The sequence below is a fragment of the Silene latifolia genome, chromosome 2 (assembly GCF_048544455.1).
Source record: "Silene latifolia isolate original U9 population chromosome 2, ASM4854445v1, whole genome shotgun sequence".
Taxonomy (NCBI): domain Eukaryota; kingdom Viridiplantae; phylum Streptophyta; class Magnoliopsida; order Caryophyllales; family Caryophyllaceae; genus Silene; species Silene latifolia.
Genome location: NC_133527.1, coordinates 91,509,782 through 91,581,870, shown reverse-complemented (window position 1 = coordinate 91,581,870; position 72,089 = coordinate 91,509,782). Strand labels below are relative to the sequence as shown.

General features: G+C 37.4%; 5 protein-coding genes and 1 pseudogene across 5 annotated transcripts; 4 read left to right on the top strand and 2 right to left on the bottom strand.

Moving 5' to 3' along the window:
• Positions 1 to 18,467: 18,467 nt before the first annotated feature.
• Positions 18,468 to 26,452, top strand: LOC141641082 (uncharacterized). The gene is made up of 4 exons (XM_074449759.1): positions 18,468 to 19,539; positions 19,642 to 22,418; positions 25,540 to 25,824; positions 26,360 to 26,452. The coding sequence occupies exons 1-4, from the start codon at positions 18,468 to 18,470 to the stop codon at positions 26,450 to 26,452; spliced, it is 4,227 nt and encodes a 1,408-aa protein (XP_074305860.1).
• A 1,766-nt stretch (positions 26,453 to 28,218) lies between these two features.
• On the top strand, positions 28,219 to 28,770 carry LOC141641081 (protein FAR-RED IMPAIRED RESPONSE 1-like). Its single transcript, XM_074449758.1, has one exon. The coding sequence runs from the start codon at positions 28,219 to 28,221 to the stop codon at positions 28,768 to 28,770; it is 552 nt and encodes a 183-aa protein (XP_074305859.1).
• Positions 28,771 to 29,872, top strand: LOC141641080 (protein FAR1-RELATED SEQUENCE 7-like). The gene is made up of 2 exons (XM_074449757.1): positions 28,771 to 29,047; positions 29,310 to 29,872. Exons 1-2 carry the CDS (start codon positions 28,771 to 28,773, stop codon positions 29,870 to 29,872), a joined length of 840 nt encoding a protein of 279 aa, XP_074305858.1.
• Positions 29,873 to 45,430: 15,558 nt separating this feature from the next.
• LOC141642847 (protein DELAY OF GERMINATION 1-like) lies at positions 45,431 to 46,514 on the top strand (annotated as a pseudogene).
• Positions 46,515 to 46,525: 11 nt separating this feature from the next.
• Positions 46,526 to 52,863, bottom strand: LOC141642846 (protein disulfide isomerase-like 1-1). The gene is made up of 10 exons (XM_074451800.1): positions 52,596 to 52,863; positions 50,491 to 50,521; positions 49,892 to 50,179; positions 49,538 to 49,726; positions 49,297 to 49,419; positions 49,057 to 49,194; positions 48,851 to 48,970; positions 48,446 to 48,563; positions 47,219 to 47,331; positions 46,526 to 47,079 (listed from the first exon to the last, which is right to left on the bottom strand). The coding sequence occupies exons 1-10, from the start codon at positions 52,772 to 52,774 to the stop codon at positions 46,858 to 46,860; spliced, it is 1,521 nt and encodes a 506-aa protein (XP_074307901.1). The 5' UTR covers positions 52,775 to 52,863; the 3' UTR covers positions 46,526 to 46,857.
• A 2,082-nt stretch (positions 52,864 to 54,945) lies between these two features.
• On the bottom strand, positions 54,946 to 57,258 carry LOC141641079 (uncharacterized). Its single transcript, XM_074449756.1, has one exon. The coding sequence runs from the start codon at positions 57,256 to 57,258 to the stop codon at positions 54,946 to 54,948; it is 2,313 nt and encodes a 770-aa protein (XP_074305857.1).
• Positions 57,259 to 72,089: the final 14,831 nt, after the last annotated feature.

Genomic DNA, 72,089 nt, shown 5'->3' with positions numbered 1-72,089 from the left:
TTTGATTCTTACGATAAGTGACCTTTTAAATGTTTTAGTTACCGATTTCAATTCCACTTTTATTTTCATAACCTTCCATTTCTACTTTCAAGTTTCGAGGACGAAACTTTTTAAAAGGTGGGGTGATTGTAACACCCGCGAATTTTCCATTTTGACATTTTAAATTTATTAAACTGTTCGATTACTTTATTTCATATTTTTGAATTATTCAATTTAATTAATTTTATGTCAAACACGATTTTTATAAACGTATTATATAAAAGCTCGTTTATATAAAAAGACGTACGATTAAATTATATCTTTAAGGCATGATTTATATAATAATATATATATATATATATATATATATATATATATATATATACGTATTTTTGGTCGGATAATAATAGTGACGATAATAATGACCGTAATAATAATAATTCCCGTCTCAATTTCCGTCTAACTATTGACCGTCATATTTTCATATATGAGGCTAATTTATTCGGACCCGGGAAAAAGTCATCGAGTTAACCATTTTGAATTTATTTTGCTAAATGAACAAATTTCGTTAAAATCCGCTAGTTTAGTAAAATCGCTAATAATTCCGTTTCAAGCCGATTTATTATTATTTCCGTTAACTATCTGAGTTTATTTTATTTTCACTCATTAAATTTATTTATTATTGATTCCGTTTTATTACTGAAACTTTTACTAAAACCGATTTTATTAACTCGAGACGGTTTTAAAAACGAGCGAAATTACTTAACGATGAAGAAACGTACGTATAATAAATAGCTAGCTAGCTAGCTGCTCCCTCATTTCTCACGCATCATCCCTTGTTCTCCCTTCTTCTTTCTTCTTTTACGTTCTGTTTCAATTTTTTTTTATTTTAAATTGATTCATCACTCGGTTTTTCATCCGTTATCAATGATTTTCGTTCCATAGTCGCTTTCATCGTTCTGTCAATCCGTTGTAAGTAAAATTCATTTTCCTCATGTATTTTTACAAACGCAATTTATACTTTCAGCTTTATTTATTATAAGACGGTTGTAGATGCTAAGATAGACGGTCTTGTATAAGATTTGTTAGTCATGAAGGACTAATTCGATCGGAAAAAGGTAACGATGACGGGTTACTCGATATTACTTGTAAAATATGTTTATTTCGAATGCTGGTTAGTCTGTTTTATAATTGAGACGGTGTATAATTATATATAGGGATCCTTATGGATGTTAATTAGTCAGTTGTATAGTTGAGACGGTGTATACTGATATGTGGAGATGATTGAGACGGTGTATACTGACCTGTAGGGATCATTTGGGATGCTAGTTAGTAAGTGGTATATTTAAGACGGTGTATGCTGACATGTATGGATTATTTTGGGTGCTAGTTGTTGTCTTTTATAGTTGAGACGGTGTATACTGACATGTAGGGATTGTTTTGGGGCAGTTTGGGATGGATAAAATGGTGCCTTTCGGGACTGTTTTTGGGGCGTAAGAGTGCCTGAGGTTGAGACGATTCACTGAACATGTTTGGGACTGAGTTGGGTCGTAAGGATGAGTGCTTGGGGCGGGTTTTGAGAACGCAAAACTGGACACTTAGACCATGTTTTCATCACGGATTGTGGAATGGTTTCACTATTGTTTAGCAGCCGTGGTAGTCAGTCATCATGGGTTGTCTCTCTCTTGCGGTCTAGTTATGAGCTAGTTATGAGCTGTGTGGTGGCGGGTTATGAGACCGGGCGTGGCTCTTGTTGGCTGGTCGTGGCCTGCAGTGGCCTAGTTGTGGCCTGGCTGTAGCCTAGCAGTGGCCTGGCCGTCGCCTAGGCAGTGGCCTAGCTAAGTCACGAGTTTGAGGCCATGTGTAGTTGGTGGTTAGGCCGAGTTTGAGGTTGTCATAATAACTTTTCATTTGTGTCTATAAATTGTTTTGACGCTAGTTTGGTTTATTTAAAATATAATTAAATTAATTTCCGTCTCATATTTTTATATAAAGATAATTCGTTAATATCGTCCTTTCACATAATTATTTTAGGTGCCTCATATGTGGTTGAAGATGAAGAGTAATTTTGGGTTTTAGAAGCTTTCTCAAGTTATTACTTGTCTCTTTGCTAGCGTAAGGTAACTATTCCGAGTTACTCGACGAATTAATGTCACATTAGTAGTTAATGTTGTGCTTGTTGTTTGTTAAGTGTTTAGGTGATTGATAATGTGTTACTTTCGTTTTTCACATGATAGAATTTGGAAATAGCATGAGAATGATATTGTGATAAATTTTGTGATTTGGGCCAAAGTAGGCAAAGACTCTGAGCTGGGCCAGATTGACCAAACGAGTTTGGTCAAACTAGGTTTAAACCGGTCAGCCTCGATTTGACCGATGACCCGTCGCGGGACTCGGGTCGAGGGTTTGTCTTTGAGGTGAGATTGGTTGTTATTGGAAGTTTTATGTTATGCCTTGATATTTGTAATTATCATTTCACATGTTGGTTGTTGGATGCTTTGGATGCCTTATGCTTGAGTCTTCTTGCCTTGTTGCCATTTTAGCGTGTTCTCATGAATTATGAGATTAACGGTTAGTTGGAATTTGGATTATTATTGATATTGGAGATATTGTTGGATTGTCGGTGAATATGGTCTTGCGTAGCCTTTCATATACTAGGGTGTGTATGATCATATGAGTGTGCAAGTTTGGACTCTTTGCCTCTCTTATGGTTAATTGGGTGTCCTACTTATCTTGTGTGGTGTGGGCTAAAGTATTCAAGCTGGAACCTAGATTGGTTTTATTTAGGTCCTAGGTGAGTATTTCGGCCTTCATCATAGATAGGCCATTATAGTCTTTGACGAGTATATGTTTGCGGCTTAATAGCCTTTGTGTTCCTGGCTTGGTGGGTTTATATCCAAGCTGGGGCATGACCTTTCTGCCTATTTTGTGAGGAGATGGTCAGCTTAAGTACTAGCCAACCCTTTGGTGGACTCCTTAGGGTACTCATGTGGTTTTATCATGAGTCTTGGGTGCGGTGGTTTTATCCGCATTTCTCTAGGTCTGTGCAGTCTAGGATTAGGGTTGAGTCGTATCTTGGCCATGTTTTATTCATATTAACCTCTGAGCCAAAATACTAGCTTCCCTACCTCGTGGTATAGACTCGAGTTACAAAGTGACTATTGACTGTACTAGTAACTTATGCCTGTCTCTAGATATATTGTCCTTTCTTGTTTGATGATTCTATGAATCATAGAAGGTGAGATGCAAGCCGGCTATGGTTGATAGAGTTTGGATTCCTGGATGTTATGTGATTCACATGATAGTGTAGTATGAGTCAGTCTAGTATTCACAGGCTAGGACTATGTGTTATTATATTGTTGTTCACATGATAAGCACGATTGTCTAGCATCTATATGCTAAGGCTATGTGTGATTCGTATTCATATTCTTATGTTTACATGTTATATTAATTATGACATTTCGTGGCTGGGAGAACTCGGAGTTACTCCCCACTGACCGTGGCTTTCGTATTTGTATAAAATGCGATTTGACGATGTAGGTGATGCATATATGGGGTACATGGACGCGCTAGCGAGCAAAGTAACCTTGGGACCTAGATTGGCTTTATTTTATTGTGACCCTTAAACACTTTTTATGTCACATACATTTTAGGGACATATGTCTCCCTCTTTACATTGGTTGTATAATTTGCTATTCGCGACTTTAGCGATGGTTATGTTATGAAACTTCTAGTTAGACCTTGTATGTTTGACACCTTCCAATTTGGATATCTTTATAACAGGTTCTTTAAAAATTACAGGTTTTTACCCAAATGAACCTATTACAAACATATCCATGCAGTTTTATTCTAGAATTACGTGTTTACTTTTCCGCAATAAATGAGGGTGTCACAGTTGGTATCAGAGCATATTTGCTCCCGACGCACGTTTGTGCACCCCAATATAAATAACTTGACCTTGAAATAATAAACTCGAGAGATGGGTAAGATGGGTAGACTTAAGACCTTATGTTGTAGTCTCTTTGTGTTTGCTCTTTGTTAGGTACTAACCTGTTTGTTGATTGTCATTTAATAATTGTTGCGTTCTTGGATCAATGACCGTGAGCTTATCTATAGCTAATGGAGTTATTACCCTTATTATAAAAAAAATATTTGAACTAAAGGTTTTGAAAATATTTTAATGTTTTTCACTTGTTTTAACGTCAATTAGTGTTAAAGCTTATTATTGGAGACGTCTGATAATTAGTTTTATCATTTGTTGGTGTAAAAAAATGTATTTTTATGTCTTTGAATTGGAATATTGATGTTCTTGAGTGATCGCCAAGAGTATCTCCGTTCCATTGAAAGGACACTTATATTTTAAGAAGATCAAGATTTAGTGTCTATTGCTGAGGATTGAAGATTTGTTCAACCTTTGAAGAATGCTTCTACTTCCTTGAAGATGTTTCTCGTTCTTTTTGTATCTCGCCTTATTCTTAATCTCTTGGTGCTTATCCTCCTTCTAAACTCCCTTCTGTTTTACTTTAAAAGCTACGCTTGTACTCCTAACTTGTCCTTTGTTCTTTGCTTATCCTCCCTTAACGCCATTAGATAGTACTCTTTCTTGTGAGGAATGTTGACCTTGGTTGGAAAATTCGACTTTTGAGGAGATTGTTTGTGTCTGACCCTTAACCCTGGCTTTGAGAAGTCGTGATGTTAGAATGACTTAGGTAATGTGATGAGACATACTTAGTGATTCTTATACCTAGTTCCTTGACAAAGTCAGTATAATCGATTGGTGAATTCTTTGTGTTAGGAATGAGTTGCCTATGTAATTAAAGTTATAGAACTTGGCTTTGTTGTTTATGTTTGGGATTTGAAAGTTTAGTAGGTTGAGCGTCGTCGCCTTAGGAGTAAACATGAGATAAGTTTAGAATATGAATTTGGAAGAAAACCCATTTTTAGATATTAACAATCCCGTATAGATTGGGAATGTGATTTGGTGTTAGTTGTTTCTTGAGAACTTTGTTGAGAAGTCTTTGTCAATTCATTCTTTGGTTTTTAAAACATTGAGGTTGTGTCGAGTGCTTGAGATAAAGAGATGCTTTTATACTTGAGTGGTAGATTTGATTTAGGGAAATCCTAATATGTGATAAGATAGGTGGAAGAAGTATCTAACCGATTTATCACCCTTAAGCGAGCGTTTATTTTACCTTGACCCTTGTTTGGGATTTGGTCGTTTTGTCATGAAGGTACAATACCCTAATAGGCGTGACCTTGTTAGAGAGAACCTTAAGTTTTAGGAAGCGTATGGATTAAGCCTTAAAAATCCTCTTTCGTACCATTAATCGTTTTCCTCCCTTTCGTTCATACATTGGTTGGATTTGATTCTTAAGTATAAAAGTTTACTCGTTATTTCCTTGTCTTGAATACCTTCCTAATTTCGATATCTCTTCTTGGTTGGTAACTAGTTATCTTTATGATTCGACTCTTTTAGTCTCACATCTTGACATGTTCATATATCCCTTTTTAAATTTCCTATCATTTCTCGACTGGTTATTACCCTTTGTTTCCTTAGTGGAGTGATGACATTGTTGTTTGAGATTTGAGTATCTGGCGTTTCCTTGTTGTCTAATTTCCCTTTCTCCTTGATCATAAGCGTTACCGTTCATACCTCATTTCCTCGCTTCATCTTGCACCTCCTTTAAGTTTGACACTCGTATCTTGTGAAACTCTATCTTTGACATCCTTGTAATTTTTGACTTCAATTTCTACCCTATGAAATTCATTATAGCTCTCTTGTTGCTTAAGTTTGAGCTCTCTTAACATACTTTGTTTTTATGCTATCTAAGTTACTTTTCTTTTTGTACAACTTCTAAACTTTCAAGCTACTAGTTTCAATTCATTCTTAAAAGTTTATGTCACTTCTGCAAACCTAACCTATTTTTGAAGACTTGAAAAAGAAAATTTGATTTAGTTCCCTATTCCTTCCTTGAATATAAACTCATTTATCGTGATTTTAATCGCTAAACCCGAGATTTCTTTAAATTTTATCCAATTTCTGTTAACTTTGATCTATTTATGACTTCTTTGTCAAAGTTTAATGTTACATTTTCAGGGATTTGACCCCCATTTGGGTTTAAAAGTGAAACCTTTATTTCTATTTTGGCTTTTTGCAAAAGAAAATTTGAGTAGATTACCTTTCTCTTATTTTGATTTTAACGTTGATCGGATGATAGAACTAGTTATTGGAAACGTTTGATAACTTGTTCTACGCTTGTCGGCGAATAGTTTTTGTTTTAAATTTGTCTCTGACTTGCAAAGTTAGCGTTCTTGTGTGCACGACAAGAGCAATTCCGTTCCATGAATGAGACTTATATTTTTGAAAACTCTTCATTAATGTTTTTGAAGGTATTTTGGTTTTTGACTTATACAAATGATTTGCCTTTTGACCTTATCTTTTATTTGGAATGTGATGTTCTTGAATACGTAACGAGAACACATCCGTTCCTCTGATGAGAGTCTGGTTCTGTCGGAAAATTTTAGTTGAAGTTCTTGAAAGAATTTTGATTCTTACGATAAGTGACCTTTTAAATGTTTTAGTTACCGATTTCAATTCCACTTTTATTTTCATAACCTTCCATTTCTACTTTCAAGTATCGAGGACGAAACTTTTTAAAAGGTGGGGTGATTGTAACACCCGCGAATTTTCCATTTTGACATTTTAAATTTATTAAACTGTTCGATTACTTTATTTCATATTTTTGAATTATTCAATTTAATTAATTTTATGTCAAACACGATTTTTATAAACGTATTATATAAAAGCTCGTTTATATAAAAAGACGTACGATTAAATTATATCTTTAAGGCATGATTTATATAATATATATATATATATATATATATATATACGTATTTTTGGTCGGATAATAATAGTGACGATAATAATGACCGTAATAATAATAATTCCCGTCTCAATTTCCGTGTAACTATTGACCGTCATATTTTCATATATGAGGCTAATTTATTCGGACCCGGGAAAAAGTCATCGAGTTAACCATTTTGAATTTATTTTGCTAAATGAACAAATTTCGTTAAAATCCGCTAGTTTAGTAAAATCGCTAATAATTCCGTTTCAAGCCGATTTATTATTATTTCCGTTAACTATTTGAGTTTATTTTATTTTCACTCATTAAATTTATTTATTATTGATTCCGTTTTATTACTGAAACTTTTACTAAAACCGATTTTATTAACTCGAGACGGTTTTAAAAACGAGCGAAATTACTTAAGAATGAAGAAACGTACGTATAATAAATAGCTAGCTAGCTAGCTGCTCCCTCATTTCTCACGCATCATCCCTTGTTCTCCCTTCTTCTTTCTTCTTTTACGTTCTGTTTCAATTTTTTTTATTTTAAATTGATTCTGTCACTCGGTTTTTCATCCGTTATCAATGATTTTCGTTCCATAGTGCTGCTTTCATCGTTCCTGTCAATCCGTTGTAAGTAAAATTCATTTTCCTCATGTATTTTTACAAACGCAATTTATACTTTCAGCTTTATTTATTATAAGACGGTTGTAGATGCTAAGATAGACGGTCTTGTATAAGATTTGTTAGTCATGAAGGACTAATTCGATCGGAAAAAGGTAACGATGACGGGTTACTCGATATTACTTGTAAAATATGTTTATTTCGAATCTTTGGTTAGTCTGTTTTATAATTGAGACGGTGTATAATTATATATAGGGATCCTTATGGATGTTAATTAGTCGGTTGTATAGTTGAGACGGTGTATACTGATATGTGGAGATGATTGAGACGGTGTATCTTGCTTTGTAGGGATCATTTGGGATGCTAGTTAGTAAGTGGTATATTTAAGACGGTGTATCTTTGACATGTATGGATTGTTTTGGGTGCTAGTTGTTGTCTTTTATAGTTGAGACGGTGTATACTGACATGTAGGGATTGTTTTGGGGCAGTTTGGGATGGATAAAATGGTGCCTTTCGGGACTGTTTTTGGGGCGTAAGAGTGCCTGAGGTTGAGACGATTCACTGAACATGTTTGGGACTGAGTTGGGTCGTAAGGATGAGTGCTTGGGGCGGGTTTTGAGAACGCAAAACTGGACACTTAGACCATGTTTTCATCACGGATTATGGAATGGTTTCACGGCTGTTTGGCAGCCGTGGGTAGTCATCATGGGTGGTCTCTTGCAGTCTAGTTATGAGCTAGTTATGAGCTGTGTGGTGGCGGGTTATGAGACCGGGCAGTGGCCTGCTGTTGGCCTGGTCGTGGCCTGCAATGGCCTAGTTGTGGCCTGGCTGTAGCCTAGCAATGGCCTGGCCGTGGCCTAGGCAGTGGCCTAGCTAAGTCACGAGTTTGAGGCCATGTGTAGTTGGTGGTTAGGCCGAGTTTGAGGTTTTCATAATAACTTTTGGGCCGTGTCTATAAATTGTTTTGACGCTAGTTTGGTTTATTTAAAATATAATTAAATTAATTTTCGTCTCATATTTTTATATAAAGATAATTCGTTAATATCGTCCTTTCACATAATTATTTTAGGTGCCTCATATGTGGTTGAAGATGAAGAGTAATTTTGGGTTTTAGAAGCTTTCTCAAGTTATTACTTGTCTCTTTGCTAGCGTAAGGTAACTATTCGGAGTTACTCGACGAATTAATGTCACATTAGTAGTTAATGTTGTGCTTGTTGTTTGTTAAGTGTTTAGGTGATTGATAATGTGTTACTTTCGTTTTTCACATGATATAATTTGGAAATAGCATGAGAATGATATTGTGATAAATTTTGTGATTTGGGCCAAAGTAGGCAAAGACTCTGTGCTGGGCCAGATTGACCGAACGAGTTTGGTCAAACTAGGTTTAAACCGGTCAGCCTCGATTTGACCGATGACCCGTCGCGGGACTCGGGTCGAGGGTTTGTCTTGGAGGTGAGATTGGTTGTTATTGGAAGTTTTATGTTATGCCTTGATATTTGTAATTATCATTTCACATGTTGGTTGTTGGATGCTTTGGATGCCATATGCTTGAGTCTTCTTGCCTTGTTGCCATTTTAGCTTCTTCTCATGAATTATGAGATTAACGGTTAGCTGAAATTTGGATTATTATTGATATTGGAGATATTGTTGGATTGTCAGCTGAATATGCTCTTGCGTAGCCTTTCATATACTAGGGTGTGTATGATCAAATGAGTGTGCAAGTTTGGACCCTTTGCCTCTCTTATGGTAAATTGGGTGTCCTACTTATCTTGTGTGGTGTGGGCTAAAGTATTCAAGCTGGGACCTAGATTGGTTTTATTTAGGTCCTAGGAGAGTATTTCGGCCTTCATCATAGATAGGCCATTATAGTCTTTGACGAGTATATGTTTGCGGCTTAATAGCCTTTGTGTTCCTGGCTTGGTGGGTTTATATCCAAGCTGGGGCATGACCTTTCTGCCTATTTTGTGAGGAGATGGTCAGCTTAAGTACTAGCCAACCCTTTGGTGGACTCCTTAGGGTACTCATGTGGTTTTATCATGAGTCTTGAGTGCGGTGGTTTTATCCGCATTTCTCTAGGTCTGCGCAGTCTAGGATTTGGGTTGAGTCGTATCTTGGCCATGTTTTATTCATATTAACCTCTGAGCCAAAATACTAGCTTCCCTACCTCGTGGTATAGACTCGAGTTACAAAGTGACTATTGACTGTACTAGTAACTTATGCCTGTCTCTAGATGTATTGTCCTTTCTTGTTTGATGATTCTATGAATCATAGAAGGTGAGATGCAAGCCGGCTATGGTTGATAGAGTTTGGATTCCTGGATGTTATGTGATTCACATGATAGTGTAGTATGAGTCGGTCTAGTATTCACAGGCTAGGACTATGTATTATTATATTGTTGTTCACATGATAAGCACGATTGTCTAGCATCTATATGCTAAGGCTATGTGTGATTCGTATTCATATTCTTATGTTTACATGTTATATTAATTATGACATTTCGTGGCTGGGAGAACTCGGAGTTACTCCCCACTGACTGTGGCTTTCGTATTTGTATAAAATGGGATTGACAGGTAGGTGATGCATATATGGGGTACATGGACGCGCTAGCGAGCAAAGTAACCTTGGGACCTAGATTGGCTTTATTTTATTGTGACCCTTAAACACTTTTTATGTCACATACATTTTAGGGACATATGTCTCCCTCTTTACATTGGTTGTATAATTTGTTATTCGCAACTTTAGCGATGGTTATGTTATGAAACTTCTAGTTAGACCTTGTATGTTTGACACCTTCCAATTTGGATATCTTTATAACAGGTTCATGTTTTAAAAATTACAGGTTTTTACCCAAATGAACCTATTACAAACATATCCATGCAGTTTTATTCTAGAATTACGTGTTTACTTTTCCGCAATAAATGAGGGTGTCACATTGACTTTATATTATAACCACTATGCCCCACGGTGGGCGCCAAACTGTTTTGGTAAAAAATTACCTAATAGTTACTTTATTTTAAGTGGGTTAAAGCGGTCTATTGTTGGTCAATTTTAAGGTAATGAGATTGTACTTGCAAGCTAACGGAACAAAATAAAGAATGCGAAAGAGTAAAGGATACAAGAAATTGGTGACGCGGAAAACCCGAATGTGTGAAAAACCGCGGGGGGAGTCAGAATCCCGCCAAATGCATGCACTATAACTTCTGGGGTACTAAGGAGGAACAACGTAATGATACAATTATGGCGGAAATAATGACTAATGCTCTTGTGTGATGACGAGAGATATTTTTCTAGAGTGAAGACTTGTAGTGTGAGTGAATGATTGAATGAAATGCCCTGCTGCTTTGCCTTTGCTTCATATTTATAGTTGTTCTCTATGACCCGCTCCTCCTCAGCGCCTATTCCCTGTTTCTCTCAACTTCCCTATTTTCGTGGGATTTGTTGCTTGACCGAGTCTTGTGGGTTTTGTTTAACTTGTGTTTGACTGCGGCTTTGTATGAGGTTTGCTCAAGATATTTCTTGGCCATGTCATTGATTCGTTGCTTCTGTTTTGATCCAATTACTTGTTGCCATGTCATCAAGTGGATTTTGTGTGAAAAATAACCCAAACCGAGGTCCTCTCAAAAAAACACAAGTCTTTCTCTTTGCAGGAGCGATTTGACATTATTTTCGATTGCATTGATAGTTTGATACGGAGTACTTGTTATCCTCCCGTATGCCGTTTGCTTCGTTCTCAGGACAATTGCGTCACCTAGTGCGTGGGTTCGGATTATGTTCTTTGTGGAATTTTGTTGTCAAATGTGTTAGCCATTTTGACAGCTGTTTTCAAGCTTCTGAATCAAATGCAGTACAAGACAAATTTGTGATTTTCACTCCCCGGGTGTACAATATCCCCATATACATGGGTCCAAAACTCCAAGTTATACGACTAATATGGAAAAGGCTACACATACACATTGTGCATGAAAAAGTCATACACAACCAATCAGATCGCGACACGTGGCAAACTTGAGTTAAGTTCAAGTGATTAATTAAGAGTTAGATTAGTAATTTAACATATGTAGTTAAGTTGTTATCATGACTAGTTAACACTTAACAGGTTGATTGCCGGTCAACTCTAGTGGTCAACAGCGGGGTCAAAAATGTTGTTGTTGAGGCTTGATCCCATGATCTCTTGCTTCAGGTGCATTTATAATTACCACTATGACACATCCATCATGCTGTCATTTTTGTATCTTTTTTGTTATATATCGTTGTTAAGACCTGATTTAATAAATAAAAGTAATAAATAATTGTATTAAACATGATGTGTATCTATAATTATTACAAAATGTACTTTTATTATATACTAGATAGTATACCGCGCTTCACGCGACCTGTTTTAAAATTTTATTACTATAATTGAAGAAAAAAAATAATTCATATATGACCTTTAATATTTTTACATATAAATAAAAATAAATTAATGTTTCTCAAATTTAATCTTTTTTAGGTTTAACTTCAATGTTCTAAAATAAAATACATTCAATTTTAATTAAAACTAATAAGTGATAATTAATTATGTATGATCAATGTTTTATAAACAATTATGTGATTGATCAAATATTATATTAATTAAAATAAAATTTATTCCAATAATGCAACAATCAACATTAAGTTCTCAAATTATATCATTTCACGATAAGTTATGTTTTAAATCAATTAATATTTGTTCAAAATGATGTGAATATGATTTTATGCAATTTTTAATTTTTTTATGTTTGATGTGTGATATTTATGTATTAAACATATATGATCCAAACTCAACTGAAGATATTAAAGCTACTTTTTTACATCGTTTATAATATTGTTTTTCTTAATAATCATTACTTTTGTTTTGATTATTCAAATACACTCGCATTCACTATGAGCATACATACTCGTTATCACACTATTTAAACCTCTCAAAATCTCACATGTATTCAATTTGTCGCAATATAATTTTTTTCATTCCTACACTATAAAAACATATCTCTTAGTAGTTTTCTTAAAGTTTTATTTTTAATAAAAAATAATGACTCTTTCAAATATATTTTTCTTAATGGATTTAATGGTCTAAGTTTTATAGTTTTTCAAAATATTTTTTTACGTAAATGTAAAAAAAACATTGTGAGAAACTCGCTTTAATCATCTCCACATATCAAAATATTTCAATAAATATAATAAAAGTTATACTCAATTGAAAGCATTTTTCGCAATGAACGTAATTATTTACATTTTATAATTGTTATCAAAATATTTTTTAAATAAATTTAGAATCAAATCACTGTAGTTATTTATTTAATTTTATATAATATTTATTAAACTATAATTATTATTTTGCTGAGATTTATACAGCATTTATTATGTTTATATTAAATGATTAATTATAATTAATGCTTGTCATCAAGGCTGTTGCGACACGTCCCGGTCAATTGTTGTCCTTTGGTTTTAGCACAAAGACCAAGGATAGAGGAGATGGCTAATTATTAAATAACAAGTGTAACAAATTGAGTGTGAATGATCAAATTGCTCATCAAATGCATTCCGAAAATAGAAAGGACAACAATAGACTGAGACGCCCTAAAATGGAATAAGACAACAAATGACAGAGGGGGTAGATATTTATTTAATGTACGTCCTAAATAAATTAAGGTACTTGATGATTTGTTGAAACGTGGTTGATAAATAATTCAAATAAATCTAAATACTTTTACATATTCATATAATTAATTAGTTATTATAAGATGTACATATATAATATAGTCAATGTAGGGTCAGGATCCGGTGAGAACCACCAACATAATGAGAACTGTGAGAAACGTCACTAAATCTCCACCAAATATTGTTTCGACCGTAGATATAATATAATTTCAAGCGAATATGGTATAACTTCAACTGTGTTGCCCATGCTTTGACTCATTTAGTTCCTATAGTAGTTGGTAGATATTTTTGTGCGGAGGTGCTCACACCATCTACGAGCAGTGCTGTTTTCTTTGATTTATCGATGTTAGAGTAATGCCTTAGAGCTTTCCTTTTCAAAAAAAAAAAAAACCGAGTAGCACTGAAACTTCCGAAAAGTCGATGGTATAAGAAAATAATACCATTGTGACGGGCTCAAAAAATTAATAATTTTAGGTTTTTGTTTCGCCTTAATCGGAGTCCAGATGAAAATTTACGGAGCGTTTTATGTATCCGCTTTTATTTTACGCGGGTTTAATTCTATCTGGTAAGATGTCAGTGTACTGCATGTTGGGAATAATATGACCTTTGGCATAAATATATTTTATGTACATATATTTTTCATTATAATAATATGACCTATAATAAATGTAAATTTTATAATAATTATGTAAATTATTATAATTCAAATTAATAATTACCATAGATATATAAAATATTTAGTTCGGTTTTTATCAAATACGTTTAACTAATGTAGATTGATTTTATACTGAAGGTACATTGAATATAAGTTAGAAATACAATTAATAGTTATTAACCAAAGCATTCTCTCTCAAAAAAACCTCTCTAAAAAACCCTAGCCTCCATCAAATTATACAGGGGCTCCCATCGATTATCAATTGATCGATGGTAAGCCCCAAATTTGTTTCAAATTTTAATCAATAGTATGCATACATATCTTCTATTCAATAAAAGTCTCCCTTTTGGTGAGAATCGTTTTCCCGTCCCTTATTTCGGGGGTTTTCCATTTATTCGTGGGTTTAGTTTCATTAGTAATATAGTCAAGAGTAGTTCGTTGATGGTTTGCAGCGTGTTCTTTCAAAGGGTAAAAGTGATTTGTCAACGATCTTTGGAACCAGTCATAGATAAATTTTATCTCATAAATCAAACGAAGGATCCCCTCAAAAGCTACATGAAGATAGCGATAATAGGACGAGCCGAATTGTCAGATGCTGTTTTGAGATCCCTAGTTGATAACAAAATTATTTTTCTTTGGTTTCCATTAGATTTGTTTTCGATTATACTTATTTTTTGTAAGTGCTGTATGGCGTTCTATTAATGAATTGTTCTTTTCTCAAAAAAAAAAAATAGTTATTATATATATGTACATATTGTATTAACAAATGTCTTAACAAAGATATATATCAAAACAGATACAAAAATGATAACAAGATGACTGTGTCATAATGGTAGTAACAAGGTCATACAAACCAAGAGGTAATGGATTCAAGCCTCATCAATAACCTTTTTGGAGGTTTGACTTGATAATAAATCTAAGATGTAGTTAACAATTTAACTACATATGCTAAATTACTAACCTAGCCTTAAACTAACTAATGAAAGTTAACTATAGTTTGCCACATGTCACGATATCATTGGTTGTGTATGGAAAAACCCATACACAATGTGTATGTGTAGCATCTTCCGACTAATATTGGATTTAACTCGGATAAGATAAAACTGTCTTGAACATAACAAGATAGAATAACTAAATTGTGATGTAAAATACGAAAGGACTTAAATGAACATGTATCTAAACTTTGCTAGCTCAAGCTAACGTCTTCTGTACCTCAAATCAGCCGAGTCAAATTTTGTTGCGAGAAAACCTAAAATGACACAATGTTAACTTTGAACTAAGGTGAATAATCACCTATTTGCTAAGTTATGTTCAATAACAACCATTTACACATAATTCATATTTGGTTCTGCTCTTTCATGCACATGATTTACTCAATCATGAACATGATTTACAAATTTGTCGCTCCCATTCCAACCCTTGTTTCTCAATGTTCTTATTTTAATGGTTACCCACATTTCAGCCATCACCGAACCACCTTCGCCACCGCCCCTCCCCTGCTCCACTCGCTGGTCTACATGCCGCCTCGACCCACCCACTTAGACCCGCTGCCCCCACCCTGTTGGCGGCTAAAATAAACATTAACAAAAAAAAAAAGTTCAATCGCCACCATCAGCCCTTTGCACACCGGCCAACCTCCGCCGGCCAAACAACCTTCCAACCGCCAACATCGGCTCCCTACCCTCCAACCTCTTCATCATAAACCATAATTTCACAAATTTTAATTTTATCTAACACTAATTTAATCATTACATGATTATTTACAATTTGATACAAAGAAGTAAGTAATGAATGAATAAGAATCAATACTTGATTGTGACAATTAAGATTAAAATTGATTATTTTGATGGAAATTTGATTAATTTTGGGAGATAGAAAAAGAGAGAATTTGTTGTTTGTTGTTCAATAGAAGAAGGGTAAGGTGTGTGGAAAAGTTAAGGCAAAAAGTTCATGAAAGAGTAAAACTCGTACATAAAAGAGCAATTACGTTCGAATTTGGACTTATTGATATCATATTCATGGTCAACCTTCCTCAAATTGTGTCCAATGCTAAAAAATTGTCTAATCTGTCGTAATAGTGTCCTCTACACAAAGATAAAGCGTTGGCTGATAAATTGACTTATTTTCTTAAATCGAGTTTAAATCCCTATTCTTTATGATTAAGGTCAAACACTTATTTAGTCATAATAATCCATTACTAAGTGCAATAGCATGCAATACGTAAAATATAGAGTTTTATCTCATATAAAAAGCTCCATATCTATTGAATTGTAAAATAAGGAGCTCTTCTGCAACAGGAGTTCAAAATGTTCCCATTTCTCCCGGTGTTGGTCCTGCTGCTAATGCCATGTCCAAGGTTTCACCAAGTCACTAATCTTCTCAATCAACACCTAATCTAGCTTAATTAGCTAGGACCTTAGGATCAACTTTGTCTAGGATATTGAAGGCCATTTCCAAAAGTCCAGAAAGTTAGGTTAAGAAAGACTTTTGTAGTACAGGAAAAGGAGCTCATTCAGGTAACATGTGAACATCACTTTCTCCTTTCCTCTTTTCACCAAGCAGCTCAGGGTGACTTATGAGGGGTTTCTCTTGGTCTCATACCACTTAAGTTGAAGGCAGAAACAAGGCAATCAATTAGTTTAAAAAAATTTCTCTCTCTAATTGAGAGTCCCTCTCTAAATTGAGAGATCCTCCCCTCTGGGGTTTGTTCCACCGCCTACACCTCTCCGGCAAAAACCTAACATTTCTGCCTTCCTTCTTACCATATCAGCCTAACTTTATCTTTTTCATCCACTAATCTATCTCCTCAGCCAAACTCACCACTTCTCTTTGTCTTGATGACATGTCGGCTGTTAGCCTGGAGTATTACACATGTGCTTCGCCACTCCGTTTAGCTGCCACGTCATAAATCCGGCCAAATCCATCTCCCCTGTTCTACTATAAATTAATTACTACTCTTTTTAATTCCATATCTCCACCCTGTTCCTGTTAAAAACATCCATTAATCACAATCATGGCCTCTACCTCCTTCACCGCTCCTTGTAGGGCCGGTGTTAGTATATCTTTACCTCCACATCTATGTGTGGATCTTACGGGTTTGGATTTTAATAGGCTTCTCACGACCCGCTTTATCGATCAACGGTATCTTGCTGTTGAACGGATTTTCCAACAGATTGGGATTAACTGGAGGCTAAATGGGTCGATTTCTATTCGACCCATGAAACCTTACTACCTTTTTTCTTTCTCTTCGATGGCGGATTACAAGTACTTCAGGAAGCGTCAAACAGTCAATATCGCGGGAAGTTTATTGGTGCTCCGTCCTTGCTCTGCCACTACTTTTCCGGACAATATGCTGTTTCATATTGTCCCTGTTTGGGTTCGAGTGCTTCATCTTCCGTTTCATCTTATGCACTCTTCCGTCGCTGCTTACCTTTTGTCCCATGTCGGAGACATTTGCGAGGAGGAGGTTGTGAACTCCTTAACTCCCTCTCGTTCTTTTGTTAGGGTGAAGGTTTGGATAGACCTGTCCAAACCTTTGATCCCTGGGTGCTATTTGGCGCTTAGTGACACGGAACATCAGTGGATCGGGTTTTCTTACGAGGGTGTGTTCAGATTCTGCAAAACTTGTGGTGAAGTGGGACATCGTGTCTCATTCTGTCCTTCGGGAAAGTTTCAGGGAGCCCGGCGTATCCATGCTCGTTTGGAGGAGCTTCGTTCCAAAGGTCTGATGGTTCTTCATGGACCACCTGGGTCGAGATTTTACACCCCTGAAATCATGGGTTTACCTTCAAGGGTGAAATACTTGACATCAAAGATTGATCTTGCCGCTCCTGACGAGTCTCCTCAAGTTAATTCAGGTGGGGATTCCCCGGTGTTTTCGTTCTCTTCTTCTCCATCTGATAATGGAGGGGACGAGGAAGCACCCTTTGCAGCGCCGCCATCTGAGGCAATGGTCCATGATGATGAGTCTCGAGAAGTTCTGCTGGAGAAGCATCCTTTAGTTCGTGCTGCCCCTTCTCATGATGGAGCAACTACCTCTGCAGGTCCTGTTTCACCTGGTTTTCGAATGGCAGCTCCTGAAGTTGACATGGATCCTACCTTGGACCTTGGTTTGCCTGACCCTGTTACACCACCTCGCCAGCTTGATGTTGGCATGTTTTTTCGTGATTCTCTGGCTGTTGGGCCTAGTACTGGGTCTGGGGATAGCTCTACTCCTTCAGACCCATTGGGTAGGAAATTAAAGTTTGTTTTTAAGCGGAAGGTAAATGACCGTTTTAAGTTTTTAAGGCGGCCTAGGTTTAAATGTTCATGTCGGTATAAGTTTCTTAATTTGAGTTGGGATTGTTCCCCTTTATCTGCTGTCTGTCCAAGTACACTCCCCTTTGAGTGTCTCTGCGATTATCTTGGTCTGCCTGGTTTCAGTTATACAAAGCCCAAACCCCCGGATTTAAGCTCTTTTGTTTGGGATGCTGGTCCTCGTAAGCGGAAACATTCTTATTTGGATCTTGGCTTGGAGTTTACAGCTACTAAACGGGTTAAGTATGCTTTTGGTTCAGTCTGGGATTTTCATATGGTTAATCTAACTCGGTTTTCATGTTCTTTCATGTCTGTTTCCAGCGTTGAAGACGGGACGACTTGCTTAGGTCAGGTGGTGGACCTTAAATCACCACCCATGACCCAATGACTATCTTTTGTTGGAATTGTAGAGGATTTGGAGAAGCGGATGATCCTACAATTCCGTACCTACATAGAAGCGTCCTTAAATATCATCCGCTAATTTTGTTTTTACAAGAGACTTATTCTACAGTAGATGTTGCTTTGTCGAGGACCAACCACCTTGGATTTCCCAATTACTTTGGTGTTGATTCTAATGGTCGTAGTGGTGGTCTTCTTTTGTACTGGAATAGTTCAGTTGATATTATCATCTTATGTAGTAACCCGCATTTTATCTTCTGTAAATTGGGTGTAAGTTTACCGGAGGGGCTGTATAATGATATGTACATTATGTTTATATATGGGGAATCTATGTTTCAGTATCGTTCGTCTTTATGGGATCGGATTTCTAATATTATTTTGGGTTGCACCCCTCTTCTTGTGATTGGGGATTTTAATCAGGTTGAATTACATTCGGACAAATTTGGTGGCTCTACCTCTATTCGGGGTCAGGTTGCATTCACAACATGGAAACTTCAGAACGGTTTGGTTGATGTTCCTTTCTTTGGACCTCGGTTCACTTGGATGAATGGACAACATGGTGAAAATTGTATTATGGAAAGGCTAGATCGTGCATATGCATCGCAGGATTGGTTTGACATGTTTCCTCAATCCTCCCTCTTAAACTTACCTATTCTCATTTCTGATCATTCCCCAATAGTTTTCCATTTTTCCCATCCACAAAATAATTTAAAACGACCCTACCGCATTGATAATTGGTGCTTGCATTTACCTGAAGTTATTTCCCTTGTTACTTTTGCTTTTCAAAAACCTGTTTTGGGATCCTTACCTTACGTCCTTTCACGCAAATTAGCTTCTGTGAGATTTGCAATTATGCAATGGGTTATTCAACATCGTATTTGTTACGGCATCAATTGGTCATCCATTGAGAAGGATCTTGACATGTCTGCTACGGATATTTCTGATCATGCCTCGGCTGAGAACTATCAAATGCTGCGTGAAAGCCGTCTCCAACTTATTTCTAAGCAACATGAGTATTGGCTTCAGCGGGTTAAGCTTCGTAATGAGGTTTTGGATGGTCTTCTAACTTCTTTCCTTTTTAATCGAGTAAGACAACGATCTGTTAAACAATGATTGGTTTCCCTTCGCAATGCTGATGGAACATGGCTTCTGGAACCAGAACAGGTTGAGGGTGAAATCCTTTCTTATTTCCATAAACTTCTGTGTCCCTCAAATGTTCGTGCTGCAGATCCGTCTTTTACATCTTTGGACTCGTTCCTTTCTACTCTGGATTTGCCTTCACTTTCTTCTGTAGATTGTTCGCTTTTATCTGCACCTTTCACTGAAACTGATGTTCTTCGAGCACTACGCACCATAGATGGCTCTAAGTCACCTGGTCCAGACGGAATTACGCCCCGTTTCTACCAATTCTTTTGGCCTCAGATTGGTCATTTGGTATCAGCTGCTGTTCTACAGTTTCCGAATTCGGGGGTTATGCTTAAAGAATGGAATAGCACGCATATTGTTCTCATTCCGAAGATTGACCATCCTGAATTGGTTGCTCATTACCGTCTTATTAGTCTATGCAACGTTATTTACCGTATTGCTTCCAAGTGCATTGCTAATAGACTACTACTGGTGATCCCTTCAATTATTTCGGATTCTCAGCAAGCTTTTGTCCCGGGTCGTCTTATGTCTGACGGTTGCCTTGTTGCGCATGAGATACTACATTACATCAACAAAACAAGAAGGGGTACTAATTGTTATGCGGTGCTGAAATTGGATATGAGCAAGGCTTTTGACCGTGTGTCTTGGCACTTCCTTATGGCTGTAATGAGACATATGGGTTTTCCCACACAGTGGCGTAATCTTATTTGGGAATGTATCTCAACGGTTTCTTATCGGATTGTCATAAATGGAACGCCTTCTCAAGCTCTGCATCCTACTTGTGGTCTGCGTCAGGGGGATCCTATTTCTCCTTATTTGTTTATTATATGCATGGAGGTATTATCAAGACAGCTTGCCATGGCAGAAAGACTGAAATGTTTCACTGGAATAAAGATCTCACGATATGCGCCTACGTTATCACATTTATTTTATGCGGATGATGCTCTTCTATGCTGTAAAGCTACTAATACTTCTTTTGAAGCCATGCGCGACTTACTCAAGGAATTTGAAGTTGGGTCCGGTCAAATGATTAATCTGGACAAATCATATATTAAATTCAGTCCGAATACACCAACGGATTTCCGGAGCCATCTTACTTCTATCCTGAAGATGCCCACGGTTACTTCTTTTGGCGATTATCTGGGAGTTCCAATTGATATCCCGAGGAACAAATCAGAACCGTTTCTTCCTTTAATTGACAAGATTACTACACGCATTACTTCATGGACAGCACTTCATCTAAGCCAGTCGAGTAAGCTTGTTCTTATCTCGTCTATTCTATTAGCCTCTCTTAATCATATTTTGTCTTGTGTTCCTATTCCACATGTTGTATGCCGTAAAATCGACGCTTTGATTATCGCTTTCTGGTGGCGTAATGATTGGAAAAAAAATATAATTCACTGGCTTCGTCGAGAGGTTCTGCAATCTCCCAAGGAATATGGTGGACTTGGTATTAAGAATACTTTCTTGCTCAATCAATCCTTGCTCCTCAAAAATTTCTGGCGTATCACTTCAAGACCGACTATTTTACTTGCAAAATTTTGGAATGCTAAATATCGGAGGGATCTGCCTATTCCAAGCTCTAGGTCAGTGGTTTCGAATGTATCTTATGCGTGGAATGGTATTTGCCATGCAGTGGCTTTGTCAAAAGACGCCATTTGCTGGAAAGTGGGAAGTGGTAAGTTAGTTGATATTTGGTCCAGTCGATGGGTGAATGGAGAACTACCAACTATCAATACACCCGTTCCAGAGACTTTAACACCTCTACCATCTTTTATCTTGGATTCGGGGGACTGGAATCCAACCATGCTCTACCGATATTTTGCTTCTAAAACTACAAAGGACATCATTGCTATGGAACCTCCAGCCCCTGATATTGATGACTTTATTTATTGGAAGTTTACTGAGGATGGTGTTTATACAGCTAAGTCGAGATATTTTCTTCTTTGGTCACAAACTCCAGCTGCTTCTTCAGCTCGTTCTAGGCTGCACCAGTTTCCTTGGAACATTGTCTGGAAAAAGACGCTCTCACGTAAGTTATCGATCCTTCTTTGGAAAATGGCGCACAATATTTTACCCACTAATGTAAACTTGTTATCACGAGGTTTGAATGTGGCCCAAGAGTGTCACCTTTGCCACTCTTCACATGAGTCCATGGATCACCTTTTTAGATCGTGTTCGATAGCACAACACTTATGGAAATCTTCTTGGCTTGGTATTAATGCCATGGCGAATCCTTTCATCCCCTTTCTTACCTGGATTGCGGATTTTCTAACTTATCTTGCACGTCATTCTTTCGGACTGCATAAGGACTCCGGCTTGATATTTTTTTGTTGTATACTCCGTGCAATATGGAACTCTCGGAATTTAGTTGTTTTCCAAAATCATCCGGTCCGGCCGGCAGCTATTTACCATCTCATTGGTAATCTGGTAAGTTCCACTTCTCAGCTACGTCTAATTAGGTCATCTTTTGAACCGCATGCTATTTGTCTTCCTCCTATCAAGTTGGCAGGAATTTGCAAGCCTCAAAGTGACCAGGTTGTTTGCATTTCACTCTCAATCCGTCAAGATGCGACAATACAGTGCTTCACTGGTATTATATTGGATTCTGCTTTGAGTGACTCAGTTTCTAACACAATTCCGGCGCGATCGTTGTTTGTTGCATCCGCACGTCTACTCATTTGGGCTATGCAGTATGCTCAACAGAAGAATTATAGCCACGTTTCCTTTCGTATTTCATGTCAAAAATTATCCTCCGTTCTGGCAAACAAATTGCCAGTACCAATTTCTGTACGGCACTCTGTCTTTCGGATCCGTACTTTGTTTGTACTACACCCTCTATGGTCTGTAAGCCTAGCAACAGGCTAACCTTATTGTATTTGCTTGTTTGTTTTTTAATATAAGGTGTTCATTGTTGTCAAAAAAAAAAAAAAGAAACAAGGCAATCACCAAAGTCCAACTCCTCTTAATTGACCTGAAGCTAGGAAACAAGGAAAGGTGCTTTATGTTTTATGCTTTTTCAGTTTATTTTTTTCTATTCCAGTTTATGTAAGATAATGTAGCTGTTAATATGTACTCTTTTGTAGCCTATTTGTGGCCCTTATATTGTTATTTTATACGCTCAATATGTAATCTCTTGGTCTATATAAACCAAGGAACCAACATGTAACATTCAGACTTGATATTGAATGAAAGCTGAAACCTAGTTTCTTCTAAACTCTTGCCAGTGTGCTTGAGTAAACCTTCTTTGCTTAGTAGTGGAAGTTTGTGCATTGTCCTTTGCTGTGTGCTGAGATTAGGGCTGGGCACCGGTCCAAAACCGGACTGGAACCAGAATCGATAAAAATTATGGACCGGGACCGGACCAGATTGGATTAAAAAACTTCTGGTCCGGGACCGGGCCTGAAAAATTCCGATCCAAGACCGGGCCGGGCCGGTTGGACCGAAATTTGTCGTTACATGCCCACTTTTACAAATTCCGGTTCATTGGACCGGATTAAAAATTTAATTTTAAGAAAAAAAATTGCAAATATCTATAATTCCGGGAATTCCGGTCCAAACCAGTCCGAATCGGAAACCGGAATCTTAGAAAATGGTGGACCGGAGACCGGACCGAAATTTTTAATTCCGGTTCTGGTACCGGACCATTTTTCCGGCCTGGACCGGATTATGCCCACCCGTAGCTGAGATAGCTCATTAATCTTAGTTATGGGCTTAGTGCTTTGATTAAGATATCCTGGTTCTTGTTGCTTGATTGAAGAGTTTTCGTACTTGTTCAAACCACTGGTCACTTATTAGTTCATTAAAAACCTCACAAAAACATCAAGCCTTTTATTATTAGTCCATCTTTAATATAAAACCAGTTTCTTATGAGAAAATGAGAGGGAAAGAGAGTCCACAAAAAAACTATGGAACTTTTTTCATTGATCAGAAATAAAAAATTTCACACATAATTCTGTGTGTTAATGTGACAATTAGAGAGAGAAACCCAATTTAATTAAAACTTACTCACCTACACTACTACAGATACAGGCTATAACAACGGTTAAAAACCGTTGTTATATAAAAAAGCGGACGTTGTTAAAGCGTCCGTTGTAAAAGGTTTTAACAACGGTTGATTTTCTGAAGGAGTCCGTTGTTAAAACTATTAACAACGGTTTTAAGTATAAAAACCCGTTGTGGAAAGTGTGACTCAATTTTGGGGGGAAAGTTATAACAACGGGTTGTAATATACAAAACCGTTGTTATAACTAAAGACAACGGGTTGTTTCTCAATAACCGTTGTTGTTTGCTTTTAAAAAAAAAAAAAAAAAAAAAATTAAATATTACTAGATGCATGCATAATTACGACCCGTTATAATTCCGATGCATGCATTATTACTGTCATCCCTGTGCATATGAATGGACAATATGGAATGAGAAGGGTTATAATAAGATTTGAAGCAGCAGAGAGAGATATGATGATGATTATGGCACAACTTCCTAACATATATATTAATTAAAAGACAACTCAAACCACACATTACTTAGTATAAATACATGCATTATCTCAACTAACATTCCATTATCTCACTATATTTCTCCAAACCCTAACTGCTAAAACAAACTCCAAATAAACCCTAATTAATCTTTTAAACAAACTCCAAAATTCATCAACAAAATGACTGATATCATCTTTAAGACTCTTACTATAATCGAGAACAACAACAATTTCATTCGCCGGTTGCTCCACATTGAGGACAGTTTCAGAAGCTACCTTGTGGATGCTCGATCCGTACTGAAGGACGCCAAAAAATATGGCTTGACAGAGCAGCAGCAGTTGCAGCTACATGACGATATAGCAACTGATGAACGGAACCTCCAAATAGCTAAGGCGGAGAGGACGGATATCATAGAAGAGAATAAGACTCTCTATGAAAATATAAGAATTGCATTTTTATTAATGTAATTTTTTTTTAATTTATTTATATATATATATATATATATATATATATATATATATATATATATATATATATATAGATGAGTTCTTATAAGTCCTTATAATTAGTTGAGTCCTTGAGTCCTAATATGAACCATTAGATTAAGAAGAATGGCTGGTGGAAATTAGATAGGCAATTAGACAATATTTATGGCAGGAAAAAAAAAGCAACGTGTGATCAATTAAATTTGGCTGTCATTATTATGGATTTAGCTTCCCAAAACTGACATAAACACAATCTAAACACTTTCCAATATGACGTTTAATCATCAGCTTTTTTTTTTTTATCTTTCATCATCTTCCCCAAGCTTCATGTTCATTATTCATTCATAATTCATTCTTCCATATACGTCTTCCAATCTGCATCCTTTGTTCGTGTATAATCCGGAATTTGCATGCAACCATATGAAAAGGGGTCGTCTACAATATATCAAAATATCGACAACCATGGACAATATGCAGATTGTCGAGTTCAACAATGGTAAGTACACTGTTCAACAATTGTCGACTACTTCAACTTTGTTTTTTTTTTTTAAATAATTTTTTTAAAGAAGAAATTGATATGGACTTATACTGTTGGTTAAGAAAACAAGTTGGAAGATTAACTTGGAAGATGAAGATGAAGAGTCTTGACATGTAAAGTTACAAAGACTTAGATTTAGAGTTACAAAATTTGTTATGTTGCCTAGCATGTATGTTGCAGAAGGGGTGTTATGTCGTTGTTTAGACATAAGTAAATAATCCGTGTAATTTGGCAACCCTAGAGTAGGAGTTTTTATGTGTAAAAAAGCTCTGGAGAAAAGTTCCACTCGTTGGCAGTAAAGTTACAGTTAATTGGGGCTAAAGTTACAGTTTTAGTTTCAGTTGATCTATAAAATTGTGTTGTGTTAGCAAAAACTTATGACAGTTTTCTGTTTTTGATTTTTACAGAGCGGGATTCTTTGTGAGGACGAACCAGAGGTAGGAGAACGTGAATTTGCAGAAGTCATGCAAAATGTAAGCGGAGATGAATTTTGTAGGATTGTAGAAAGCGAGTTTACACCATTTGTCGGGCAGCAGTTCAATGACATAGAGGAAGCTGTAAAGTTCTATAAGATGTACGCTCTTACATGTGGTTTCGATGTGCGTAGATACACGACAAAGAAGTGGCGTGACGGGACCATTAAATCAAAACTTTTAGTTTGTAACCGAGAGGGATTTACATACGCAAAAAAGGTGTGCAAAGACAAAGAGATTGAATTATTTAAGGACACACAATAGGGGGAAGAAATTGGAGAAAAGCAAATGAGAGAAAACGAAAGTAAGGAGGATTGGGTGCAAAGCGAGGATTAGATTGCTCATGTTCAATGGTGTTTTATTAGTTGACCGATTTCATGCGGGACACAATCATGAACTTGTTGAAGTTAGATATAGGGAGTTTCAGAAGTTGTCAAGGAAACTACACAAGTATCACAAGGAGCTCATAGTCTATAACTCGAGGGTTAGTGTACTCTTCCTATTTAAATCACTGTGAAAGTTACACTTTCCTTCTGGTACAATTACCTTAATCACTGTTGAAGTTACACTTTCCTTAAGGTTACACATAATCCGGGTAGAGTTACATATTTTATCAGATAGAGTTACAGTTTGAGCGTTAAAGTTAAATTATTGTTAAAGTTACATAATTCTCCCTTTGAAGTTCCAAATTTATTACATTGAAGTTCCAAATTTATTTACTTGAAGTTCCAGTTACATTGCACTACATTTTTAGATTATGAATTCTGATGGAATTACACAAATTTTTGTTAGGGTTACACTTTCATCAGAGTGGAGTTACATCTTTGTTACAGTTACAATTACATAGTTACTGTAACACCCCCTCATACCAAGGTGCCTTACCAGGACCACCCTACCATGAAAGTGTGTTACCATCTCGGTTGCCCGAGGTTAGTACATATCAAAAGCGTCTGAACTTAACACATTTATTAAAGTACTGTAAAGTATAAAGTTTACAACATCCAAACCCAAATACTGTTTTAACAAAATACAACTCCAAAGTCTAACAATAAAGGAAATCCAACTAAGACTCAGACGGTGATGCTATGACTCGTGATGGCAATTCTCCCAAGACAGTCCCCAAGCTCACACTAGCAATACCTGTCAAGCCTGCTCACCATCCCCGAATGGATCACCGCAGATTCCACAAACAACAACGGGGTCAGTATTACTCAAATGTTAAGACAAACAGACAGAGAAATCAACTGATCATCACCAATTCCCAATCATCCAATCTCCCGCAGTAACCGACTACACACCAAAGTGTGTAGCCCTGCCAGATTACCCATCGCAACAGGTAACCCTCGCCGCCAGTGGGTGACCGCAGCTGATCCCACCTAGTCCAGCTCCTCAACGAGTGACAACAATCCCTGTCCCTTAATGTGCACATCCCCTCCCGTGGCAGGTTCCACGGAGGGCGAACTAGGGTGTGAAGCCACTCCCGCAAGTGACTCCACCACAATCACAATCACATGACATCACAGCCATCTCAATCCCCTCACACCAACATTGTCACAACAATCTCCATACTCCGATGATCAACAGATAACAATAATCACAACAAACATGTCTTACAAAGAACAGTAAACTGAGTAGGGAAACCTTACCTTAGCAATCAACAGTGGAATGAACTCGAACAATCAGAAAGGCTCCTCTACGAAGTCTTCTCCTATACCATAATCATACAACACAATTACATAATGCACAACCCCCATATTCCCAATTCCGCAAATATACAATAACCCCAACGAATATAAATAACATATAATTAGAACTTACCAACAGTAGGATGAGGGATTATACGCAAGAACTCCGAAGATCTCACACACAACAAAGCTATGGAATGATTAGGGAGTGATTTAGGGAGAGATTAGGGTTAACGTAGAAATGATGAAGTTGAAATGATGTTTTTGAAAACTGACGCGGGATATAAAATAATCTTAAACACTCCCTAATCAAACCGTCAAAATAATACTCGCCAGACCGAATACTCGGTCGAGTAAAGTTATACTCGGCCGAGTATCCGCTACTCGGTCGAGTATTCACTATACTCGGCCGAGTATTCATCGGCAGAACCAAAACAACTCACAACAACAGCACTACTCGGCCGAGTAGGCTCTACTCGGTCGAGTAGTCACCAAAGAAAATCCGTAGTGTTACAGTTACTGGTGTGAAGTTCCAAACATATACATGTGCAGTTACAAACTTATTGGATTGTTTTTAACCAGTGTAAATGACGTTGTTTGAATGCAGTTGAAGATAGGTGCTACAAGGACATATAAAATGTGCAAGGAACATGTTAATGGGTTCGAAAATATTGGTGCGAGTTTAACTGATTTCAAGAATTTTCATAGAAACGTTAAGTGCTATATTAATGAGAGGGACGGTCAATTGTTCATAGATCGATTTAAAAGCATAGCAGAAACACATGAAAATTTCTTCTTCGATTATGAAGTCGATGTCGATGGAAGCTTGATCAGGGCGATATGGGCGGATGGTATTGCTCGATGAAACTACTCTGTATTTGGTGATGCTGTGTCTTTCGATCCAACATACTCGACAAATAAGTATGACATGGTATTTACACCTTTCACGGGTATTGATAATCACAAGCGTTCAATCAATTTTGCTGGTGCACTTCTTTTCAGGGAGAACGAGGACTATTTTGATTGGGTGTTCAAACGTTTTTTGGTGGCAATGGGTGGGAAGGAACCGGAATATATTATAACCGACCAAGATGCGGGTATTATAAAGTCTGTCAAGAATGTTTTTAAGACAGCTAGGCATCGCTTCTGCATGTGGCATATTATGAAAAAGGTTCCAGTCAAATACGGGGGTACAACAAAAGATTATCCCGAATTTATAAAGAAGTTAAATGCCATAATCTGGGACGACGAACTTGAACCGGATGAATTTGACGTTCGCTGGGGCGAGATAATGAAAGAGCATGCCGTTGGTAAATCTGCTTGGTTTAAGGAAGTGTACCTTAAAAGGAGGCAATGGGTGATGGCCCATTGTAGGGACCTGACGATGGGAAGTGTTATGAGGACAACACAAAGATCGGAGAGTGAAAATAGTTTCTTTAAAAAGTTTGAGAACAACAATGGAACATTGGTTGAATTCTGAATGCGCTTTGAAAGTTCAATTGACCAACAAAGACATACCCAGAAGAAATCTGATAATGACAACAGGCACACATGCCCAAAAATAAAAACTCAATGTCCTATTGAGCGCCATGCAGCAAGAGTATACACACATGCCGTATTCGATGAGTTTCAAGAAGAGATAAAAATGTCAACGAATGGACTTGGTGCCAGGGGTTTCACCGAGGAGAATGAAATAGAGCTAACAAAAGTAAAGGATAGCTTAAGAGGAAGAGTTTTTGACGTTCATTTCAGACCAGGTATTTATCACTGACATTTGTTATTTGCACTTGATTTTTTTTTGTAACAATTAAAACCACTAGAGTTACACATAGTACCATATATAGTTACAGTTGTTCCCCTTGCGGTTACACAGAGGAACGCTTAAAAATAAAAATCTAATAGTTTGTTGAAGTTACAAATAAACCCTGATGCAGTAATACACAATAAGACTTGCAGTTACATAATATTTGTTGCAGTTTTTCTGAGTCCTTTGTTTTTTTGTGATATGTGGCAAAACAGGAAGATATGAGGCAACATGCTCGTGTAGAAAGTTTGAAAGAGCTGGAATAATATATAGGCACATCATTTGGATTTATTCAAGTAATGGTGTTCAGTCCATACCGGAATCGTACGTGGTTCGAAGATGGAAAAAGGATGCAGTATATGACGCCTCTGATGGAAAGGAAATAATTGATCGAAAACAAATCGAAATGACAAAGTTATGGTCTGAGATACATGAGACTTTTGGAGTACTAAGGGGTAAAGATAAGGATGATATTGAGACCTTGTCCAACTTACTTAGGGATTTCAGAGAGAAGCTGTCACCGTCAGCGGAGGAATTGACAAAGCAGCAAGAAATTGAACAACTACTGGGTTGTAAGGCCAGCAAGGAGATAAAAATATTGCCTCCAAAACATGCGACAAACAAAGGGAGTGGCAAAAGGATGTTGTCTAAGAAGACAAAAGCCGAAGCATTGTTATCTAAACCGAAACGGATGTGCAATAATTGCAAACAAATGGCACATCACGACAAGAGAAACTGCCCCCAACCCGTTTTCAGAACACCCACAACAATCTATTGAATCATCTTCGGATGAAGACGAGGATGAGGAAGAGGATGACGAATCTTCTGAGTAGAAGTTTAGGAATAGCATATTTTAATTTATTATTATTGTGTAATATTAAAATGAAGAACAAATATTAAAATCCTTTTTTAGAGTGAATGAAACTTTTTTGCCTTACAATTTGGAAATGATTGTCTGCAAACAAAAACATCCATTGAAGTTACACAGATCAGATATTGGAGTTACAGATAATATCAAGTGAAGTTACAAACTATATTGGAGTTACATAAACTGTGAAACTTCTAAAAGTTTTATTGGAGTTACATAAACTATATATTGGAGTTACACATATGAGGGAGTGAAGTTACAGATCATGAATTGGAGTTACAGATAATATCAAGTGAAGTTACAAAATATCCTAAAAGTTGTATTGGAGTTATATAAACTATCTATTGGAGTTACACATATGAGGGAGTGAAGTTACAAATATGATTTTATGTATCTTGGACATTGTAAATGTATGAGGATACTGGTGTAAGTTAGCATAATCTAACTTCAAAGCCAATTTTTTTGCTTTATAGATGGTTCGAAATAATCAAAAGGGTACAAATGTGAGAATAGCTGTTATTGTACAAACTATTCTAAAAGGTACGCATTTGAGTTACAACAAATATCCGCTGAGGTTACACAAACAAGGCAGTGAAGTTACGAAGTATATGATATTAAAAATCTTACACAGTGTAACTGTTTTACGCAGTAGGTGTAACTTTATAGGGTTATTTTGTAACTACAAGTCCTGAAATTTAGAAAACAGGGATGCCTTGAAGTTGAACAAAAAACAAGGATAAAAATACTCAAACTTCATCGCTAATTGTTTTCTACATAGAAGGATTAAAATATTCAAAAGCGTACAAGGTACAAAATAGCTAGCTTGAATAGTGTTCCAAATATATTCTAAAATATATTCTAAAGTCACTTTGATGACTTTAAAATTAACTTGGTGATTTTACGCCTAGCTTGAATGGTTTTCCAAATACTCTCTTTTTTATCTACCCAACCTTTAATCTTCTCCAAAACTTCCTCTCTTATGTCATTCATGTCAGCTAGTACAAGGGATGCGACAAGCTGTAGTACCAAGTAACGCCGGTTGGTCTTGCTGTTGAGGTCATTATGCTTGAACGGCTCACCTTCGTAAATTAACATGTGGACCATGGTGAATATGCCAGACTCCTCGTGAAGAGGGGCAGGACGCGTCCAATCAAAATTTATCTGGCGATGCTCAAACCCAGCAACCTGACAACCTCTGCTCACCCCTTTATACTCCAAATAGTCGCTCATAGCGGACACCTAAACATAATTTAGTAAATTAAGCAATTGAATTAAGGAAAGTATAATGGACAATTCAAAATTGGAATAATGAAAGCAGACTTACAAGAATAGTTGCCGCTTTGCATATGTCAGACTTGCTCGGATCTGGGTGAAATTGGTTGTCCAGTAAGTCCACAGTTTCCGAGTTAAAGTTGATACAAACACATGCTAAATGGTCATCAGTTTTGATTGGTATGAAAATTAAATCAGCACCCAAGTTGATAGTATTGCCACAATCCTTGACAAAGACGTCCCAATGTTTGTAAAGCATATCGTAGTTGATATCACTGGGTGTGCACTGAGTTGGTGTATCCATTAGCCGCATGAGAACGTCCTGTAATAAATGAATATTAAAGAGGCTGAAGTTACAAATTATACAGGTTGAAGTTACACATGTTAGCATATGAAGTTACTAATTATACGGCTGAAGTTACACTTTTTAGGAGCTAAAGTTCCAAAATTACATGGGCTGAAGTTCCAAAATTATATGAGCTGAGTTACACATTTTACAGCTTGAAGTTACAACTTAAACCTGACCAGGTTAAAAAGAAGAATAAAAGGTGAAGTTAATAAACATAGTGACAGAGAAAAAAGTTATTAGGCTCGAACCGTTTGACGTAGCCCAAAGAAAGCCATCCTAGCAACTTCAAAACCCTCTGCCTCTATCTTGTTCAGCAAAATTGCCCAGCACTCAATCACAAATGAGGACATTAAACTGTGGGGTAGCATAGAAAGGATGTCATCCCTTCAGAGTGATGCATTGGGACCGTAACAAGCAAGATCCTCTCTGTGTTTGAAACAACATAAGATAAGCTCAACAATTTAGATACATTAGATCGTAAACTGACTGACTTAGCAGATAGAAGTAAACTTACACGTTTGGCATGCCATTGTCGTCTAGGAAGCAATAGTCAGCCACGTGCCTCCTTAAATCTTGAACATCCTTAAATAATGTCTAGTTATTCCGTAGGAAATTAGAGACAACAAGGCAGGCCAAACCAGACGACTCCCCGCAATTGTAGGAACAGCCAAGCCCATCACCCTTACCACGACGTTGACTACTAAAGGCTGAGAGGGGCTCACTAGTGGTGGGGCTAACAACTGCAACAGGTGTAGAGGATCGACGTCTTTTATACGTCACTTCACACTCATCCACATCACCAATCTTCCTCTTGGGGTCAACTTTTATAGGAGGGGTTTCGAAAGACGAATGGATTTTCTTCGGTTGACCCTTACCCTCACTAAAGGATGCAACCCTAGACCGCACGTCTGCCCTGCACTTGTTAATGTCACTAAGAATAAGGATAGTAGCAATTTCAGCTCGGAATAAGTTATTGGCATCCATATTCCCTAGACCACACTCAAAAGGAGATCCGCAATAAAACAACATGTGTAGCATCATATAAACACCACAGTCATTCATTGAGAACCATATACCCTGCCAGCTGAAAACAACATTCACGAGCTTGAACCCGCTAACCTTTGATCCTTTGACCACCCCTTTGGACAATAGGTACTTGCCCATTTCATTAGCCTGGAGGTAGTTTCAGTATATGAACATTAGTAATAGAGGAGGTGAAAACAGAAACAAAAAAAAAAGAAAAATAGTGTGTGCAAAAGCATGTGATAGACGGTGTACCACGATGAGTGCAATACCTGTGTAAGGTAACTTGGACAAATCTTCGTCATAAGAACAATTGTCAAGATACTCAATTTGCTCTGATATGAAATTAATGCAAGCACAACTATAGTGATCCTTATCACCGGACAAAACTGGGATAAAAACCTGAAACATATAATATACACAAATATAATAACGTTTGTACCGTAAAAATATGAAATGAAATAATGTACAAAATATTAGCTTCAAGTTGAAGTTTCATACCATATCTGCTTCTATATTAAATGGAGGATAACATGATTCAATCCACTGGTCCCAATAAGCAAACAGCTCGGTAGTTAAGTCCACGACTTTTCCGATTTTTTGGGCCTTCCAAATTTCCAGTGCAGTAAGCTATCCAGGAAAAATGTATAAACCGTCAAATGAATTTCAATAGAATGTTGAAAAATAGATAAAACTGATTTGGGTTAAAGTCAATGTATTGGCCTTAAAGTTGCACAATCAATGGAATAGGTACAAAGTCTACTGGAGTTATACACTAGACAAGGTAGAGTTACACAGACAATGGACAGAGGTTACACTGGACAAAAGTTATAACTAGGAACAACTAAAGTTCCACAATCAGAGTATTGGGGTTACACAGTCAACAGACAGGGTTTCACTGTAAAAGGTTACACCTAGGACCATATAGAGTTCCACAATCAAACAGGTAGTGTTACAGACAAGGTAGGTACAAACTGATTTAGGTTAAAGTCAATGTATTGGCCTTAAAGTTGCACAATCAATGGAATAGGTACAAAGTCTACTGGAGTTATACACTAGACAAGGTAGAGTTACACAGACAATGGACAGAGGTTACACTGGACAAAAGTTACAACTAGGAACAACTAGAGTTCCATAATCAGAGTATTGGGATTACACAGTCAACAGACAGGGTTTCACTGTAAAAAGGTTATACCTAGGACCATATAGAGTTCCACAATCAAACAGGTAGTGTTACAGACTTGCTGAAATGAAAAGACAATGGCCCAGAAATGTTGTAGTTACGAATAAGTTACACTAAACAAATAAAAAAGGTTGACTACCATGGAATTTAAATGATAACATACAGTATGACTAAGCCCAAAAAAGCAGCGGCTACTTGCGACAGGTGCAGTGTTTGCATTCATCAAGAAGTTCAGCAACAAACACCAACAGTCAATGAAATTGTTCGTAATCTATTTTCCAGGTTGGAGCGAAAGCATGTCTTCACGAGTTATGAAGTAAACGTCGGTGTATAAACCCAATTGTTCGCTTCAAAGAAAAAAAAAATACACTCACTAGTGATGTGTTGTACATAGAAACAAAAAAAAATTAAAAACGACACATTTGGGAAATGGTTACTTACACTTTGTCACCAGATTCCATTGCATTGAACACATAGTCCATTACGTCTTTCCTACGATTGAAAACTGTAGAAAAGAGGCTCTTGTTACTGCATAAAAAATCTGAAACGACAATCTGCTCGGGATCGGGGGCCCACAGTCATCAGAACACCCTAGATTCTCAGGAACAACACCCATGCAGGGTAAGGCACAAGAGGAGTGGAGTAGGAATGGGTGGTTTATTAATTCAGTGTGAGGGGCATAAACGGGGGGAGGTGCTAAACTACCCTTGCCGTCCGCACCAAACACCTCCCCTTCACCTATATCAACAGACCCTACATCGGTATCACGTTCCCTGTTATCCAGCAGATATTTATACGCCTCGTTTATCTCAGTAGGAGTATAACCTGCTTCCTCCAAAAGTGTATGCTCAACTACCTCTGTTGACTTAGATGAAGAACCCTCGACATGAGTAACCGGCACTCTCTCTTTCGCGTTTTCCATTATTTCATTAATTTCAGCGGTGTTATAAAATGCCCCGCTGTCAATTACTTGATCATTTGATGGCATATCATCATTCCCAAGACATTCAGTTCCTGATGGCACATCATCATTCCCTAATGGCACATCATCTTTCCCTAATGGCACGTCATCATTCCCTAGCACAGAATTTTTAAGCTGACAAAGAACTTCGGATAATTTCATGCTAGCAATATTATCCTCATCATCACCCAAGATTTTTTTATCCACAGTCAACGCCTGAACAGAAGGTGCTTTAACAACGGATTGTTTCATCCGTTCAGCAGCATATTCAACTTCATCGCTGTAACGATGAAGCTCTTCGCATTGCCAGAAATCTTGGGTTGACTGTGAAGGGACAAGGCCAGCTCCATCAATACAGCCAGTTGTTAGGTGTTTGATCCTCGATATTGCCTCGGCATAACATGAATGAAACACTACAGCATTCCTCTGAATCTATAAATAAAGTTCATGTACATCCTGAATAAAACAAGTACACGTCAAATTCTCATGCTACACATAAACATTAATTAATACAAACAACAATTAATTTCAAAAGCTATGATTTAAAAAGTTTTACTGAAGTTACAAAAACTATCCATTGGAGTTACACATATGAGGTGGTGAAGTTACAAAGTATATGATTTTAAAGCAGTGAAACTGTATGATGATATTAAGTTACAAAAACTATGGATTGGAGTTACAAACAATACCAAGTGAAGTTACAAAGTATATGATTTAAAGTATCTTGGACAGTTACAAATTCTCATGCAACACATAAACATTAATTCATACAAACAACAATGAATTTCAAAAGCTATGAGGAAATAGTATTAAGAATGTATCAGAAACTGCAATATTAAATTTTTCATAAAACCGCTAACAAAAATTTAATAAAAAAAGGAAAACGGGACATATATCCAAAGCTCGAACTTTCAACTCCTAGTCATCCTCAACACCTTGAGGTAGTTCAATTTGAATAAACTTCTTGTCGGGCTTTGAGTTGGACGTAGATGGCAAAGGTAAATGGGAAGTAGATGAAATCAGTAATGGAGGAACGCTGCTAACATTGGCTTGTCTGTTAGTGGTTGCATGAATGCAGCGCGGATACTTAACCTCAGACCATGTCTGACGACCCAAACCCCCGTCCGACACCTCCCCGGATATCCTACTTCTTAATCTCTCCTTGTCCCAATGCTTGATAAGTGGAAGGTCATGCGTGCAAGTCTCACCGCGGCCGCTGAAAGTAGGTAATCATCAAAAAAGGAATACAACCAAGCAAGTGCGACTGTTTTTTTTATATCTTCGCCGGCAGTAACAATGCTTTTTAAAATATAAGAACACCAGTCCAAAGAAGGGATAGCGCTTACATCTTCTACGGCCCTCAAAAGCTTGAAATCAACGCCGTTATTTATCGTGGGGGCAAGAAAAGAAGACATGCAAAATAAGACAAAGAATCGACAAAAGTCATCTCCGCCCTCCGTGTCTGCCACAATTGCATCTTTTAGCTTTCCGATAGGAATGGAGCCATTAGGGGTTTTAATACCAAACATTTTCCTCCGTCGTTCTTTAAATGACACATTTTCAAGGCTGTCATAGTCTTTTTGCGGTCCAGTAGGGACAAGTTTGATGACATTGGGACCATGTGGTATAAGGAAACAGTCATGAACGTCGTACTTGGTCACCATGAAGTGTTTAGACTTAGGTGCCCTAAACACATATGAGCCATCACTAAAAAAGTCAAGAATAAATGTACATGTTCGAGCGGGAAATGCTTAAGCTTCAACTCAAGCATGCCGCCAAACCCAATCCTCCTAACGGCCGATATCTGACAATCTTTCAACTTAGGTATAATTTCAAATAACCTCTTTCCACGACATTTGACACTGATTTGAGGCGTAGGAGTAACCACCTCTTCAATTTCTTCAGCTTCTTGATCACACATCTAAATAAAAGAAGAATTGAACAATTTTTTCATGACTACAAATGCAACATATAAATGACAAGAAGTTACAAACTCAATGAGCTAGAGTTACACATTGAAGGGGAGAAAGTTATACAATAAAACGCACTAAAAAAATAAATGTAAACGAAACAGTTTGCATAAATGATATTTTAAGAAACGACTTGAAATGAGACGGTTACAATAAACTGAATGAACAGAAGATGAACAAAAACTAAATAAAAAATGATTAACTAAATCAAACATTAACAACCGAGGAATACAAACATTAACTAAATCAAAAACTAAAAATCAATCAACAAAGTGATCTACAACATAAACACAATATGAAAAACGGCGAGGAAGATGAACAGAAGATAAACAGTAAAAACAAAAATGTAAAACAATCTAAAAACGAGAAAATTGGTAAACAAAAACGCAAGATGAAAAAAATCGTCAAAAATAATGGTTAACATAGACAATGATAATTGAAATGGTAATTGGAACAATAATGGATAAGTAAAATAACAAAAAAAAACAATACCTGCAAGTGATGAACGAGATGATGGGGATGAAGATTGAAGTAATAGTTGATAATGGTATGAAAGTGATGAAGAAGAGGTAGGGCATGAAGATTAGATGAACGAGATGAAGGGGATGAAGATTACAGTTGAGTAGAAGAGGAAGCAGCGTAATTTTTTTTTTGTTTTTGAATGAATGAGTTTGGGAGTTGTGAATTGGAAGTTGTGAAAGACAGAGGGAGGGAAACGTACATAGGAACTCAAAATTTGCAATGATGAGGCAGTTGGTTAGAAAGGTTAAGTGGGAGAATGTGTTTTTTTTATTAAATCTTAGCCATCCATTATCTTAGATCCAATAGTTTATATTAGGACTCAAAGACTCAACTTAGAAACAAGGACTTATAGGATCCTATTTCAATATATATAAAAAAAGAAGCAAGATGATAGAGAGGAATGCATGGTAAACTTAATTAATATATATATATATATATATATATATATATATATATATATATATATATATATATATATATATATATATAGAGTGGTTCTTCTAAGGTCCTCCTATCATATAAGGCCCTAAGTCCTTATAAGGGCCTTTGGATGGAAGGGATGGAGGGATGAGATTACATCTCAATGGAGGGCTACAAATCTCCCTCACTAATCCCCTTCCCTAATTGTGTATAACTCTACCTAATTGTGTACAACTCTACCACCATTCTAATCTCCCAACTCACTTCCTCATTCACTCATTCTCTCTCATTTCTCACATTCACTCTTTCTCTCTCATTTTCTTCCCACCCTCTCTAAAAAAAAAAAAAAACCAAGCTCATACAAAAAAAAACCCAAACTAAAACAAAACAAAAAAAATCACCAAAAAACCCACTCCACCTCCACCTCCATCACCCTCACCAGGCGACACCACCACCCTCCCTCCCTTCTTCCCGGCCCACCACCACCCGACCTCCCTACCTTCTTCCCGACCCCCCTCCCTTCTCCCTTCTCGCCAACAACCAAAGAACAACAACCACCGACATCAACAACCAAAGAACAACAACACCCCCACCAACAATCCTCCTTACCGCCGACATCACCCGACGCCACCACTACCCCTGCACAACCCGACAACCCCACCCGACGCCATCACTACCCCTGCACAACCCGACGACGATAACACCCCCGCACAACCACCCACAACTCGTTTTTTTGTGCATTTCAGATCTGGCATTTTTTTGGTTTTGTCGATTTTTTTTTTTTTCAGCATTTTTGTTTAAATAAATGTCGACATCTCAATATTTGTGTTTGTTTGTTGTTTTTTGCAGCATACACACAACTCGTGTTTGTTTGTTTGTTGTTTTTTGCAGCATTTTTGTTTTTTGTTTAAATAAATGTCGACATCACAACCACCCACAACTCCTTGTTTGTTGTTTTTTGTTTTTTGTTTTGTAGATGACAAAAATGTCGACATTCTTCACTCATTTTTTTGTTTTTGGTTTTGCAGCGTTTTTGTTTTTTTGGTTCTTTGTTTTATTTTTGTTTTTGTTCTTTGTTTTTTGTTTTGTTTTTGTTTTTTGTTTTTGTTTTTATTTTTTATTTTTTTATTTGGTTGTTATTGTTATTTGATTTTTTGGACTTAAGTTATACATCTTGTCTATTAAAGTTATACACTGCGTGCATTAGAGTTATACACACGATATTTAAATTTGGTTTTTTTTTTTAGTTATTTGGTTTATTTTAGATTTCGGGTTTGGTTGGGTTGTTGGTTTTTTGGTTTTATTATTGTTATTTGGTTTTTTGTTTTTGTTATTATGAGTTTTTTTGGTTTTTGTTATTATTATTTTTTTTCATATTTTTCATATTTATTGTTTGATTTTTTTACTATTTACGACTAAAGTTATACATTTTATGACTAAAGTTATACATTTAATGACTAAAGTTATACATTTTATGACCAAAGTTATACAAAAAATTGGACTAAAGTTATACAAATAAGGACTAAAACTATACAAAAAATTGGACTAAAGTTATACAAGAATGAACCAAAGTTATACAAAAATGAACCAAAGTTATACAAAAATCGACCAGAGTTATACAAAAATGCACCAAAGTTATACAAAAAATGGACTAAAGTTATACAAAAAATTGGACTAAAGTTATACAAAAATTGGACTAAAGTTATACAAAAAATTGGACTAAAGTTATACAAAAATGAACCAAAGTTATACAAAAATGAACCAAAGTTATACAAAAATGGACCACAGTTATACAAAAATGCACCAAAGTTATACAAAAATTGGACTAAAGTCATACAACAATGGACTAAAGTTATACAAAAAATTGGACTAAAGTTATACAAAAATGAACCAAAGTTATACAAAAATGAACCAAAGTTATACAAAAATGGACCAGAGTTATACAAAAATGCACCAGAGTTATACAAAAAAATGGACTAAAGTTATACAAAAAATGAACCAAAGTTATACAAAAATGAACCAAAGTTATACAAAAATGGACCAGAGTTATACAAAAATGCACCAGAGTTATACAAAAATGCACCAGAGTTATACAAAAGTTAGTCCATTTTTGTATAACTTTAGTCCATTTTTGTATAACTCTGGTTCATTTTTGTATAACTTTGGTTCATTTTTGTATAACTCTGGTTCATTTTTGTATAACTTTGGTTCATTTTTGTATAACTTTAGTCCATTTTTTGTATAACTTTGGTGCATTTTTATATAACTCTGGTCGATTTTTGTATAACTTTGGTTCATTTTTGTATAACTTTGGTGCATTTTTGTATAACTTTGGTTCATTTTTTGTATAACTTTAGTCCAATTTTTTGTATAACTCTGCTGCATTTTTGTATAACTTTGGTCCATTTTTGTATAACTTTGGTTCATTTTTGTATAACTTTGGTTCATTTTTGTATAACTTTAGTCCAATTTTTTGTATAACTTTAGTCCATTGTTGTATGACTTTAGTCCAATTTTTGTATAACTTTGGTGCATTTTTGTATAACTCTGGTCGATTTTTGAATAACTTTGGTTCATTTTTGTATAACTTTGGTTCATTTTTATATAACTTTAGTCCAATTTTTGTATAACTTTAGTCCAATTTTTTGTATAACTTTAGTCCAATTTTTGTATAACTTTAGTCTTTTTTTGTATAACTTTGGTCTATTTTTGTATAACTTTGGTTCATTTTTGTATAACTTTAGTCAATTTTTGTATAGTTTTAGTCCTTATTTGTATAACTTTAGTCAATATTTTAGTAGATCTTAGTTGAAAAAAAGTACATCACCAAAAAAAACGATATTTAAAACCCGAAATTTTTATTTAAAAAACGTATAATAAGAATAGATTTGAAAAGAATAAATAACAACAAAAACTAACAAAAATTAAGAAATAGAATAAACCGACCCCAAACAACTAATTTAACACAAAATCAAAAAAAAAAAAAAAAAAAAAAGAAAGTGACGAAAATAAACCGAGACGCAAAATCTGGAAAAAAAAAAAAAAAAAAAAAAACGAGTTTATATAATTACCGACGGCGGTGGTGGAGGTGGCGGTGGATGTGGGCGGTGGGTGGTGTCGGGTGGGATAGTGGTGGGTGGTGGTGAATGAGGAAGAGAGAAATGAATGATTTATTTGGTTTTTTGATTTATTTGGATTTTTTGATTTATTTGGATTTTTTGGGTTTTTTAATTTATTTGGATTTTTTGGGTTTTTTTTATTTATTTGGATTTTTTGGGTTTTTTATTTATTTGGATTTTTTGGGTTTTTTTTTTTGAGGTTTTGAGAGAAGAGAAGAGTGAAATGTGTGAGATGAGAGAGAAATGGGTGGGTAGAAAACAAATATATAGTAAATTAGTGGCTAATTAGGGTGGATTAGTAAAGTGTGTTAATTTGCTTGTATAATGACTTTGGGTGGGTTCATCTCATCCCTCCATCTCCCTCCATCCAATGGCTCACAAAAGACCTTATGGACTCAATATATATCATGGCCTTACATGATCCCTTCTCTATATATATATATATATATATATATATATATATATATATATATATATATATATATATTAATTAAGTTTACCATGCATTCCTCTCTATCATCTTGCTTCTTTTTTGTTTTATTTAATTTAATTTGTTTTACTAGCTAATTAAGCGAATAATACTTAGAGAAATAACATAATGATCGATAAAAACACATACATGCAAATGAAATAATTAGAAAAAGAAAATAATGACGATGAAAGACGATGAAACCAACAGTGACGGCGAGATTTACCTGATAATTAGAGAAAGTAAGAGACGATGAAATCAATAGTGACGGCGAGAAGATAAAGCGACGATGAGAAAGAGAGAAAGAGACGATGAGAAAGTGTGTGTTTTGTGTTTGTGTTTGTGTTTGTCTGTGTTTGTGTTTGTGTTTGTGTTAAGGTTTGTGTTTTATGGCTGTAGCTGATCTGTGTTTGTGTGGTTTATACTATGGAAAGTATTGACAATGGTTGTTAAACAAAAATCATTGTTAAAACGTTTTAACAACGGTTGTAAAACAACAACCGTTGTTAAATAAGTTTTAACAACGGGTTTCAAAAATAACCGTTGTGATTACTTTTCACTAACTTTGCGCCAAATTATTAACAACGGTTGTGCATGTTTGACCCGTTGTTAAAACCTATAACAATGGTTATATAACCATACCCGTTGTAATTAATTTTAGTAAAATTCGCGCCATACCTTCTAAAACGTCTATTGTGATTTTCGTGAATAAGCGTTGTAGTTGCCTGGATTTGTAGTAGTGCTACGTCGTCAACTTCTCGGCTCGCCGGCCGATCCTCCCTTGCTTTCACCCTTTTCGACGCCGGCGAGCCGACCTACTTAATCGTTGTTCGCCAGAGTTTGCTCGTAGTTGATTTTATAAGGGTTTTTGATCAATTATTCGGTCCATTTGTCTGCTATCAAGGAGGATTGTTTTTCGATCGATTGTCGCTGATACCATCATTTGGTGCGATTTCCTTGGAGCGTTTTTCTTTGCTGGGATCTGCGTTCGTGCAACACGGCCGGTGATTTCGTCTACCTTTCCTTGTGGTTTTCGGTTGTTAATAACCTATTTCTAGTTTAAATAAGTTTCTGTTTTTTTTTAATGTCACTTGAATTGGTTGGGTTGGTTTTTGATTACCAGCTTCTTCGTCTTTGGTTTTTGTTTGGCGGTGGTTTTGTGCAAGCTTCCCTCTGATAGTTGTTGGTATAAGGTCCCTCGTTTTACTGCATATCGTCTTTTTCGTTTTATCGTCTGCCATGCTCTGAGCCTCTGATCAACTTTGTCCTGTGTTGGTTGAGGTGTTGGTTTTTTTCATTTGTGTGTTTGCAGTGTTGAGGGAGTATTGCCAGCTTGTCTTTGTTTTCTGTTAAAATCGTGGTTAAGGTATTCTTGTATCCTTTTCTTCGGATATAACTATGTCTCTTTGTACCGTTCACCATAAATTTCTTGAGGTTTTTGCTTGCGCCCATGTTAGCGATGGGTTTATGGAGAATGATGGGGATATGATGTTAGGCTATTTTATGAAAATGCAGGTGTCAACTCGATTAGCCTTGGCTGAGGTAAGGGAGCTTAAAGATAAGGGCAACGGTTTTTATAGGCAAAATGACTTTGATGTGGCCGCAGCGTGTTACGATGAAGCTTGTAAACTGCTTAGTTTGAGCGTGGGAAATATTGGAGGTGAAGATACTCAATCATTATCTAACCTTGTTGTTTCCCTTATTTCTAATATGGTTGCTTGTGCCTTCAAACTTGAGGAATACAAAGCGGCTGCGGATATGTGCTCCATTATTTTGGACATATTTCCTCGTAATGTTAAGGCACTTTTTCGAAGAGCGGTTGCTTATATGAAGTTGATCGAAAAGGTTTATGTTAGCTAAATTGGATTTGGTTGAGGCCTTAGCTGTTGAACCTAGTAATAAGGATGTGTTAAGGGAATTAGATGTGGTAAAAGGTCACCTTCTCATCAATAAAAATGGTAAAAGAGTGTTGGAGGTTGCTACTAAAGATGGCGTGGAGGGGAACAATAAGAAGCCTGTTCATATCTTGGCATCTGACGTGGGTATAAATGATAGTGAAAGCGTGATCACGAAGGGGATGGAAAATCATAGTAAGGCGAGTATTAAGGAAAATGAAAGTGTGAATATGGAGGTGATGGAGGCTCAATCTATTTGTGCTAAGAAGTCAGTTCTTGAGTTCTCCAAAAAGGGAAATGGTAGTTGTCGTCTAAGGATCCCCGCACAATCTTATAAACAGTTGCTGGATGGTAAAAAGGTGAGCTTTTACCGTAAATGTGATTTGTCAACTTTAACAATTCGGCTTTTTAAGGGTGAAATTACTAAGGAGAGAGACAATACAAAAGAACGATGTAAGAAGAAGAAGAAGAAGAAGAAGAAGAAGAAGAAGAAGAAGAAGGCCTAAAAAGTGGAAATCTAAGATGATGGGGGTAATGAAAGACATGACTCCTTCTGATATTATCAATGTGAATTCTGCCTTCCCTAGCGGAAGTTTGAATGTGTCCTTTGAGGCCGTGACTTCATGTGCGCCTTCAATATGTGATCATTTTTCTCCTCCGGGTACTCATATCCCCCAAGATTAACAGGGGTGCTAATAATGATCCAAGCATCCATGTCTCTGTCTCTCTCGTGAATGATAAGGCTACTGATTCTAATGACCACCAGCCTTTCTTTTTTTCAGCTCGTCCTAAGAAGTGTAAGAATCAATCGTTTGAGAAACCTTCGTGCGCCCATTCTACACCTATGTCTTGCAGGTATCCCTCTGCTCATCATGTGCATGAGAAATGGAGAAGCATTTCCAAAAAGAATCATAGCCAAGGGGATGAATCTCCAAGACACAATTTATCTACTTTCTCCAAAAGTAGATCTCTCTCCAATAAATTTCTATGTCCTCGCGGCGTAAGTGTGTCTTGTTGCAGGTACTCTCCTAAAGCTCAAATAGCGAAGAAAAGAAAAGAGATGGCATCCGCAGCGTTCTACTCCAGCAATTCCTTGAAGAAACCCTGTTTTTTTAGGAAGGCCCGCCCCTAATTTAACTTTTTGTAGTAATAATGTAGTGGTTGCATCTCACTTAGAGATGCATGTGTGCTTTGTATAAGGAACATTTTTTTACAGCTGTCAAAAAAAAATGTGATAATTAAAAAATATGGTACTTCCTCCATTCAACTCCACTCTACCTATTTTACTTTTGTAAACTATTCACAATTGTGTGTTCAATTTCGATTTTCTCTCGATACGTAAGTGGAAATATATTCATGTGGGATCTTGTTTGATTCGTCTTTACGAGTATATTAAAAATATCTAACTTTTATATTTTTTGCAAATACGTAGCTAACGATATTTAACGCGTAAAACACGTGTTGACAAACGTAAAAAAAGAAAGTGATAGAGTGGAGTTGAATGGAGGAAGTATAAAACTACAACTATTGGTATTGCGGTCAAACTACTCCGTAGAGCATGCCGTAATATGTGACCATTAGAAAATGACCACCGATGGCCGCGACAAAAGAGAAGTAGAAGCAGATTATACTCCGTATTTAGCATGCAAAACCAAAATCGACCGAACCATATTTAATTGTGTGTCGTCGTAATTAGACCTGGCAAATCGGGTTAACGGGTCGGGTTCGGATCGGGCCATTTTGGGTCGGGCTATTTCGGGTTTCTCAAATTTTCGGGTTAGCTCGGGTCGGGCTGGGTCTTTTCGGATTTCGGGTCTGTTTCGGGTTTGTTGGTCGGGTCTGTTTCGGGCAAGCGGGTCGGGTTATTTTGGGTCGGGTCATTTTCGGGTAAATGATTAAGAGAGAAAAAGGCATTTCAAGTCTTTTGGGGTCAATTAGAGTTATATTTTATCGGGTCATTTTCGGGTTGAGTGGTTTCGGGTCGAACATTTGGTCGGTCTCATTCGGGTCCATGAAAGCTCGGGTCATTTTCGGGTCAGGTCGGATCAATTCGGGCTTCGGGTGTCATTCGGGTGCGGCAGTTCGGGTCGATTTCGGGTCTCGGGTCAACCTTTTCGGGTCGGGTCAATCGGGTCGGGTTGGTTTTGCCAGGTCTAGTCGTAATCCCTTAGGAGTCAGGACCCTCACATTGCACGTGAAACATATAAGGTTCTTTATTATATGGCTATATATACCTAAATTAATGCCAACTTGGATTTTGGATAAACCTTTCTCATCTTTATTAAATGGCTATATATACCCTTATAAGAGCTTAACGTTTGGTTACGTCAACTTGTGTCATTAACAAGGTATAACATTTTGGTGAGTACCAATGATCGTAACTCCACATCAATGCGTCCCGATATGTAATGGTTCGCCTACCATACCAGGTCATGAACCCGCTGCTGAATTCTTCAACGGGTTCTTTGAATTATGGCTTAGAGAACAAAATCGAGATTTAGAGGCGCTCACTGCAGCCATTAAGGCCAAGACCGAGTCGACTTGGTCTCAGGCCGAATCAATTGGATCAGTGAGCGACCTTGTGGGTCGAGTCATGGGTCACTATGAAAACTACTAACGAGTCAAGTCCAAGTCAATGAGGCAAGATGTCGTCCGCATGTTGACCCCAGCTTGGCGGTCTCACCTAGAGGACGCCTTTCTATGGGTAGGGGGGTGGAGGCCGAGCATGGCCTTCCACTTGATCTACTCCATCTCTGGGTCGCAATGCGAGGCCAGACTTGCTGAGTTGATGCGGGGAATAGTTTGTAACGAAATATTAGACATATCCCCGCATCAACTCCGCCTGGTTGACGAGTTACAGAGGAAGACCATCAAGGAAGAGAAGGCGCTGACTGAAATCCTTGCAGCCCTCCAGGAGACCGTGGCAGACTCGTCAATGGTCGAGCTCTCCCACCTCGCTACTGATGCAAAGCGGAAACCAAACTCAGTGGCTGAGACTGAGTCGGTAAGGCAGCGAGTCGACTCGGCCCTGTCGGGAAAGGAAGAGAAATTAGTGGAGATATTCAAAAAGGCTGATGATCTAAGGCTGAAGACGTTGAAACAAGTTGTGGAAATGTTGGGTCCGGTTCAGGCGGCCAGTTTCTTGATTGCTGCTGCGGAGCTCCATTTGAGGGTCCATGAGTGGGGGATGAAGAAAGATGGACATAACGAGAACGGGCTCAACCCACAGTAATATCGTATCAAAGTTAAACCTGTCTTAGGCAAGTTTGTTATCGTTTTGCTTTAGGCCTTGGCCCCTCTAAGAACTAGTTAGAGCTTATGATGAATAAATATGTAAACAATGTAGATGCAGGTCATGTAGCAAAAGGCAAACAACATCCTGATATAAAATGACCTTATGAATTATGATATTAATATGTTTGTTTATCAAAATTTTCGATGTTAGTGTTATCTGTATGAGTATAATATTTAAACAGCATTCGAAGTGATGGCTTCATGGAAAGCAAATTAACCTTCAACATAATCAAGTTATGATATGAAATCATCACTGAAATTTCTAATGTTTTACTATTTCTCTCATCGACAAAAAAAAAAAAAAAAAAAAAAAAAAAAAAAAATGCTTAAGAAAAACCCCGAGAAAATTGGTTTGTTTATGACTTTATTCCCCTATTTTGTTGCCAAAAGACATTTTTGACACTTGTTATGTTGTCGTTCACAGCTCATCCTTAGCTGAAGCTGTTTCGTCTTTCTCTTGGTCGACAGCTTCGGACTTGTTTTTCTTGTCAGTCCTGTGTTCTTCTATGAAGTTAACAAAGTCTTCCTTCTTCCTGCCTCCACTGTACTCGATTACCTCCTTATTTCCATTTATGAAGAATAGGGTTGGGAATCCTTGGACCTTGAATGTCTCTCTTGGCACATCATTTGCCGTTGCATCCTAATATAAATCAAACACGGGAAATACTCAGAGTTTGACAGATATCAGTCGGAAATTTCTATTTTACATTGATTTTGTAGGAAACAAAACTTATTAACGAGAAATGAAGATTCCAAGGGGCAAGAAGCAAGGAACTTACATATTTGGCTATCAGGACATTAGGATCCTTGTCATATGATAGAGCAACTTCGTCCAAAATAGGGGCTAGGTTCTTGCAATGACCGCACCATGGTGCATAAAACTCCAGCAAAACTGCAAGCAAACATCATCAAACTACAGCGAATTTTTTTCTAAAATAGGGTTTAAAACCAACGAAATTAACAAAATAGGCCTTTGTTGAAACTTATTACCCAAAATGGGTCCACGTCACACCCGAAGCTAGGCTCGTATTCAAATCGCTTTCCCGCTAAGCGACTATATCTCATGTGACATGAAAATATACTTGTTTGAAATTTCAGCCCAAGTCGCTCTGGCGGTCAGCGAGTTGAGCCCAAGTCGCTCACTGGGCCAGCGACTGCGTACTTTTTGTAGAAAATAAAAAAAAACCAACAAATATGTATGTTATAGGATTTGAACACTGGTGGCGCAGCTCCATACTTCCCCTCGAAACCACTGTACGAAGTGCAATGTTTTGATTTTAAATGCGCACGGAAATTTACATATTCTAAATGCTAATTCAGCTCTTCGGATATAAATAAGATTTAAATTTCTATTTAATTAAATTGTATTGAATGCTTGGCATAGTGGTTAAGAGTATTACTAATAATCTCATTGCTCAAGGTTCGATTCTTGCCATGGTGATTTTTTTTTGGTTAAAATACCGTAGTTGGGCTTAAATCGCTGGCCCACTGAGCGACTTGGGCTCAACACGCTGACCCCCAAAGCGACTTGGGCTGAAATTTCAAACAAATATATTTTCATGTCACGCGAGATATAGTCGCTTAGCGGGAAAGCGACTTGAATACGAGCCTAGCTTCGGGTGTGACGTGGACCCATTTTGGGTAATAAGTTTCAACAAAGCCTTATTTTGTTAATTTCTTTGGTTTTAAACCCTATTTTAGAAAAAGATTCAACTACAGCATATATAATGACCGGCTGATTCAGTTATCCTGTTCCATAAACTAGGGGTAACAATCCTACTCCCCAGGAAAAACGGCAACATTGGTCTTATCAAACAAGTTTAGGATACACCCCTTTTTGTTAGGAAAAAAAGAGCAGCATTTCGAGTTGTTACTGGTACACTTTGGGTTTTTCTGCTGCTGTTGTTTTTCTATGGAAAGATGCGATTCTAATTCTAGTACCAAGCAGACCATTTACACAGCGGTTATACCATAAGCAAGAACATCTTATTAGTGAGAACAAATACCTTCTTTTCCGGAATTGAGAACCAAATCCTCAAGGGTATCAAGAACCACCACCTTCACAGGCTCATTGTTTTCCTTGGGAATTGGCTGCGATACCTTGAACTGCTCTACTTTGCCATCCTGCAAACATTTTTGAATGATCAAAATCACAGATACACTCAAACTATTTGCAATTGTTGTTGTTGTTACTATTTGCAATTGTTGTTGTTGTGTAATAGAGTGGTACAAATTTGGCCAATTCTCGGTGAAATTTTTACTAAAGGCACAGAGACATCTGTATGTTTTGAACTCGGTGAAAGGTTACTTAATCAAACCCCTACCTCGTCAAAGAGGGTAGCCATTTAGCTTGCCACTGGGGTAATGTGCTTACATTTACTTGAAGAAGAATGTAAACGGTCAAAACTTACCAAGACTTTCTTGAACCAAGCGACAACTTGATCTACCTCAATGTTAGCCTTAAGATATTTCTTATCATCACTCTTTTGAACGAAGAGTAGAGGGGCTTGAGATTCCTCAAGCTTGAAGTACTGTTTGTCATACAGAGAGCACATAAAATTAGTAAGAAAAAACGCAAGGCACATGAAAATCTAAACCGCTTGGAGAAACATTATACCTGCATGAGAGGTTTGCTGGGCTCCACATCACCAATCAAAAAGCTCAAGTTTCCACCTTTGAGAAGGTATGCAATGTCGTAGAATTTAGTCTTCAAAGCAGCAGCATTCTCGCTACTGAGATCCAGAAGCATTATGACCTGACAGTTCAAGATAGTTAAATATTCTAATAGCTGTGCTACGGGATTAGCCTCTGAAGGCCATGTTACAATATTTATATAAGTAAGAAACCCTGATTATACCTTAGTACTGTCAGAAGCAAACATCTTGCCAAGGTGTACATTGCTAGGATCCATATCGAATTCAACAACTGAAGGCGAGTCTTCTTCTTCAATGAATTTCTCAATAGCCTCCAAGTCAAAATCCTACAAGAATGAAACACGGGACTTGGATTAAAAACATGGTGACCTTGAAATCTTCATCCCGTTTCACTAGAAGACTGTCTTTACCCAAGTTAGAGGACGCTAGGAAGATGGTTGTTACCTTAGAGTCAGCAAAGAGGTCATCAAAAGGCTTGAGCAATCTGATAAATGGCCCTTTGACAGAGGAATCACCCTTAGGAAGGACCTCAACATCCATGGTGTGGCCGAACTCATAATCAGACCTCAGCTTCTCAGCTAACTTGATGAAGTTCTCATATTCCTCGCCTGAAAACTTCGGGAACACTCCTGCCTACAAATGTTCGACACTGTTTTAGTACATCACCTCTTCTTATCAATGAGAAGATATACATTAGCTAGCCTAGGTGATAAACCACACCAGCATCGAAAATCACCCTTTCACTCAATTTACACCAAAAAGATAAAAAGAAAATGCAAATAAGCAGAGTGAACTTACAATGAAGATCTTCTTCTCATCAATAACATTGGAAGCATCATCCTTAGACTTAATCTCAACGGAAGCCGGGCCAAGCTGTTTCTTAACGTAACTCACTATACCCTCAGCTTCTCTAGGTCCTTTGTATTCTTGGATGAATTTACCACCATCTCTAACAACTTTAAGCGTGGGGAAACCTTGAATGCCGAACTCCATTGCAATATCTTTATTTGCTTCATCGGAAGCATCAATTTTAGCAAGAGTGATTGGAGGGTCATTTTTACTCAATTCAGCAGCAGCCTTCTCATACTGTCATGTTATTGGAAACACAAATAGCATTAGCATCATGTTGATGAACATTAGCCTACAGTTTGGGACTTTGGATACAAAAAACAGAGTCATGGCTTCCTATTTGGCAGCCGGTGCACAATCATCACTAAACTTATTCATTGTCATAATTGTGTGTTACAAATTCACAATTCTTGTTATAACAACACAAATATATATAGACTTCTTTTATATATATATATATATATATATATATATATATATATATATATATATATATATATATATATATATATATATATATATATATATATATAAATATATATATTTACCTCGGGAGCAAGGTGTTTGCAGTGACCACACCTACAGCAAGGAAATGCAAGATATTGTGAGAACTCAAAATGATTTCAAATGAGAAAAATACAATCAAAAATTACTAAGATCAAACTTCAATGTTTTAAGAGCATATAATTTAATTAAATCAAGTAAAAGAGCATATAAATTATGTAGTTGCTCATTCATATATGAGTTTTGGACCTTTTTTTTTTTCCATAGCATGCCCTTTGCATAGAAACAAAAAAAAAAACTCTCATTCTCTCACAAAATTAATCAAATCCACAAAATAGTCAAATCCGTCAAATTACACAATTATGAATGCTAATTCTCGTATCGATCAAGTAATAATTCTAATTCTTAATTTTATCAATTATATTGTACAAGTAGACCTGCCTTACTTTACGGCTCCGAGTGTTGGGCCGTGAAGCATTGTCACATTCAAAAGATGAGTGTGGCGGAGATGCGCATGTTGAGGTGGATGTGCGGACATACAAGGAAAGATCGGTTAAGGATTGGGGTGATTAGGGAAAAGGTAAACGTGGCGCCAATAGAGGACAAGATGATGGAAAACCGACTAAGATGGTTTGACCATGTGAGAAGGAGACCTATGGACGCACCAGTTAGGAGGCTGGAGACATGGAGAACAGAAAAGGTCCCTAGAGGTAGAGGAAGACCGAGACAGACATGGTTTAGAGTGATAGAGCATGACATGAGAGTTCTGGGGCTTGAGGAGAGTATGGTGACGGGGAGGGCACAATGGAGGGAAAGGATACATGTGGATTTTTAGTATTTGATGTGTTTGACATATTTAGTGTTTTTTTATTTAATTTCAAGAAATTAAATTATTTATTTTTCTCTCTTTTATTGCACTTTTTTACCAACCACTTTCTTATATATTTTACTTGGTTCATTCCGGATCCTTAATTTTATTTCCGTTTTTAAAAAATCGTTCTAATCTTTTCTCTCGATTTACATTTTAAGTTTTATAAAAGAAATCTGGAATTCGATTTTAAAACCCCTAAGTTTACCTTGACTTTCCATTACATTTTCGTTCTTCCCTTTTGTTTTTCATCTTCTCTTTTTTATTCGCATTTTGAGGCGTGCGTTCATCCATGGACGGTTCGAAAGGATGATTCATGTCAGCCGACCCCAAATCATTTTGGGATTAAGGCTCTGATGTTGTTGTTGTTGATTGTACAAGTATCAAATTAAAGAATTGATTTACATTAATTAAATTAGGATTTGTTTAAACCGTTGTCGGCGTTGGGGTGAGGGACGACCATGAAAGAGTATACAGTATACTTAATAATGTTTTTGTCCAATGTCCGAGAGTCTCTGTGATTCATTTAAAAATCATTAAACCTGTATGTATCGTTCGAATCCGTCGGCAGTACATGAACATAATGTTACTACATTACTGCTTTGCTTGTTTGATTTTTTCCTTTTTCATTTTCCTTTTTTTTTTAAATGTTTTGTATTTTTTTTTATTGGCTGGGGAGGTTGTCAAGACGGCCGGTGACGCAAGAGAGGCGGTAGTAAGGGTGGTGGATGGTGGCTGAAGGGTAGTGGTGGTTAGATGGTGGTAAATAAAGCGAGAAAAGAGTAAATGAAGAAGATAAAGAGAGAATGAAAGAATGGTATTAAAACGAAAATCATTAAAATAAAGGGGTATTATCGTCATTTACGTCCATAAAAGAGTAAAAGTCGTCCATGAATGAACATCACCCATAAATTATTCAAGCCTCCAACTCGGACCGAATAAAATATAATCTTTATTTTAATCAATCAATTAATTAAAATACTTCTCTCAACCAATAAATAATTTCAAAACCACGACCTCACATTTATTTATATATAAATATTAGGAGAAGAATTAAGAGCGAACATTTTCCACAACAAATTAGGTACGGAGTAATGCTAAAATTTTACGTAAAATTTTTGACTTTGCTTTTAGCGGCTGACCCCGCTAGTCTACCTTACTTCATGATTACTCCTAAACCAAATTCTATGATCTTCAATAATTCAATAACAATTGTTAAAGAAATTCGTGGTTAATAAAAAACTAATACAAATACATAATTACAGTGAGAAAACGACATACCAAGGAGCGTAAAACTCAAGAACAATGAAGTCATGTTTGGACACAATTTGACTAAAGTTGGAATGATCCAACGTTATCACAAATTCCTCCTTAATCGTCGTCACTTCCAACTCTTCCGATTTAATTCCCCATACTGTCGCTAATAAAATCGCCACAAAACACAACCCAAATCCCCTCATTTTCGACGAGATTCCCAATTACTCACGATGATTTTAAGTTTGGTGGGTAACGGAAATAATATGAGCGTCGCTAATTTTGGTGTTAGAATAAGTGGGTATTTATAGCGTGAGACTGTTTGGACTAACACGTTCCGCACGTGAACGTATGGTTTTGGAAAAATTATGACGTGTTTGAATGTTATTGGAAGAGTGTTTGTCATAATGGGTTTCATTGGTTCAGTTTTGGTCATTGTGGAAAACAATTTTATGTGTACGTTTTGGAATTATTATTTTTTTAATATTGATGTTGAATAATATGTTGATGAATATGGAAGAGAATAATGAGGGTTAATTAATTAATATGGAAATATATATACTGAAGATCAAATCAGACTAGATCATTTTGACCATATGAAAGGGGTATCTTTGTTTCAATGTATTTGACTAGGGGTATTTATAAAGTTGTCCCGACTAAAGATCAAACCGGACCGGATCATTTAGTCCAGGTTATATTTTATTTGGTCCGGTTTACGGTCTACCTATTTACTTTACTTTAACTAGTGTAGATCGCGCATATTTGTGGTATATATAGAGGTTTTGTTTTTAGTTATTATTTAAATAATTTAAATTGATACGTCATTAATTCGTCACATTTATCATATACCTCATTGTATTTCGATATGAGAAAAAAGAAATAAATTATGAACTAATCAAGAGAATTTAGTAAGGTTATAAAATATGTTTAATGATTTTTTTTTTTTTTTTTCTGATGAAGCTAATAGTATCACATTAACGTTTTGTTTTATACAAAATTTGATTAAAAGATTATATTTTGATGAAATGATAATAATTTAAAGAAAGAAGTATTTTTGTTTCCTTATTTATCTTGATGCCTTTTGGAGGGAAAACTTTTATGAGTTTTATTCTCTTAGTATATAGGAGAAAGGAGGATTTTTGGTTTGGTCCTGAACCAAATCGAATGGACCGCGAACCGGACTATAGACCGAACTTATATGACAAAAGAATCTTTAAATTTGTAGCATTATTGATTTTATTTCCTAAATTATTTACACGTATTATAAGATATACTCCCTCTATTTTTTTATATATGACTTTCTCACATTTCGAGACACACACTTCTCTCTTCAATATCTCTCAAATTATATGCTTAAATATAGTGATATGTATACTCATATGAAAGAGTTTTTCATAAGAAATTTAATGGTATAAGTTTTATAATTTTTTACCAAATATATTTTTGTAAATATTAAAGTCAAAGGTTCGCCTCGAAAAAGCAAAACCTCATATATTAAAAAATGGAGGGAGTATTTAATTATGTACTTAAATCTAGTAAAAAGATAATATTGCTTATTTTGATCATTAGGAACTTCTTGAGGTCTAATTTTTAAATAATTTTTAAATACTACACTGTGTCCATGACAATCATATTCGGTTCATTTGGTCCGGTCCGGTCCACAATTTTTTTGTGGTCTGGACCGGATCGGAGCAATGTTAATATGATTTCGTCCGCGATCCGCCTTTTAACCCATATTGTGTCTTCAGTCCAAAGAGTTTGATCTAGTCCCGGACCAATGAACACCTCTATGTTTAACAATACATTTTAATTTTAATTTTAATTTTAATTTTAATATTAATTATTTTATTTTATTTTATAAATTTTCTTAAATATCCTATCTACTAAAAGATTAAGCCAAACTCACTATTCTCTCGCTCAAATTACACTTACCAACTAATTAGGCCTAACATTTAAGATTCCTACCGAAGATGTCTATGTCTAGTAGTTAATACGAAGATATTGTGTGCAATAGGTCCTAGCTTCGAATCCCCTCCCTCTATTGTAATGTGACGAAGTGAAACACTTGTACTTTCCCAATTTTGATACCATGTATTGTCTAGGACTTCAATCATATCTTTCCTAAGGTCACACAAACACTGAAATAATGATCTTCAAATAGCATTGGTACGAAAATAATCTCAGCTTTCAAGTTGCATGGACTCTTGTTTATGAAAATTAAGCTATCCGAAACATTGAAAATCCTCAATTTCTTATTTCCGTCCTAAATTCCATCTCTTTCTTGTTTTTTTTTTTTTTTGACAAAAGTAAACCATATATTTAAAAGAAAGAAAGAAGGAAACAGAAAAGGTCCAGAGCAAAGAAATACAACATGAAACTAACCAGTAGCTAAACTAACTGACCAATTACGCCGAGATCGAAGGAAAGTACGAATTCCACGCAGGGAATTACGCACATCAATTGGGACTGGCTTTTGAGAAGCCAGAACTGAACATAATTTTTGTGAGGAAACGATAAAAGCGGTATCAGCAAAGGAAGACGCTTGACTTGTCATAAACTGGTGCAAAGCATGAGAGGTCGCCGCGAATAGAGAGGAAGCACGCAAGTGGAAGATCTTAGGCAAGCAAGAGTCAGAGACAACGGAAGCCACATATCCATTCTGAACAGGACTCCTGCAAATGAATATCTCATAAGAGAACGTAGCATTCGAATTTGGTGGAGACAAACGTACCAAGCTGGAAATTCGCCATGGTTGAAATTCTTCATGGTAGAGAGAAGCTAAACTTAAGTGGGACCGGTGCAAGGTCTCTGCTAGCCGAAGTATGCGTATAGGCGAAAGTGCAGCATTCTCAAAAACAATGGAGTTGCGAGTGAGCCAAATGGATCGCAAGACACAAAAGAAGTACAATAGACCATCAAACCCTGGGGATGAAGCACGATAAAGATACAGCAGGTGATCAGCAAGCCATTTAATAAAAGAGACATTTGAGTTAGCCATAGATCGAATCCCAAGCAATGAAGCCCTCCAGACGTGCTGAATCACATCACAGGAACGGAATAAATGCTCAGGGGTTTCCATACCCGATTGACAGAAAGGGCAGGAAGTATCAAGGCGAAAACCTCTATGGGCGAGAACAGTCTTTGTTGGGATGATGAGATGGGCAAGGCGCCAAATAAAAAGGGGAAATTTGTTTGAGAACGGGACGAGCCAAATCAATTTCCAAGGGAAGACACATCGCTGCGGTGGTTGCGGTGATAGTTTAGGTAAAAGGTACTTGTAGCCCGACTGTATATTATAGGCGCCATCCTCAGTGTATTTCCAATACAGAAAGTCATCAATTTCAAGAAGGGGCGGTTCCATAGCCAAAATGGCCTTAGCAGTTGAAGTGTCAAAGATACGAAAGATAAGAGGTGTTCGCCATAAGCCATTCGCGTCAATCAAATCTGAGATTGCAATAGATTGACAACTCTGATCTTGTCGAACACCTGGTTTCTGCCCTTGTACCCATTGACTAGTGAGAAGATTAATTAAAGTGCCATTACCAGCTTTCCATGCCATAGCTTCAGAGCAAGTTGCAACAACTTTACAAAGACCTTGCCAGACAAAAGAGGGTTGTGAAATCTTGGACTTCTGAGATGGAATAGGGAGATCCTTCCGATATCTGGGTGCGAGATATTTAGCAAGAATACCACTAGGTCTATGATGGATGCGCCAAAAGTTCTTCAAGAGATAAGCCTGACTCAGAACGGTCACGGATTTGATACCAAGACCACCCGTATCCTGTGGAGTATGTAAGTGTGGCTGAGAGAGCCAGTGAATTGATCGTTGAGAAGAGCTCTTACTCCACCAGAAGGCCGCAATTAAAGAGTCAAGTTTTTTAGAGACTGAAAGAGGTAGAGGAACAGCGGCAAGAATATGGACCAACGAACCAATCAAAATAGAGTTAATGATAACCAACTTGCTAGGCTGAGATAAATGAAGAGATGCCCATGACGAAATACGTGTAGTAATCTTGTCCAATAGATCATGAAAAGCATTCTTCTTACATTTAGGAAGGTCCACCGGAACACCCAAGTAAGTACCAAAGGAATCAGCAGCTCTCATACGCAAAATGGATGTCATGTGGGATTTGAAATCAGCTGGCGAATTTGGACTAAATTTAACAAAAGACTTTTGAAGATTAATCATCTGACCGGAGGCAGCTTCAAAATCATGGAAAATATCCCGAATGGAGTCAAAGGAAGCAGGCGTCGCCTTACAGCAAATAAAAGCATCATCAGCATAAAACAGATGTGATAAAGGCGGAGCATACCGAGAAATCTTGAGGCCAACTATTTGATGTCTGGACTCAGCTGCCTGAAGTTGCCGAGAGAGAATTTCCATACACATGATAAATAAATAAGGTGAGAGAGGATCTCCTTGTCGTAATCCACAAGAAGGATGAAAAGAAACTGAAGGTTCGCCATTAATCATGATACTATATGTCACAGTAGAGATGCACTCCCAAATGAGATTACGCCAAGAGATTGGAAACCCAAAAAGATCCAAAGCTGACATAAGAAAATTCCATGATACACGATCAAAGGCTTTATGCATGTCAAGCTTGATGACAGAGTAACAGTTTGTTCCTTTCTTAGTCTTATTAATATAGTGCATTATCTCATGAGCAATAAGGCAGCCATCAGACATGAGACGATCAGGAACAAACGCTTGCGGGATTCGAAATAAGAGAAGGAATTACGGCTTGAGACGATTAGCCATACACTTGGAAGCCAAACGGTATATGACGTTGCATAGGCTAATCGGTCTATACTGCGAGACACATTCAGGTTTATCAGTTTTCGGTATTAGAACAATGAGAGTATTGTTCCATTCCTTGAGCATGACACCATCAGGACCCGGGGATTTCGATGCATCCATACCACGGAGAGCAATCATAACATCAGTTTCCCTGAAAGGCTCTTGCAATAAAGAGCATTCAAAGGATCCTAGCCTAGGAAAAGTTAAACCATCAAAACAGGATTTCAAGGATTCCACATGAGAGGCAGGAGCCAAAGCGGTATTAGAGGTGAGTAGATGCTTGAAGTAAGTAACAATCTCCTCAGTAATATCGTCAGGGGAGTCCAACCATACGTTATCAGTAGTTCGAAGGGCCAGGATACGATGTCACGGTCAAGACGTTCCATTATAAAATTACCATCAAACTGACTATTCATCCAAGTAAACCGGGGGCCAAAAAAAGGAACATCCATAAGACTATGTTGAATTTTCCAAGCCGTAAAATCACTTTGACCCCTAATGAAATCCGAACCTCCAAACTTATCAGCAAACAATTCAATTTGATTAAAGTCACCTATGAGGAGCAAAGGAGAAAAGTTCACAACCTGGGAAGAGATACGATCCCATAAACATCGACGAGATTCAAACCGAGCGTCACCATATATAAATATTACATATATTACATTATTTGTACAAGGTGTCATAGGGATTATTAATTTACATAATATAAAGTGAGGTTCTATATATAAAGTAGTTAGTTGTAGAGAGCTATCCCATCGCAAAAGGAGGCCGCCACTACGTCCAACTGAATCAACGCCACAACAATTAGGCAGGCCCAGATGAGATGTCTTAATTGAAGCCAAGGAAAAAGAAGTCATGGTTTCTTGAAGAAACAAAATAGACGGATGATATTTGTGGACGCTTCGATATATAAAAGGAATTGTAGGATCATCCGTCGATCCCAGCCCCCTACAATTCCAACAAAAGATCTTCATGGAGAAACGGGTGGCGAATTACGGTCCGCCACCAGACCTAAAACCTGAACTACAGCATCATCTCTGGACATAGAAAAAGGAACAAAAGTTAGACAAGATCCATCCATAAAAAACAAAGGATCACCCTGATCCAAACGTGCTTTCTTTGACACAGGACCATCAGGAGCCGAAAAAAAAGAAGAGAAAGGCCTTTTAAGCCGTGAGACCAAAGAGCACGAACTCAGCCAACCAGGCGGCCGATAAAGAAAAGGCTCAGATGAGAAGTTTCCCAACAATAAGGCAGTGGGCGTTGGTTCGTAAACCGTGTTAACAGCCAAATCCATAACACTCATTTTGCGAGAATGTTTAAAATGAGTACGGCTGTAAAAATTAAAACCAACCCCTACCTTACGTTTAAAAACAAACTTCACCGTCCGTCCAAAAGAGTCCAAAGCATTATGGTGAGGGCTAACGGTACCAGTAGGGGAACGAAAAAGACAACTGACATCAATGGAACGAGGAGGAGTCGAAGGTTCAGCGAGACCAAGTTCTAGAGTAGCATCAACCTCGTCCTCAGGGACACTCATACGAAACGACGGGGAAATCTCCCTAGCACGAGGAGGTGCACCACCATGAGATGGTCCACCAACCTCAAATGAGGAAAGTCCCCCCCGTGAATGCCCAGCAACAGGAAAAGAAGAACACCCAGGTGAAAAAGGACCAGGCAAAACAGAGCCTCTAATCAGCGGGAAATTGTCAAGCAATACTTCCCGAGACTCGTCCTCATGGACACAAGAATCAGGAGGATAAGTATAGTCCATACAATTATCATCATCATCCGATGTCGAGGATGAGAAGGAAAACACCGGGGAACTGCCACCAGAATCCACAAGAACAGGGTCCGAGGAAGAAAGTGTATGAACATCCGAGTTTAAATAGTGAAGACGAGGAGGAAGCCCAAAAATCTCAGGGCTATAAAAAGACGACCCAGGAGGGCCGTGTAACACCTGCAGACCACGAGCAGCAAGCTCATTCAGACGGGTTCGAATACCACGAGAACCATGGACTTTACCCGAGGGGCAAAACGAAACACGATGGCCCAAAAGACCACAAGTTTTGCAAAATCGGAAAACTCCTTCGTAGGAGAATCCAATCCACAGATGCTCACGATCATTAAGAGCAAGATAACAACCAGGAATGAGTGGTTTTGAAAGATCCACCCAAACTTTCACTCGAACAAAGTTTCTAGGTGGAAGCAGAGAGGGATACGACTCCTCTTCACAAATATCTCCCACATGGGAGAGAAGATAAGCGGCAACAGAGGTGTTAAGTAACTGAATAGGGAGATGATGAACACGAATCCATAAAGGAACAACATGAAAGAGCAAGTTGTCCGGAACTGTTGAAGGGGAAACCGACCTAAACACGAACAAACTTCCTTCAATGTTAACAGTCTGTCGCAGGCGAAAATAGGCTAGGTCAACAACAGAGGAGAACTCAAAGATATAATAAGGCTTCATAGCACGAATAGTAACAGAGCCTTGAAGTTTCCTGTGCTCGGAAATCCGATCATAAAGACGAAAAACATCCAAGAAACGTTGGTCAAGTATTTTAGCAATAAGAGCTTTCGAGAAATCGACACCAGTAAAGTCCGCATAAAGATATAAGGGTAATTTAATACCTACACCAGATCGACAGAGATTCGGCGTATATGAAGAGGCCATGTTTGTAAAAGGGAGGTATGGAAAACAGGGGAAGCTAAAAAAACAGGGAAAGGAAAAAAAAGGAAGTACAGGTTAGGCGAGACGATGAAGATGGTGTTTTAAAGGGAGGGAAGGGAGACAGTGGAAGGTGAGTTGTCAAAAACAAGAGGTTGCATGCATAACAACGCATAAAAGAAGGGAAAATTAGGCGTGTTTGGGCGGTGGATAGAGGGAGGCGGTAGTGTAGGGTTAGGCAGGGGGAAAATTAGGTCATCAACTTGAAAGTTTTAGGGTACTCTTTTTAGAGGAACTCTCTTTTTTGAGAGAAAATTTTCCGTAAGCATGTTGTAGTTCATCTCTTTCTTGTTGATATAATGAGTGAAGAGCATCATGTTTGCAAATAAATTGTTCAACAATAACACCACATATTCATTGTAATAGTATTTTATTTGCAATGAAATATCCAAATTAATTGTAAAATAGTATAACATACCATGTGACGAAGGCCAATTAACATAAAAGTTGTTGTGATGTAGAGTTGATCATATGGCCCAGGCCTGCTAGCCCGACCCAGCCCAGTCCGATTTTTCTCCGGGCTTGGGCCTCGATTTTAGGCCCGAAAAGCCCACGGCCCGAAGCCCATGGCCCGATTCAATATAATAGGGCCGGATTTGGGCCGCCTTTACGGCCCGAATTTTGGCCGGCCCGGCCCGAACATATGCAAAATTTACGAATATGTACAATTTAAGAATGTTAATAAGCATTTAGTAAAATAATTAACCAATTAATTGTTGTATTGTAAATAAGCCGTAATCACTTGTTTACATGTATTAGTTTGATAAGGCTTAGTATTTTCCGTTAGCAGTATTTATATGATAATAAATGAGCTAATGATTTTGTATTACATTAGTGCCGATAAATTGTTTACCATTATCGGCGTGCTAAGTCAATGTTTTTGAGCCTAAAGAACAACAAATATCAAATCAATTACAAAACTAAAACAACATACATGAGTGAGCACCGCACTAAAATATATTATTACACTACTAAAAATTGTGCATTTAGTTTTATGAGTCACCACACGCAAATCATAAAAGCTTCATTAGGTTACTACTTTTTAATTGACAATACTCGAAAAAAATCACATAATTCTATACGAAAATTTTGATAATAAATACACAAATTATTTAACTTCATAATGTAGATTTCTAAACTTATTTCAAGTGGGAAAATATTTAGCCCGAATTGGCCCGAATCGGCCCGTTTTAAGCCCGCATGGGCCGATAAAAATAGGCCCGCACTTGTAGCCCGGCCCGGCCCGGCCCGCACACTTGGGCTTAATTTAATGTTTGGACCCGGCCCGGCCCATGTGTGGACAAGGCCCTCGGGAACTGCGTCCGCGGGATCCACACTAGGCATAATCGACTCATTATGGGGTTATGCTCTTCTGTCAGCTGCTCTAATACTTAACCGAAGTCCGTCTAAAGCTGTTGACAAGACTCCATATGAACTATGGAAGGGAACGGTCCCTAACTTGTCCTTTATACGGGTTTGGGGCTGCGAGGCTTATGTCAAGTGGAGACACAAGGATAAGCTCGGCCCGCGATCGGTCAAGACATACTTTATAGGTTATCCTAAAGGAACACTTGGTCATTACTTCTATTCGCCAACCGAACAACGTGTTTTTGTTGCGGCTAGTGCGACATTCTTAGAGAAGGAATTTCTCGAGAATGCAAAGAGTGATAGAACCTTCGAGCTATTGGAGGTTCCAGAACCAAATACCGAGCAACCATTGGAGGAACCAATTCCTTCAATCCCATTTGCGGTTAATATTCCGAGGAACCTAGGAGGTCGGGAAGAGTCTCTATTCCTCCGGACAGATACATTGGTATGGTCGAGGAACATGACATAGATGACATTCTACTCTTAACGAGTAGTGAACCCGCAACCTATAAAGGTGCCATGACTAGTTTCGACTCAAAGCTATGGCTTGAGGCCATGCAATCCGAGATGGACTCCATGTATGAGAACAACGTGTGGGATCTTGTTGACTTACCTGCTAAGGTTCGTCCCCTTCAATGCAAATGGCTTTACAAGATAAAGCATTCTGTGGAAGGTCAACAAGATATCTATAAAGCACGACTAGTTGCTAAAGGTTTTATCCAAGTGCCAGGTTTGCACTATGATGAGATCTTTGCACCCGTAGTCATCTTTGCGTTCCATTCGGATTATCTTAGCGATCGCCGCTTTTCATGACTATGAAATTTGGCAAATGGATGTGAAAACCGCCTTCTTAAACGGTTTTTTGGAGGAAGAGTTGTACATGGTACAACCCGAAGGTTTCATTGATCCAGAAAATCCTAAGAAAGTGTGCAAGCTTAAGCGTTCCATTTATGGACTTAAGCAAGCATCTCGGAGTTGGAATCATCGCTTCGACCAAGTGATAAAAGAAAATGGATTCATTCGATCGGTCGAGGAACCATGTCTGTATATCAAGTCGAGTGGGAGCAAGATTGTCTTTCTAATATTGTATGTTGACGACATACTCCTGATTGGGAATGACATACCTCTCTTAACTTCGGTGAAAGTATGGTTGAAAAACCATTTCCAGATGAAAGATCTGGGTGAGGCACAAAGAATTTTGGGCATCCGTATCTATCGAGATAGATCACGTCCGATGTTATCTCTCAGCCAGAGTCTTACATAGACAAAGTCCTAGAGAGATTCAAAGCATGACTAACTCCAAAAGGGGTTTCTTCCTATGGCTCCAGGGGTGCATTTGAGCAAGTCTCAGGCACCAGAGACACCGGAAGAGAAAGAGCGCATGACATGGATTCCTTATGCCTCGGCTATAGGATCAATCATGTATGCCATGATATGCACACGTCCGGACGTGGCATATGCATTGAGTATGACAAGTCGATTCCAACAACATCCAGGTGAATCACATTGGTGGTCGTTAAGAACATTCTAAAGTACCTACGGAGGACTAAAGATTGGGCATTGACTTATAGAGGCCCTCAAATGCTATGCGCAACCGGATTCTGCAGATGCTAGCTTCCAAACGGATCGAGATGACTCGAAATCTCGGTCTGGATTCGTTTTTACTCTTAATGGCGCTATGATCGGTGGAAGAGTTCCAAACAAAGCATTACAAAGCAGATTCTACGACCGAGTCCGAGTACTATGCCGCGTATGAAGCTACAAAGGAAGCGATATGGATGCGTCAATTCTTACATGGACTATCTGTAGTGCCTAGTTCGAATGACCCGATCACCATCTATTGCGATAATAGTGGTGCCATCTTCCAAGCTAAGGAGCCAAAGTCTAGCAACAAGTCTAGACATGTACAACGGAAAGCTCATCTAATCCGAGATTACGTGGAGCAAAAGGAAGTAGTGATAGAAAAGATTGCTACAGATGATAACATATCAGATCCTCTCACTAAACCATTACGACAAGATAAGCATGAAGGGTACGTTAATTCCATGGGAATTAAACGTGTTCCTAAGTTGTAGTACTCTTTTATGGATTAGATTCATTCCCTTATGTACTCTATACGACATCATCGTTTTGATATTTATATATTTTGTTTTTCATGTGGAATTTGTACGACAATTTTGAACACCACAAAGTGAACTGAACAAACATTATATTTTTGGTCCTTAATTGCCCATATGAGTGATAACTCGGCAATTATTTTGTGACGTTGGTTGATGGTGGGTTCAACAAGCCATAAGTCAAACGGTTGACTGACCAATCACAGAGGCGAGTTATACGGATATCTCGTAGGACACAATTGTGACATCGACGTGGAGTCCTAAATGTTTTACAACATTCGGTGCCAGGTCGTGGATAGGACCTCCATGGTGATCCTAAGAGTCGATTCTTTTGACTATCGACTGTCTCTTGAGACTAAGGCAGATTTTGGGTGACTTTGGTTTCTTTCTCACGGTCATCCGTAACAGGGGGCCAAGTAGATTTTTTCTGGGTCATTTCATGCTGTGCTTAGATCGGAAGGAGTCGAGTTGAAGGAAATATTCAGCCTTTATCAGGTACTCGATATTTCTCAGGGCCACTCGAGGAGTCAGAATCGAAATGCATGGCCATGCTCGGATACGGATTCGTTTTATCAGTTAAGTTACTCTCTAGTCGGGGAAACCACTCTTGATACAGATCGATTGTAGAATACGACCTTTGCGGATCCGGATCTGCAAATTGTTTTACATTGAGTGGGAGAAATTTTAAATGAATATGAGAATCGGTTATCGCACATACACTTATACGGACAAGTGGGAGTTTGTTGGAGCTGTGTCCTCCAGTTAGTGCGGATAACGTCATTGCACATACACTTGTACGGACAAGTGGGAGCTTGTTGGGCTGGTGTCCTTAACGATTAGTGCAAGGACTTATAAATCTCTAAAAGGATCAAAGGGCATACTTTTGGTATTATTATCGGTTGATCCACGTTTATCAATAACGGTTGGCTTGCTAGATAAGTTTGACGTTATTGTCATACGGATGGCGGTGATCAACTGGTCCCTAAAAGTCACACCTATAGGATACGTTTGAGAGATGTGACAAAGATGAAAATACTGATCATGTTGATGCCAATTTTGACTAACCGATTAGTCCGAGTTATTGACTAGTAATTAGTCAAACGTGATGTTGAGATATTTTATTTAATACGGATTAAATAAAATGGGCTAAGGCGAATTAAGCAATTAATTCGTAAATTAAATATAAACGATTATATTTAATTAATGTATATTGAATAAATTATACAATATCGTCTTTGTCGGACATGTATTAATACTTCAACTGACCCGTGTTATTAGTTGATATTTTAATAGCCGATAACCGATGACGATTTATAATAAAAAAACCGCGTCATATACATTTTAGCGAGACGAGTCGGATCACGAGTTAAATGAGGAGAAAATGGAAAGCCCACTCCCTCCTCTAGTGACCCGCGGACCGAGGCAACAAAAGGAGAGCCTTCTCTCCTTTTGAAACCTAATTCATTTTGACAACAAAATTAGGGTTTTGGAGATCATTTCTCTCGGAAACCTAGATCTCACATCTGATAAAAACTCACATCAAGTTCTCTCAATATTGCAAGGCAATTAGAGAACACATTTCTAGCACAAGGGCATATTCTCAGACGATCTTGGGTGCAACAATTAGGAGGAGGTCTACTTTGATCTCTCATTGCCGAATTGCACTAGGACCGAAGGTTAATTCTTGTGCTTTATCGTTTTTCATTGTTTTTCGTTTATGACCATATTTCACACGTTAAATTTACGTTATAGTCCTAAATTTAAAGGGTCTTATACGGATATTACCCTTCACTCGGGAACTGCGTCCGCGGGATCCACACTAGGCATAATCGACTCGAGGTTCTTTCGAATCGAATTAAGACATATTAGAGTCGCCACCAAGTTTTTTTGGGAACTTGGAACCGTGCAAGTTAACTTTACACCTTTCATCGAAAAGCATAAAGCCAATCGACTACGAGTGATTAAAGATAAAGACTTGTACCCTACATCACTCGATTTGAATGACTCTCGTAATCCAATGGTATTTAGACGGATCCACAAACCATAGATCTTGAGTAAGGGGTGAGGGTACGTGTTGGGAAGCCCATAAGGACACCCAACCCCGCCCGTCAATAACGGCCTCTACTAAGTCAAGTATGGATTTCAAACAAGGTCATAGCTACTACGATATATGAAATGCAAACATCGTTTTTACCCTAACATGTGAAGTTTCTATGTCGATTTAGACGCAACTAAACTAACTTTGTCAAAGTTGTAATTTAGCATGTGGGTTGATTGATCTAAGCAACATATAAACGAAAGCAAACAAGGCTTAGGGGGATTGGGGGAGCCGTTGGGATCTACCTATTACAAACCAGGCATTTCATGCCGACACAACAATAAATTAAAGATACAACTCGATCTAAATACAATTGCTACATACAGAAACGCACACGACATATTACACGGCCAATCGGCCTAGGAAACCGCGCACAAGAAGGGTGGCCCACGGCTTACATGACTCACGGCCTTGGGTCACTCCTTGTGATGTGTGCTTTAACTTAATCTCATCGAATTAGACATAGGGCCACGCACCAAAGCATGCATTAGCATAAACCAGGCCATGTTGCTTTAAACAACATGCGATTTACTACGCTCTTACATGCATTGGGGCACAACCATCTAACCAAACAAAACTAAGGTTTTTGAAAGAGGTTTTGACTCGATAAAGGGAAACTAACTTGAAAATTACAACTCGATGAACAAACGATAAATTACAAGTTATAAAGCGATAAAGAACAAGCGATTCATAAAACGGACGAAACCAAAAGGACCAAAAGACACGGCCAAATCACGGCTAAACCAAACACGGCTACCCTAGGTCCTAGGTCAGGTTCATTAGTTAGATCAAATGATTGCGAAACGAACTCGAAACAAATTAGAAAACAAGTTGAAAACGACGTTGATCGGTTGAGATGATGTCGTGCAAAGGGGCATTCTACACGGCCTAAAAGGGGCCAAGTTAGGTCAAATTCGCTAATTAATTTAACTCATCGAGTGTCAATAAGAAGGTGCTAATCACGCACTCTCATACTAGCGAGAAATTATGTGAAAGAGAGATGCATTCGATTGAATTACAGAATTGTTAGTTGATTTTAAAGCTTATGTCGAAGCCACCTATCGTGTCTAATTAGGTTATTAAATTGATCTAATGTCATCTAAATAAGTTATATGTTAACAATCAGAAGTCATACTAACATGCAACGGGTCCTAAGGTGGATCGAATTGGCCGAGACAACAAAGGGTCAAAAGCGAGGAACGGAAGTTAGAAATTTGTTTTATTTATGCCCTACCTTGAACACGAGGATATGTAAATGAGACGGGGGTGTACGACCGACTGATGTAGCGGTTTCTTTTCCCATCTCAAGTCAACGCGGGTGTTCATGGTGGTACTTTAACTCATACTCGGACTAAACTAGTTTCATAGTTAATTTCAACGATAAATAAAAGCGATAAACAAACAAAAACAAACTATAAGAAAAAAACAAACATAAAAACGAAATAAAAAAGGAGAAAGAGGAGGATTTGATGCACCCTCAACCTACATGTATCTTTGACACCGTCTTGGGTCGTAATCGATGGTAGATTTTATCTCGAGAGGCCGTCGTCGACGAAGAAACAAAGCAAACACGCGTTTTTATCGAATCTGGACAGCAACTTTCAAACAGCGATTTCTCCCTCGTTTCACGATGAAAATTCGATTTAAAAGATGTTTTGAAAACTAGAAAGAGAGGAGAATATAGATCTTAAAGCAACCCCTGCTCGTTTTTAGTTATTGGACACGAAAAACGAGCACAAACAGAACTGGACAGACAGGAACAAACCGCGAAAACAGAGTGTATAACACTCTGTTTTTCGAGGGATTTTGTGTACTCTCAAGGGCAATTTGGCTCGTAAATCTTTGTCTAATGTGTATATGGATGTTATATGGTTAATTAGGAACAAGAAACTCGAGTTTTGATGGAGGTTTGAAGGAGGAACGAATTGTTTTTCGAAGAGGACACACAAACTGTTTCAGTTTGGATGTCGGTTTTGTGGAGGGTTTTTGAGAGGCAATTAGGGTTTGTTTCTGAAGTTTTAAGCTTGTGAGTGAAGGTAGCATGTATGGAGAACTTCGAGGAATGAATGTATGGTGAAGGGTGGGTATTTATAAGGAGTTAAAGTAGGGTAAAAGGGAGGAGAGGCAGACGGGCTCGGCTGAGCATAGCTGCTGTCCAGCAGCTTTTGGGGGGGTTTTCTAGGGTTCGTTTGGGGGTTTTTCTTGGTGATTAAGGTAAGGTAATATGGGTAGGATATTAGGGTATGGGTTAGGGTTAATGGGCACGGGTTTTGGTGGTATTTGGAGCGGGTTTTGGGCTCGGGATTCATCACGCAAAACAGGGGGTAGGCTGTTTGTATGCGGGCTGTTGGGGGTGATTTGGGATGGGATTTGGGCCATGGTTAAGGGGGTTCGAACTGGGTTGGATGGGTAGAGGCTTAGGTTGGTTAGTGTACTCGAGATTCGTGCCAACTCGTAAAGAAAACGGGCTCAAAAACCGAGCTATAACCGAGCTTCAAAACACATGTTTAAAACGAGTTTTCTTCGCTTTTAAAATCGATTTTTCAAATCGATTAACACATTAAAATAAATGATTTTTCAAATCAAATATACTCATAAAATGATTTTTCAAATCAAATATTTATTTTATTTTTAATAAAATAAACTTAAGAAAATAAATTCAAAATAAAATAAAATAAATTGAAATCACCTTAAAAAAGACTTTAATTTAAATATCATTTAAATTACAATACTCCGTCGACAACGCTCATTCTAGATCGTAAAACGAACCCAAATAATGACAATGACAACTAAATAAATACATGTGTCCTATCATCATCGGGTGTTTGTCGAGTTCTCTATAAATTCCAATATCGACGGATACGGGTATCTACACCATGATCACCTCTATTGTGATGTGGTCCTTGCTAGGTAGCACGGACATTCCTCCTAACTAACCGTCCCGTGTTGAACGCCGTGTCGGACACACGCCTAAACATGTTATAGTTTAGACGAAGAATAAACTGTCAAAAGAGATTGATTAGAAGATGGGTTTGGGTGGGAAATGAGAATTAGTTATAGCCAAGGTTAAATTTTACCTTCGCTTATTTAAATATAATATCAAATACATTACAAAAAAAAAATCAAACGTTATTTATAACCATAAAATATATATTTTATTAAATTTAAATAGTGTGTCCCGTGTCCTAAATTTCATGGAATGTCGTATCACGTGTCCATGTCAGTGTCCATTTTGGTGCTACCTAGGGTCCTTGTACTCAATGTCATTCAGTAGATGTGCCCAACATTCAATTATTCGGCTTGTAATATTCATTGTCTGCTCTATTAAGAGTATATCTTCTCTGAGAAGATATTCTACTTCACCTTAGACCGCTACGCGCATCAGTAAGAAGAGTTTTGTGTGCAAGGATTTAAATGATGAGCATTAGTCAAAAATATTGACAAATATTTTTATAGTTTCATTCTTACTCTATTGTGAGTGTGTGGTCGTCCAATAAGCAGTAGTCAAGTATTTCTTTCATTAATCTCAACAACTTCGCCAATAATGCTTGATTATTCCTGATAAATTTGGATCCTTTTCGACGGCAACCCAACACACTACTAGTGCAATCATCGCTACCTGGTTTTGTGAACTCTAAAGAATAGTGCACACGATGCAACTCTTTTATTACAAAATTAGAAGCATATAACTAATACTTTGACAATTATAAAGACTATTCATTTCACGAAATTGAGTCCCCAATTTCATGATTTCAACCAATTTAGGTACTTTCCAAATTTCGGTAACCCTAATTTCTCAATTGCCCCAATCTAATTTACGAAACCCTAACTTTGACGCGCCTAAACAGAAATGAAATGCACATAACCAATCCTTTGACAATTATAAAGACTATCTAATTCAAGAAATTGAGTCCCTAATTTCATGATTTCAACCATTTTTGGTAATTTCTCAGTTTTCCCAGCGCTAATTTCTCAGTTTTCCCCAATCTAATTCACAAAAACGCTAATTTTACAAACATAATTCATCATTATGACTTCACCCAATAATTAAACCCTAAATTCAACTAATTTAATCGACGAATCAATAAATTATAAGGAGATAAGGACATAACCCTAATTTCACAAAACTAATCATCAATTTCGAAAGTTTACCTCGTCGAATTACCAGAATCCCTTGCTGGAAGAAGCGTGAATGATTTTGATTGTTGAAGAGTTTGATCGTTTGTCAAATTGATATAAAATAACCAACAGTTTTACCAAACTGATATAAGATTTAGTTTGCTTTTTATGTTTGATTTAAGTTAATGAAAACGCAGCGGAATTAAGGTGATTTTGTTTAGTTTTTTTGTATGAATTGAACTAAAATAAAGGGATATGAAGTGTCTTGCCCTCCTTACTCGCAATAAATTCGAAACAAGACCCAACTAACACTCAACCTCGCACGGAAGAATGGAAACTATCTCATTCTCGCAAGAATGAAATAACAATCTTATAACTCGCAAGTTATAAAGAACACACAAGTATAAAATTTGAATTAACTCTCCCATTGATTGAATAAACTGATTACAAATACCCTTATTTATAGTACTCACTATTACTATAAACTAACAAGACAATGATTTGGAAACTATAATATGACAACTACCTTAAATAAGATTAGAAAAGTAACGAGCTTTCTTAAACTTATTAGGAAATTAAAACAACTTGACTTGAATTAGGAAACTAATAATCTAGACTCAATTTAGAAAAGTAACAATTTCATTCATCCTTTCCATCTTATGATCACATCTTGCACTTGTTGATAGTCTTAATTCTCACCATCTGCGTCAACTGCATATATATAATCTGGATAGCTCAACTTAAAACGAACATATCTCCTTCGTTACTTATCCAAATAAAGCGTGTGACCACTTGTTGGAAAGTTAACATCATTTACTTTCATTTAAAATAGGAATCAGACAAAAATTAGTCATATTTTTGGAGATATCTAGCTTTTAAATTGTAACACTCCCTTCTTACCCGACTAAGGTAATTGGGAGATGTTACTATCTTGGTTTTCCGAGGCGGTAAATCGAAAATACAATAAAGAAATATTTATTATAAATAGTGTCTTCAGTAAATTACATAACCATAAAAGGATAAATGAAAGAAGACAACTCATGACTACTATACAAATCTAATCAACTATGCTCGACTCGAGTGTCATCACAGTTCGTCTCTTCTCCCGCATGCTACCAAAGCCAACCTGTAAATAACTGCTCCTCATATGATCGAAAATATCATATGGATCGACACAAGCCACTCCGAAAATAGGTGACATTTACACTGACACACAAACGTCAGTTTCAATACATAAACATAAGACATGACTCGATAAGTAGAGATGCGACATAATAATTATATGAATGAGACTCGATTATGCAATCACCATACCGGTACCGGGACACACTCAGATGTACCCATAACCACCGGCGCCAGGGACACGCCCACGACACCACACCTCACATAAAGGTATCGTGACACGCCTAGACGTACCGGGTCCGGAAGCCAACCGGATCCCCTGCCAGACATCGTGCCTCAACCACACGAGTCCCTCCGTGACTCAAGCCATTAATGTGCACATCTCCCTTAGAGTGGGAAGCTCCAAGGGGCGACCCGAGCGCAAGACGGTTTCCCAACCGTCTTATGTCTCTTCAAAAATCAAGTACCACCACCAAAGACCTCCAACACAATTCAACCACAACCATACATGACAAATAGAAGAACAACAATTAATATATGACTAATTCACGAATTCAATCCCACATACATCTAACCAACTCATGAATATACTAGCAAGGAAAGACACCCAAATATGCATACCCAATATTGAGACTGAGTAGGATAACCTACCTTTTCGCATTCTCCAAAAGCTGCTTGATTCCGAATCGACTCCGTCTCATAAAACCGTCTCATGAGACCGTATCACCCTAAACAATTCATACAACAATATCACAATGCGTTCTACACTACAATAATATGGAACCCTTTATTAATAGTCAATAATTACTCATATTATATAAGCTAAATACTAATTAATCTCTCTTAGTAAACCCTAACTCAAGATTAACATAAGATAAAAAGGGAAAGGTGAGATTTCGACTTACAAAGGTAGCTCGGGGATTAGGAGAGGTGTTCCATCATCAATCCAAGCTTGAAGGCCAAGGGGAAGGTTTAGAGAGAGGGGAGAGTGTTGTAGAGTAAGAAGGCAGAAGAAGAAGATTGAAGAGGATAATGGTTTGGGAGAAGATTAAATCCCGAAATATCATTTCTCGGGTATAGCACAGTGCCACTCGACCGAGTGACCGGTTCACTCGACCGAATGACACTCACTCGCAATGTTGTCAGGATCGGGATTCTACTTTGG

Coding starts and splice junctions, on each gene's coding strand:
- LOC141641081 (XM_074449758.1), top strand. CDS start 28,219: ATGGTATTTACACCTTTCACGGGTATTGATAATCACAAGCGTTCAATC.
- LOC141641082 (XM_074449759.1), top strand. CDS start 18,468: ATGACTATCTTTTGTTGGAATTGTAGAGGATTTGGAGAAGCGGATGAT. Junction 22,419..25,539: donor AATTGCCAGTACCAATTTCT/GTACGGCACTCT, acceptor TGATTTTTACAG/AGCGGGATTCTTTGTGAGGA. Junction 25,825..26,359: donor GATTTACATACGCAAAAAAG/GTGTGCAAAGAC, acceptor CTACATTTTTAG/ATTATGAATTCTGATGGAAT.
- LOC141641080 (XM_074449757.1), top strand. CDS start 28,771: ATGCGCTTTGAAAGTTCAATTGACCAACAAAGACATACCCAGAAGAAA. Junction 29,048..29,309: donor TGACGTTCATTTCAGACCAG/GTATTTATCACT, acceptor GTGGCAAAACAG/GAAGATATGAGGCAACATGC.
- LOC141641079 (XM_074449756.1), bottom strand. CDS start 57,258: ATGTCTGATGGCTGCCTTATTGCTCATGAGATAATGCACTATATTAAT.
- LOC141642846 (XM_074451800.1), bottom strand. CDS start 52,774: ATGAGGGGATTTGGGTTGTGTTTTGTGGCGATTTTATTAGCGACAGTA. Junction 50,522..52,595: donor CTTGAGTTTTACGCTCCTTG/GTATGTCGTTTT, acceptor TCCTTGCTGTAG/GTGTGGTCACTGCAAACACC. Junction 48,971..49,056: donor CCAGCAAACCTCTCATGCAG/GTATAATGTTTC, acceptor TATGACAAACAG/TACTTCAAGCTTGAGGAATC.